Genomic DNA, 62,084 nt, shown 5'->3' with positions numbered 1-62,084 from the left:
GCATGTGGAAGAAGAAAAGAGAGCTTTTAGATTTTGAAGAGAGTCAGGTTACGCAAATATACGAGTTATGAAGACTAATTAATATAGTTAAATTATATTTTTATTTAATTTTTCTTAAACCTCTACTAATATTAAATAATATATATGCAATTGAGAATTGAGAATACATATATTAAATAGGGATACATCAAGAAATTAAACAATAAGTGATTTTTTTTTAAAGAAAATAGAATTACATTTTGAGACAAACGAAAAGAAAAGTGAGTATATATATATATATATATATATATATATATATATATATATATATATATATATATATATATATAGAGGATGAAGAGAATATATTAGTATAATTTATTTTTGTTTAAGACTGATATTAAAAATATATATATAAGTGTTAAACATTTTAAGCTCATAAATATTATATTATATTTCCTCTGTTCCCAAATACTGGTCACATTTGAGATTTCATATCCCTTGAGAAAATCATTCAATTTATCTAAATTACAATAAATTATTGAGTGAATTGACTATATTATCCTTAATTTTTCTAAGTTATACTCTCTCTATTCCATTTTAATAGCAAGATTTGATCTTTTCACAGAGATTAAGAAAATGATTGGAATACATTAATTTTTTAAAAATCTATAGTAGAATATCTAAATTGTCCTTTTTAAAATTAAAGACTTTCTATTTAATTTTACCACAAAACACCTAATAAATATGGATAAAATTTTAAAAAAATTATTAATATATGCTCAAAATCCTAAATGAGCACTTTAAAATGGAAATAAGATAAAATATTATCAAAGTGGAACAGAGAGTGTAATAAATTATTAAGAAAGTAAGCAATCACTATTGGTCGAATATAAAGGATAAAAATAAAAAAATTATCATTTGTACAATCTATAAATAGACAAGTATTTGAGAATGAAGAGAGTAATTATATATTGCTTATAATTTTAACTATTAATAATTGTGCTAAACGACTATATATATATATATATATATATATATATATATATATATATATATATATATATATATATATATAACCATAATATATGACCAAATTAGAGATGATATTTTTAATTTTACCTTTATTGATATTATATTGCATAATTATCCTTATAAATTACCTTTAAGTTCGGGATAAAGAACAATTTATTAAAAGAAATTAATTACTTTTGTGACATCCCAGGTTTGGGGCACAACACCTTAGGCGAATCCCACATCGGCTACGCACAAGGTGGAAGTCCTATACATAAAGGGTGGCAACCTTGAACATGGTAGACGTGTTTTGGGCTGGCAGAGCGGAGGTTTTCCCTGGCCCAAAAACAAAACCGTGAGGGTTCAGGCCAGGTTTGGCACCCAAAGCGGACAATATCTACCATGGGCCGGGCTGTTACAACTTTCCTAATTCCATACAAAAATCTTAAACCACTTATCTTTTACAATGAGCGAGTAGAGAAGAAGTTATAAAGTGAGGTAGCAATTAATTATTTCTGCAACAGAATATTCGGTATTGAATTTTTGGTCCTAAGAATAAATACTCCGAAGTTCTAAAAAAAAGAAAAAATAATGATAAAAAAGGAACTAATTTTCCAAAGTTCTAGTAATTCATTGAGATGAATCGGAAACTCCTAGAAGTTTCAACTCATGTACTTTACCCAAAGTTTTAGTAATCTAATCTACCCCTCAATTTTGATGAAATACTTCCCTCCGTCCACTATATATATATATATATATATATATATATATATATACCTAATTTTACTTTCACATCGAATTAAGAAAAATTAATTAATATAGTTGAATTATATTTTTTTTTCAAAATATTTTTTTATAATATTAAATGATGAATATGAATTGGGAATATGTACATTAAATAGGAAAATATTAATAAATTAGATAATAAATGATTTTTTTAAAAACTGAAATCGACTATATTTTGGGACAGACGAAAAAGAAAAATGAGCCCATGTATATGGCATGGAAGGAATATATTGTATAAATATTTTAATTATTTTGAATTCCTTAAGGTACTTAATCAGTTTTTGTTTCTATTGTTGCTTGTTTGCTTATACAATAAGGTATCTTAGGCTAGTTATTAAGAACATAGTTGTATCCAAAACTTTCCATCAAAGAACTTTTCTCTCTCTTTTAATTTGTTTCTTTTCTCTTTGTTATTTGTAAAGATGGCTTTGCTTTCAAGAATCTTTTAGAAACTTACGGAAGTTTGAAGTCTTGACCTAAGGCCAAAGAAGTGATTCCCCTTTCTTTATTTCCAAAGGGTGTGGTGTGCTTAAAGGTGGACTTTCAGGCTCTAAAACAATTTTGTGGAAGGAAATTGGGACCTTAAGCATGAAATGAAGGGTACAAGTCCTACAAATTTCAGCCCCATGCATTAATTTTATACAGTGAAAACTCAACCATTTAAACCTACTAATTATTGTGAAAAATACCTAATAAATGGACATTAAAGAGTGTCTAATGATGTATTTGTATCACTAATGATGGTTGAACAAAATATAGCTATATCTATAGAACAATTTAATTAAATATTCCACGTGTGATTATATTTATTTGTGATATGCGTACGTGGGTAGTATAAAATTACTCTAATGCATTACAATTTTATTGTCGTTGCAAGTTTCAACACTATTTTATATTAATGGTTTTATATAAATCAACTTTCATTTTTAGTGATATTAAATTTCTTTTCTTCATCTAGAATTCGATGCCATTAATTATTTAATATGCACGTGTGATTACAATAAATGATGTGTTTGTATCCTTTTAGCATAGTTATTCAAGATTGAAAAATCCCTTGAGGATATGTCATCGTTACGTGTTCTTTACATATACATATGATCGTGGAGTCAAAAAAAATTTTCAATGAGTTGATTATTTACTAATATAAATTTTTTAGTGGATAAATTGGATTAAACATATATTTTCTTTAATGAAGTTATAATTAAGTTATATCAAGTGATTGAATAAATGGTAATAGGCTATAGTTGTGTTTGGCAATAACTTTTTAAGTAGTTTTTAGCTTTTTGATTGGTCACAGTAACATAATATTTGAACTAGTTTTTAAAAATTAAAATAAAATTTTATAAAAAGTTAATTTATGTAGCGTGTAACTTTTAGCGTGTTATGAAAAATACTTTTAATGTGTTATGAAAAACTACTCAAATAACTAATAGCTATACGTAATTAAACAGTTAATAACTATTAAAATAGTTAATTTTATCGAATGTACTGTAATTTTACACAAATTTTATATGTAAAATAAGAGTTTGAAATTTAAAGTGGTTATTATTAAAAAGTTTTGCTTCAATACCATCTAAATTCAAGCATGGAGCACGTGCTAAAAAAGCCATATAATTGCAAAAATAATAGTAATTCGATTTGGTTTTGGTATAAGATTAGAATCTGAGCTTAGCTTACCAACCGCCAGGTGGTGAGAGGAAAGTGGTTAAGTGTGGCCAAATTGGGATTAAATCCCAACACTTACCTACCAGAACCAGAACCAGAACCAAACAAACCAGTAGAAGAAGACGTGGCTAAGGCCTAAGGCCTATAGGTTCTGTTGGTGAAGGAGAGGTCGGCCAATTGGCGTCTTTCTTTCCTCCTCCGCTCCAAATTCTAACTGCCCATAAAGAAACAAACACAGCAGAGCATACTCTTAAATTGGCACCTCATTTATGAACAACGCCACACCCAATTGCCAATGCCCAACTTCTAAATTTCACTTACCACGTGTCGTACTAACTAGTACCTAAATTTTGGAATACTTTGTCGGTCCATCAAAATTGGATTATTTTTTTATTTCTTTTGCATTTTCAATCGACTTTCTAACTTTCCTTTTTGGTGTATATTATCTGTCCGTGGACCATTGGACCAGACGAATAGGAATCTCTGTAGTTACACTCCACCTCTTAATTTAAGTCATATAAGTCATTTCTACTAGAATAACTCTCATGATAATTTTTTAATTTTTTTTATACAAAGAAATAACTTCCTTCTTAGAAATAACCCGAGAAATTGCTCTTCGATAGTAGACTAGAAAAGTATAACTTTCCGGATAGTATAATTCTTAGGAAATAAGTAATTCTATAACTTCATAATTTTCTCCTAATCTAAGTAATATGAAAGCGTTCTCAAAATAATAATAATAATAATAATATGAAAGACTTGTATTCAATTATTTGTCTATTTTAATTAAGATTTAAATAATAATAATAATAATGATTGTATGTTTATTAAAAAAATTACTAAACTAGATTAAATATAAAAAATATTATTCTCTTCTAAAAAGAAAAAAATAAAAACTATCAATTGGAATAAACGATTATATTCTCATGAGATGAAAAGAATATGTGTTTATTAATGTGTTGGTCAACTAAAAATTACTTTGCTTATAATTGAATTAAATAAATATAATCAAATCCCATATCCAAATCGCATGGAAGTGATACTAAATTTTTTATATATAAAATTAAATTTTGGGGTATTTATATAATCTCATTTTTGTAAAAACATTAAAGTTAAAATCAAAAAATTGTTGGTTGGAGACGCCTCAATCCAAATACAACTATGAGAGTCACCGGGAAGGACAGTTGCCTTAGATTGTGGCAATTGGAACGAACTGCAAGATTAGGTTAGGTTTGAGCTCCCAAATGCCACTATTTTGTCCATTTCTTTAAAGAATTATCAAAATAAATAAATAAATAAAGAATAAGATTCAAGAAAGATGAATTTAGACTTGTAAGTATAATCTTGAAATAGAAGGAATTAACAACACATCTTTGTCTCTATCAAACCTAAGTAGATCACTACTAACTAAAAAACTATCTTTCCCATATTTACAACCACCTAAAGAATCCTCACTTAACCTACTTCTATTAACGTCCAAGAATTGCTCACTACCACCAATATTGCTTTCTTGGTACACTGAACCATAACTAATCACATCATCTTTGTCTTCAATTTTACAATTTCCTCTAATTGAAATCCAATTCTCATCATCGTCATCATCATAACTGGGTCCCTCTGATGAAACCAGGCACAGCCGTCTAATTCTCTCACTAGCTGAACTTTTGTGGTCCAGATTTTCTGAAGTCTCTGATTCCGGTTCTAGTTCATCTAGTGAATTCCAAAATCCTTGGTCAAGAATGCTTGTAGGAGAATTTGAACTTGAATTAGATTCTTGGATTTGTTTTACGTTGGAATTGAAGCTCTCCAGAAATGGATGAGTAAGAAGCTGCTTAGCTGTCCATCTTTCTTTTGGATCTCTCCTTAAACACTTATCCAAAAAATCCTTTCCTTGCTCCGATAACCAACAAGGAAATTCTGGCAACTCATCGGAAAATCCAATCCGATAAATAACAGAAACCGCGTCATTCACATTAACCCACGGTGCACCACCACCGGTAGCCATTTCAATAATTGTACAACCTAAAGCCCATATATCACTAGCAAACGATTGTTCATCCCCACGCGCCACCTCCGGTGCCATAAACATGGGCGTACCGCCGCTAATTTTATCCGCTGGCTCAACCGGGTCAATCCGTTTAGCACACCCGAAGTCCGCAATTTTGGCGCCTTTTTCTCCAACTAAAATGTTCCTACCTTTGATGTCGCAATGCACTAATCCACTAGAATGTAGGTAATCAAGACCTTTCACAATTTGACAAGTGTAATATCCGATTACCGATTCTTCGATTCTCCGGCCATCACCACCGCCGTGAGCTTTAACTGCATCAATAAGAGTACCGCCGGACATGTACTCCAGTAAAAGATTGTACATAACTTTGTTGTGCTCTTTAGTAATTTCACAACCTCTATAGCCAACTATATAAGGAGAGTTCAAAGAAGAAAGAATCTTTTGCTCTCTTTGCAAGAATTCAGATTGGAATAGCTCAGCGGACTTGACGGCAAAAACGTTGCCGGATTGAAGAGAAGTGGCTAGAGAGACGGTGGCTGTGGAGCCATGGCCTATTGTATGGCCTCTTGTCCAGTCCATGTGTTGTAAGCAGAGAAAATATGAAAGAAATGGAAAAAATGTTTTCGGCTTTGTTGGGCTTATCTTGAGTTGGTTATTTAACCTCTTTATATATAAAGGCTCCATTTTTATTTTTTAATTTTTTTGAGTAGTTGAGTCTTTCTCTCTCTCTCCTATTCTTTCCATTTGACAATTCCTTTATCAAGGAGTGGACAACGTGTTAAAATTCTGGTACGGTTGACAGCCTTGGCCTCCAAAAACAGAATGACGTGGCAAGGTGGTAGGTGGACACGTGTCAAAATAATGGAGATTGGACAAATAGGATAGTACTTGTTTTAGATGTTTCGGTAGAAGGAATGGGGAAAAGGATTGGATAAGGGTAGTAGTAGAAGATAACTCATAATTGATAATTGTAATAATGTACACAACTTGTTGGATAGGATACCTTATTTTGTATTTTTGTATTTGAGGGGTAAGAAATTGAAAATTAGATTTGGTGGTTCATGGTTGGGTTGGGTTGGGTTGGGGGATGGATGAGTTGAAGTTGAAGTTGAACCACCAAAAGAAGTTGAATTTTAGTATCTTTTAAATTTTTTTTTTTTTTTCTTTTGTTTGTGTATGTCAAAAATTTGGAAGTCTTTCCTATGGGTATTTTGTCAAAAGTCAAATTATTGTGTAGGAACTAACAATTGGTTAATTTTGCAATTTAATAATTAGTCAATCGCACCTTGGTTTCACATTATCATTATGATGTGATGCCAATCTATGTGGATAACGTGAATTCATGATATTCTATAAAAAGTTAAAAGTTATATAAATGTGAATTCACATGAAAATTGTACTATTATATTAGCAATAACAATTATTTTTCTTCCAAGCTTGGAACTTTCTTTTCTAAAATAGTTGGTGTGTTACGAACATTTTGAGACTACTTTTCCAAAATGAGTTACATAAGTTAACATTATTCTTATGTGCAACTTTTCTTTGAAATTGGTTTAGGAAAGTACTTAACAAGTTGTTATATAATTATCAAGAATCACACCATAAATAATGAATGCCTTCTAGAATTATGAAGTCTTTCTTCGTCTCTTCTCTGTGGGTCTATTCAGTAAAATTACCTTTTTTAATAGTTATTAGTTTTTTGAGTAACATTTAATTATTAGTTGTTTGAGTAGTTTTTTACGAAATACTAAAAGCTAAACTTTATATAGGTTAACTTTTCATAAAATTTTACTTTAATCTCTAAAATCTAGTTCAAATGTTATATTACCGAATGCTATAAAAAACAATTTTTAGCTTTTTGACTAGTCAAAACACTAAAAACTACTTAAAAAATTATTGTCAAACACAACCTTTGATGGTGAAATTGTCAAGTCTTTTTATATATGGACCTAAATGGAAAAAAAGTTATTGTATCCATATATAAACCCTAATTATATATATATTAGAAATTTACTAGGTGAGATATTTATAGGATGATAGTTAATAACCCAATTTTTAAGTAAAATTTTCACTTTTTCAAAATTTAGGATAAAAAGTGAAAAAAAAAAGGATGAAAGTTACTTAAAATTTAAGGGTTTTATATGATACATTTATAATTTAATATTCAAACTTTTTTGAAGGATTTATATCCTCCAAGTGAAGGAATCATCATATACATTTTGGATGCTTACACCCAAAACTTACAAAAATCCTAAATTACTGGTCCATGCTAGCTAGAAGTTAGAATTACTAACAATATATGAGTAGCTTAAGAAATACCCAACTGGCATGTATTATACCAAATGATTATGAATTTGGTTCCTTCTTTTACTTTAAACATTAATTAAGGAAAGAGAAGCCCTAATTTTTGCCCCCAAAATATGCAACTCCATGATACTTATCATCATCTATAATCCTAAGCATTTTGTCTTCATTTGATTGACAAGTGAATGTACTTTTTCTAATTTTTTTACTAAAAATTGTTATTTTTATAATCTAATTGATTTTTTTATTAAACGTCACAAAATTAATTGTAGTATGAGATTAAGAAAGGGAAATTGAAGATCAACTAACAGTATGACTGACCTTAATAACAGGAATAATAGCTAATAACAAAAATATATAAAAAAGGTAAATTACTATAAAGTCTATGAGGTTTTATTGAAATTACTGATTAATTCTTAATATTTGAAAAAATCACTATAAAGTCACTAAGATTTGGTCCTTAAACTACTTAGTCCTTCTATAAAAATATATCATTTTTGCTACTAAGTGAGGGGAATAAATAATAATTCAATAGTAAATATAAGGAATTAAATATTAACAATATATTAAATATAAACGATCAAATAGTTAAATATTATAGAGTATTTAACGGCAAAAATAACAATTTGGTTGTGTTCAGCAATAACTTTTTAAGTAGGACGCTAAACACTGTTTTTATAATGTTTGGTAACATGAAATTTGAATTAGCTTTTAGAAGTTAGTGTATCGTTTTATAAAAGGTTACCCCTATAATATTTACCTTTTAGCATTTCATAAAAAGTTATTCAAACAGCTAAACGCTACTAAAATAGGTAAACAGCTAAACGCTACCAAAACAATTAATTTTACCGAATAGACTCTTTGATGAATAGATTAAGAGCATGTTTGGCAACATCGTTTCAGGGAGCATTTAGTGTTTTTATTAGAGTCAAAACACTATATCTATCAATTAAATTGTTCGGTAACTTAACATTTGTAACAGCTGTTAGAGGTTAGCGAGTATTTCATCAAACGTTAAATCCCTCAATGTTTAGCGTTTTAAATTTTAGTTTTTGACACTCTTAGCCATTTGTTTTGTTTTTTTTCCCTATTTTTAGGGCTTATAATTCTACTTGTATTAACACTCTTTTGAATTTGGTACTCTTTGTTATTTATTTAATCTTTCTTTCTCAAATCTCAAAGAAATATATTAAATAACATTAAAAAAAATTTCTTGTCTTTTCATTTTAATTTTATAAGAAATAATATTTTGTTATAGAAAAAATTGAAATAAAAAATAAAAAAAAACTCTTGTTTTATACATATATCTCTTATTTTTTTTGGTCCATTTCAGTTCTATGCCTATAATTTAAAATTTTAAGTCAATATTCTAATGTTTTTTTTTTTTGTCATTTTAATTTTAACAGCTAATCAAACATCTACTTTTACCGAGCACTTTTCTTTTAAATCATTACATAAACACTTAACAGCTAACAATTAACATCTGATAGCTAAAAGTTACGAGAACAGCTAACAGCTACTACAACAGCTAGTATTGCCGAACAGACACTGCGTGGTTTAATAGGATTAACCTCTAGAATTTTATAATAATTTTTCTAAACAATTGAGATGAAGTAATAATTTTGTGAAACTTTAGCAACTTCATTATAATTTCCCCTAAAAAGGTAAAAACAAATCGCCCAAGCATGGTTCTGATTTTGACGTTTTGACAATAAGCAAAATAAAGAAGCCACATACACCTTTTTGTTACGTGTAACATTCCATTGCTTGAAGATTCATGCTTTATATATGAACTGAAGAGTAGAAAAAACGCCATTCTATGAACTTAGCTACACATGTAAATTATGAACATACCTATAAACAATACGGTAGAAGCAACTTTTGGTAATTAAAAGCCAAGAAAGAGGAGCAAAACGGCAAGAAAATTCTATAAAAGGTGCTATAGACGTTGTAACTAATAACAATTCCAATTAAAAATATATTAATTAATTAATTAATTTCACTGGCCATAAAGTAATAGCTTAACAACCACTTCCTGTTAAGAATTTGATTGGGCAAATTAAATATAATTAGTAGTATTAATTTCTCACACTAACTGTCAATATTAGTTCCGTTAGTTGGAGAGATGTAACGGTTGTAATTTTTAGTTGTACATCAAATGCATGATTTTTCATGCGTGGCTTATAAGATTGCCAATCATGAAGAGACTTCTGTAATAAGCAAGCTTAATTTTCTTTTTTCATTAGTGTTGAAAGTAGTTTTTAATTTTTTTTTAAGATAATAATATAATATAATATAATAAATATATTGTTGGATAACTCTTCTAATTGGCCAATCCATAGAGCTGACTAATTCTGTTAGTTCGACTTATAAATCTACCGACTCTATCTTTGTTTGTAACATTTTTGTTATCAAAACTATTTAATTCATAGTTTCGAATTTTGTCATTTTTAATTAGTTTTATTTTGAATTGAGATCAATGATATTCTAAAATTAGTTATTCCGAACCAGATTATGTAACCATCATTCCTAACCAATTCCAACTTGATTCCGGTTTGGAACTGGCTCGTGACCGGATCTATTGACATTCAAGTTTTGGCAAAAATAGAAATGGAAAGGTGAAGTTCTTTCCTCTAATTTTTCAAGCCAAGAAAAGGAATAAAGAACAGCAAATTATTTTAAGCCAAATGTATTTTTGGACTTACATAAGCCACAGCGCATCCATGAGGCAGAAAGTGGGGTCCACTGAGAACCATACAGGAGGTGCCACGTGTGTATCAGAAACCAATGGGACACGTCTTGTAAAATTTGGTTTTTGTGGCCAGGAGAGTGTCTACGTCTACGTTCTTTCGGTTAAAGAGGAAAAGTGTAGATTAGAGACCAAGAGAAGTGGCGTAGTGGCAACTAAAGAATCTGCCTAATGCAAGAGATTTGGATAGATATATACACAGTTGGATATACACAAATAAAATAATAATTTATAATTTTCTTCATTTTTTTTAAGTGTAAAGAAATAATTTCAACCACGAAATCATTTAATAAATATATTTTAATGGAAGCCAGAAAAATAATAAATAAAACAATATCCATATGCTACTGCATCAACGACATACTACCTTAGAATATGGTGTTGGCCAATATCAGTATTCACATGTCGTTTTCTTTATGTTGCGTTTTAGATCTTGTATTTGGATTCTTTCGTTTTATTGGGAACATGACTCGTTATATTTGTATAACTTTTTTTGAAAAAACAAAATTCAATTGAGAGGTTGTGACTTTTTTTAAAAATTAGTCTTTTATATAACGTGCGTAATTAATTATACTCATTATATATAATATCATAAGATTTATTTAGATTAAAATAAATATAAGTGGTTAATTTAAATTGTACCATACAAATTACTTGTAATGTTATTTATTATATATTTAATTCTATTTTTATATAATGAAGTGATCTTAGAATAAAGTTCAACATAATTCTTAAACCTAATTTTTTAATCCATAATTTATAAATGCAGATTTTTAAAACCCTAATAAGTGTTCAAAAAGAAAATTAAGTTATCACTCAATCTCCAACGCCTTATTCTCAACCCCAAATCAATATCTATATATAACTATAATGAAGAATAATAATAAATTATTTTTACTGTTAGCTCAAAAAAAGAAATGAGAAGATGATCTGAATTGATAATGAAAATTACTTTGACCATAGTGACAGTATTATTTACTCAGTGTATCAGACAAATGAATATATACACATACATACAAATTCTTGAAACTCAAAAGTGACCAAAACAGAAATATATAGTTCTAATATTTTTTTTCCAGTTTACTAGACACTATTTTCTTTTAAGTGAAACAAATTTAGGATACAAGAGAAAAAAATATCAAGAAAATTAAAAATCTTTAACCATCAATAGGCCATCTATTTATTGCAAGGAAAATATAAATCTCTTACTAAATTAAAATGATAGTAGTTATAAATTATTTAGTAAGAAAAAAGAAAATAAAAAATTATTATTAAAAATAAAACTCTTTCAAAACTCAACTAACAAAAAATATATAGATATATAAATATATCAATAAAATATTATATATATATTTTTAAAATTAAAATTTCAATTTTTTACCATTCCATATTTAATTATGTAAATTCTCTATTTGAAAATTTACTTTTTAAAAAATATATCTAATGAAATATGACAAACATAAAGAATAAAAATATTAATAAAAATAATATATTTTTTTCTTCTTTTTTTATCTCACTCCTAAATAAAATATTATATTATATATATTCTATTTGAAAATTTATTTTTTAAAAATATATCCAATCATATCATGCAAACATAAAGAAAAAAATATTAATAAAAAAATTATATATTTTTTATCTATATCTTAAAAGAATTAAATATTTAATAAATAAAATATAAAAAATTTTCAAATGTCTCATTATCATATATATTCATTAAAAATAAGTTTAGTAACTATAAAAATTAAAATTTTATACTTAATTATATATGTATATTTATTTAAAAATTATTTGTTTAATTCATTAGGAGGCTTGATGGGCCGAAATAACATTATAGGCTATACAATAATCAAATTGGTGAAAATATTTGTGGTCGAGAGGATTCGAACTCGAGACCTCTCACTCCTCACATAAGTGAGAAGATAATCACACAACACATGATTGACTGAAAAAATAATTTTTATAAATTATATCCAATCAACTAATAAACTGTAATTTTTTAATTGGCCATCATTAAGAGTACTTTAGAACATTTTAAATTTCATTAAGAGTGATATAAAACATCTCATTATTCCCCTCTATTTCTACTTTTATATACGGTATAGATATAATTTTCATATTTTAAATTTAGTAACAATTTATTATGTTTTCATTTTCTAGAGATGTGAGTTTCTAGACATATGAGTTTAAATTACTTTATGGTTCATACAAATAATAAACAATTATTAACATATCATAAGTAATTATATAGACAAAATGTTAATCACTTAATTTTTAATTAATTGTTATTTGTGTAAAAGGGAATTAAATTTTTAATTTTACTTTTATGAAATTAAGTGTTTGGACAAAGAAACAATTTCCATTCAAGTGCATTTAAACTTTTCTTTTAATAATTGGAACTACCAAATTGATTACAATAAGACACGCTATGTCTTTGTTTATAAACCCTAATGAAAATGAATCTATTTTAAACAATAAATGATATCATATTGACGGTAATTTAACACTCTCATTCCTTTCTCTCTTGTTAACAACTAAATAAGAAATGCTTTTTAATCTAAGTAAGAGTTGGAAGCTTCTTTCTTAAGAACATGCATTGCCAAAGCCTCCTCAACTCTTTACAATTAATAAGAATCTTATATGCCAACTTCATACATAACGGGTTTGTTCAACAATACCAGTAGTTTTAGTAGTTGTTAGTAATTTTACAGCTGTTAGCTGTTTATGTAGCTATTTAGAGTAAAAATGTTTGGTAAAATAACTATTTGATTAACTGTTGAATTTAGAATGACAAAAAAGGACATTTAAATATGACTAGAGAAGTGAACTCATTATATATATATATATAAAAAAAAGATAACTTATATAATGTGTTGTTATTTTTCTGTCAAAAGAATGTCAATCTATAGTGTATAATTCAATTATATAAATTGAAATCATTATCATTTCTAAAAGGATAATACAATTTCCTCACATATTTCTCTATTAGTTTATTATTAAATTATTTTATTTAAATTTTTATGTAAAATAATGTAATTTAATTGCAGATTAGCAATATCATAACAACCATTGAAAAGAAAACCTTAAACTATTGTTAATATAAGTTAATTAAGGATAAAATTGTCAAAAAATTTTCAATCAAAAAATGGAAATGCTAAACGTTAGATGAATTAACGTTTTAATAAATGTTATCTTATCCACTAATAGCTATTTTATACACTACCTTACCGAACAACATAATTTATAAACACAGTATTTTAATATCATCAAAACTCTAAATACTCTCTCAAACACTGATGCCGAACAGAGCCAACATCTAGCCATCTTAAAGCAACACTCTCTTATTAATTAGATTAAGTAGTGAACCTGTCAATAGTTTGAGCACTTCTCTTAGCTAGTACTTACTTATTGGTTTAACCCAATTATATGCATGTACAATGTCTACTAGTCTATGTGGTTGAGTGATTTTTGTTTTTTTTTTTTTTTTTTTTTTTTTTTTTTTTTTTTTTTTATGTGGTTGAGTGATTTTTGTTTTTTTTTTTTTTGAATATTAAGGGAGGTAATTCGAACCTGGATCTATTGTCAGATCGTATACGCACTTATCACTAGGCTATGTGCTAATGTGCTTGAGTGAATTGGTTAACATAATAAGGAAAAGCACATAAAAATGGACCGACAAAGCTAATGTGGTATGTGGTCCATAGATGTGCTTCCCCTCCGCCAACCCACACCCCAAGAGATATTTTACAATGCTGCAATTTTTATACAGATTTATAAATATATGATTACATTTATAAATTTGACGTCCATCCAAGGCAACCAACTAAAGAATTGAATACCCGTATTGTACTTCAAGTACACGACTATATTGCTCGTATTCATAATCTTGATGAAGAAATGACAAGGAGTGATAAAAATGAGGATGACACCCAGTAAAAGAGAAGTTAGGGTTTAAAGTCGAAAGACAAATATTGAAATATATAAATTAGAAGACAATGCGGTGAATTACATTTTGTTGAATGACCATAATTCAAATATCAACCAAAATAAATTATTTTTTGTTTTTCTTTTTAAGAGAAGAGGACAGTTTCCCATTCTTTCATCAAGGTAATTTCGTCGGTGACACCCGATATCTTTTTAAGAACTTATGCCTTATCCATTTGGCTAAAGCTTCAAATGTGCATTTCTCACTCTAATTGGCCAACGGTGCAAATCTTTTCTTTTGATGGAATTTCCCTTAGGAAAATGAATATAGTTGGGAGTTGGGTTGCTTTAGTTTGTGATGATAAGTTAGTTAGCGGGCATTTTAATGAGTAGAAAGTTGAGAAAATGAGAAGTGGTTTGGTTGCTTGTTGATTCCGCCGTGTGAAGGTGTTTATGAGTTGTGAGCTCTCTAAACTCTTTCATCTTTCGCTCTAACTTGTCGGTTGGAGGACCAATAATTGTTCACGTGGGAGCCTTTATTTTTAACTTTTATTAATTAATTAATGCCTTTTTTGTATTTGCCAATGTTGACTCTCTCTAATGCTTCAAACATGTGTGAGTGTTCTAGAATATTAGGTTAATCATTTTCCCAATTTCGTCAAAAGGTAATGAGAAATGAGCGGCAAAAGCAGAGAGGGTGTTATGGATTGTGTATGACACACGTATTGCATTTTACATGTATCTTCATAGGTTTTTCTATACTGAGTTCTTGTGTCATGATGATGTCATCCAGGCTTATTTGATTTATGGTCAGCATTGGTCAATTCAGATAATAAATGCTAATTAAAACTGAATTAATCGGATTTTTTTTTCATAAAAAAGAATAAATTTAATAAATAATTGTATTAAACTGAATCAATTCAATTTTTTTTTTGGATTTTGTGATTCAAATAAAAGTTTTCAGTTTAATTTTTTTTATTTTAATATATATATATATATGTGCGTGTGGAATAAGAAAATATTTTTTTTTTGTTTATTTCACTTCAATTTAAGTTTCTTAAGAAAAATTAAACTAAATTGGAACAAACGAAAATTTTAAATTTACAAACTCAAATGGAATTGAATTGAACTAAATTTCTGAATTTTCGATGGAAATTGAATAGGGTTGACCCCAAATTTGGTTAAAATGCATGAGATGTGTCCATTTGGACTAATAGAAGTCGGCCACGTGTTAGCTCAATACCGATTGAAATTGTGGGCCTTTCCCACTGAACCTGCCAATAGGAAAAGTAATATAAACTTCTTTGTCAGGTGAGTGGAGCGAGTGGAGATATTAATATATTATACCAATAACTTGTGAGAGATTTTTATATCAGTGGTTCATACAGAGAAAGCATTTGTGGATCTGGTTTAAAGAATTGACCAACCATGGCTTAATCCATAATAGGTCCGAAGAAACAATGGACTGAACCACATTGGGCTGGTCCAGAGCCATGTCCATATACGAGGCTAATTGGACACTGGATGCTAAAGGGCTAAATGCTCATCCGAGGTCTTTAAGTTGGACACTAACTTCTGGATATATGACTACTGAAGCCCATATTACTTTCAGAAAGTCTAGGCGGATCTGCTTGATAGAGTAGAGACCATGTGTTTTGAGAATCAGACCGGTTATCGAACCGGTGAAAGTAGAGATTTATTGAATCAGAGGATTCAACCAGATTTTTAAATACAATAAATATAAGAATTATAAATATTAAACAACTTTTACAAAAAGGAAAAAAATGACTGAATTCAATATTAAACAAAAAAATCAATTAATTACCATATAATAATAATAATAATTTATAGATTCTGAAAATAAATAAGGATGTGATTGTGCATTTAAATCTTTCGGATATGAATGTAATTTTTATCTTTTAACAAGGGCAAAGTAGCAACTTAATATGTTAGAAGGACAAATTTATGTATTTGTCCACAAATTTATTGTTCACCTAGCAATTTCTTTGGCCTTGGAAAGAGAGAAAAGAAAGACATTATACTAAAATCCACATTTCAATCCTGAAGTGTCCTCAAATCTCCCCTTATCTGCCTCTATCTTCCTTTAATCTTCTCTTATCTCTCTCTATCTTCCTTTATTATATTTGTGGCCAACTAATTCATCTTTCATCTTCTCTTTTCCATTTCAAAAGTTCATTTCTTTTCTATTCATCTCTGTTACTGAGTTCCTATTTTTTTGACTCGAACCGTAATAAATCACCAGCCGGTTCATCGATTTTTGTCCAGTTTTCACCGGTTCTTACCGGTTCTTTAACCATCCGTTTTTACTGTCCAGCCCGGACCGCACTACAGTCTGGTTCACGGTTAAACCAGTCAAACCAGGCGGTTTGATCTGATTTTCAGAATAATGGTTGAGACTATACTTTAAATATGGCAAAATGTCCTGAACTTACACAAAAAGTCTTACGACCCCCTCTACTTTCAAAACGATCTTGTGGCCTCTTAAAATTACAAAATCATTAACAGCGCACCTTTATTAATTAAGTCAGCAACATATGTAATGCAAATTCTCTCTCCGCGCGAATCTCTATTAAGTATTTTTCGGTGTCATTTTAAGTCATTAAAAAATATTTTTATTATTAAAATAATTAGGATACTATTAAACTTAACTTTTCTGTTTCATCCTATTTCTTCTTCCTACAAATCATGCTCGATTTAGGAATATCCAACCAAACCCATCTCATCTCTCCTTTTACCAAAATAATCATCAGTTTCAAGTTTAAAGATTAAACAGCTCAAACAACATGCTAGCAAATCTAGACAATGAATCGAACATGAACAATATATGGAGAAAGAACAATAATTTATAGATTTGTAAACGCAGCAAATCTTTGTATCAAACTCATTTATAGTCTTAAATTATATTGTTATTATTAAAAAAATTATAATTTTACCTTCTCTCTTTTTTTTTTTCCTCTCTGTAAACTTACTTTACCTATGTTATTATCTCTCTCATTTTTTTCTTTTCCTGCAGATTCAAGTTCTAAGAATTTTTTTTTTTATTTTCATCAAAATATATTCACTTCTTTATTTCTCATCAAAACCTACTTGATATGAGATCATTTATAAAATAAATAAAAATCAGATAAAAACTTGATATATGCATAAGTTTACCATGACCCATCGCCCCAAAATGAAAGTGTGTATCAAATTGCATTTTTTAAAACTTAAATTCCTTGATTCTAGTTCTAAAAACAACATCCAAATTGCAGAAAAAATTGAAAATATAAAAATGCATAAGCATCGCAAGTGAAAATCATAGAATTGGATGAATAAATTATATGATTTTTATTTGAAATTTTAGAGACGGTGGCTTAATTTGTTAGCAAGAGAGAGAGAGCCATTTTTGGAAGGAGAGGCAAAAAAATAATGAAGAAAGAGGAAGTGATCTCTGTCATTGAATTGAAAAAGGAATTATGTTGTTTGTGGGCCTCTTAAATGCACGTGTTCTCTTTTGCCTCGAGAAATGGAAAATGTCAATAATTTTATAACTTTAAAAGGTCATAAGATCATTTTGAAAGTAGAGGGTCACAAGATTTTTTGCATAAGTTCAGGGGCAAATGATGTTTTGGCCCTTTAATTATTGTTTTTTTTTTTTTTTTTGGAAAGAGTAAAAATATTCATTCACTCAAGGAAAAAATTCCGAAGACAATCAGGGACTCGGTTCCAAATCTGTGTATGAGCAAAACAATAAGACACTCGAGCAAGAGTATGAGCGTTAATATTCGCTTGCCTACGTAACCAAATGATCTTAATATCAGGCCTAGTATCTAGAATGAACTTACAATCTAACATAACAATACCGAAATAAGATAAATATAATACGTTGGAATTTAAAGCATGAAAAACTAAAAGAGAATCCAAATAAATAAATCCATAACTAGCCCAAAAGTCACGGATGTGGACTAAACAAGCTCGAAGAGCAACAGCTTCAATGATAGAAGGATCACCACCACCGTTATAGTATCTTGAAACTGCTTGAAGGAAATGACCATCATCATCTTCAAAAACAAACCCATAACCAGCAAGTCCCACATCTTGGAAGATGGCCCCATCCACATGCACATGCCATGAAGAGTGAATACCTGCAGTGATGTTTTGTACACTAGGAGGTGACCAAGGACCATTCAGTTGGTCCACTTGTGATTTTGCCATTAACCAATCATCATAAAACTTGCATGCCTTTGCGTGGGTCACGTTAGAAGGAATAAAAGTTTGCTTCCATATGCCTTGATTTCTTGCTGACCAAATAGACCAAGCTAGAATAGAGAAAACACCCCATTTTTCTTTGTTTGCTCTTTCCAGTACCTGCATAAAAGTATCAACAAAATTATGATTAGTTAAGAACTCTTGGAGGCCCGCCACCCTCCAAACTCCTATGGCTCTCGGACACTTCACAAGGGCATGTCAATATCTTCTTCATCTCCACAAAAAGAGCATCTCACATCAATATTAACCCCCCTCCTACACAGCCTTTCTTTAGAAGGAAGAATACCCCTCAAAGATCTCCACATAAAGTCTTTAACTTTTCGGGGGACTTTAAATTCCATAAGGATTTCCACCACACTCCTCCCACACTATCAACCTCCCTGCCCACTATCCTCAAAGCCACATCATAGCTACTTTTTACCGAATAATACCCCTTTTTATCAAAATGCCAAGTAATATGATCCTGCCTATTAAACAAGCTTAGTGGGATTTTGAGAATTGATTCAACATCCCTCGGGTGGAAATGTCCCACACTCTTTGTCCGTTTTTAATAAGCTCACACACTTTCAAATTTTCATCGATCCACCCAAATTCATTATTCACAAAAAAATTCTCATCTCTCGGCAGCCAAGGGTCTTTCACTATCCTGATGTCCTCACCATTACTTTCTCTCCATCTAACCCCACATTTTAACAATCCATGAGTAGACACAATACTCTTCTAAATAAAACTAGGACTTCTCCCTAGTTGAGCCTCTAGAAAATTCCCATAAGGAAAATATTTAGCTTTGAAAATCTGATAAAAAAGAGTAGTGTTTTGGGTAAGCAACTTCCAACCTTGTTTCCCAAGCATAGCTAAATTAAAACTATGGAGATCTTTAAAACCCATACCCCCTTCCATCTTTTTCCCATACATCTTATCCCAAGACAACCAATGGAGACTTCTACTACCTCCCTCCTTCAAACCCCACCAAAATCTATTCATAATTTTTGAAGGTCAGCACAAATACCCATAGGTAATAGAAATACACTCATGCAGTAAAAAGGAATAGCTTGAGCTACAGACTTGATGAGAACCTCCCTGCCTGCCCTAGACAAGAAACGATGAGACCAACTATTAAGTTTGTTCCAAAGGCTATCCTTGATAAAATTAAATACATTTCTCCGATTCTTTCCCACCATACACGGCAAACCCAAATAGAAACCCCTTTCCAGGCACGTAGAAACATCAAGGATATTCGATAAAACCTGCCTCTGGGATTGAGATACATTTGCACTGAAGATAATTCCGGACTTGTTGAAATTCACCGCTTGACCTGATGCTTTTTCATAAACTGCAAGTAATTCTTTAACACAATTTGCTTCCTCCCTACTAGCCTCAAGGAAAAAAAAAAAGAGAATCGTCAGCAAATAACAGATAAGAAATTCTAGGACACCCTCTCCCCGCACTACCGCCATTCAACATCCCTCTTCTTTCTGCATCAGAAAATAATAGTGATGGGCCCTCCGCACAGATCAAAAAAAGGTATGGTGAAATAGGATCTCCTTGGCGAAGACCTCTCTCAGGACGGATAGGGCCAATAACATTATCATTCAATAGGAAAGAGTAGCTAACCTTGGTCACACACATCTCCATCCACCGCACCCACACAGCACAAAAGCCGAGACTTCGGAGCATATCAATTAAAAAATCCCAATGAACTCTATCATAAGCTTTACTGATGTCAACCTTCAACGCACAAAAACCCTTACCATGTTTAACCCGACCCATATTATGCAACATTTCAAAAGCCACACAGATATTATCAGTGATTAGACGACCCGGTACAAAAGCAGACTGACTCTCCGAAATAATCTTAGGCAAAACAGTCTTTAATCTATTGGCTAAAGCTTTAGAGAGAATTTTATATAACACATTACATAAAGAAATGGGTCTAAACTATGATAACTGAACTGGTTCAACAGTTTTGGGAATTAATACTACCAGAGTATCACACAAAGAATCAGGAAGGGTACCTTGCTGAAGCCATAATCTATACCCATTGCACACATCTTGACCAATCACGTGCCAGAATCTCTGAAAAAAAGCTGAATTAAGGCCATCCGGGCCGGGAGCCTGATCAGGATGCATCTGAAAGACTACTTCTTTAACTTCTTCATCCATTAGACTGACTGTTAAAAAGGAATTGTCGCTACTTGTTACCCTCGACTGAACCAGATTAAGAAGCCCCTCTCTGCTGGAGACATCTTTCTGAAACAATTTGCCAAAATAGTCCAAAATTAAATTTTGGAACCCATCAATATCTGTTGCAAACGTCCCATCTGCACATTGTAGCTTCTCTATTCTATTACTCCGCCTTCTATTTTTTATTTTTGAATGGAAAAATTTACTGTTCCTATCTCCTTGTGTGTACCAAAATTGTTTGGCACATTGTTTCCTACGCAAGTCCTCCTGAAGTTGCAGATTTGACCATTCAACCTTAATATCTGATTCATTAGATAACCCAATACCATTCTGCCCACTTTCCAGTAAATTCTTCAACCAAATCTTTTTTTTCCAATAAGCTTTATTTCTTGCACAACCCCACCGTTTTAGACTTTGAATGCAATAAGCTTTCTTTGCCATCACGTTCCCACTACTACCTTGCCATGCCGACTCAACCACTTCACTCAATTCTTCATCTGCTAGTCATCCATTATCAAAGCGAAAAGGCTTACTTCTATTCCCATAACTTCGAGCTTCCGTTTTCACAAGCAGAGCTACATGGTCCGATACCGGAGTAACAACAGTTCTAACCAAAGCTTCTGAAAATAGACCAGACCAAGCAAAATTAGCAATAGCCCTATCAAGCATCTCTCTAGTCAGAATCTCTTTATTCCTCTTCATACTCCAAGTGTATTTGTATCCTAATGTAGGCAAGTCACTGATTTCACAGTCTTCAATAGCTTCGTGAAACCCATTTAGTAAGAAACGTGGATACAAACCACCACCTAGCTTTTCATCCTCTGTCAAAAGATTGTTATAATCCCCAACTCAAATCCAAGGACCATTGCTCCTAGCTGCTAAAGCTCTAAGCATATTCCAAGAGGTTCTACGCTTGTTACGGTCAGGAATCCCATAAAAGCCAGTTAAGCGCCAAGGGTTATTATTAGTACTCAAATTACAATCTATGCATTTTTGAGAAAATCCAGTGATTACCAAATTAACATGCTTGTTCCAGAGCAACGAAAGACCACCACTTCTCCCAATACAATCCACACTGAAACACTCATCAAAACCCAAATAAACCTTCAATTCCGCCATTCTAGAACTAACCACTAACGTCTCCATAAGGAAGATCACGTTTGGCTGAAAACTTAGAGATAAATCTCTAAGCGCACTAACTGCCCGAGGGTTGCCCATCCCTCGGCAGTTCCAGCTAAGGATTTTCATTGTTGTCGGCTATCCCGCTTACCAGGATCAGCCGCTATCTTAGGTACATGTGACAGGGATGAGACATTAGAGTTGGAAATAGATTCTGTCTGTATGGATACTTCATCACTGTTTATTGAGTTACAACGATGTCGTTTCTTACCTTCGTCCATTTTGGGCAAGATTTCTTCTTCACCAAGACCCACCCTTTTCTCCGAACCCAATGACAATCTGTCCGTATCCATAAGATTACCTTCCACATAATCTGAACCCAGTGTAGTTTTTAGGCCAAATAAGGAAAGCCTAAAATCTTCCGATTTGAGCATATTACTAGGTCCACTATTTACTCCCACAAACTGAGATTCAGGCAGAGTGTTAGATTGTTGTCATTGTCACGCAACCACCAGCTCCGATTACTGCTCCTCCGGTACGGCTGAACCCTAAGCCCGTCATCCCACATACACACCAAATCCTCTTTCTTATGATGCAACCGGAGATCACAAAAGGAGTCCACATGACCGATTCTGCCACATAGAAAACAGTAGATCTGAATTTTTTCATACCTGAATTTCACATAGAACGCATTACCCTTGTCATCCACAATCTTCTTCTTCCGCTTGAGAGGTAAACAGATGTCCATTCTTACTCTAATGCGTATGAAGTCATCCATACCCGAAACATTTTTACCAATCCCATATTCAAGAAATTCGCCAATAAAGTTTCCTAGGAGTTTGGCCATATCGTCTCTCATGTAACCAGGGGGAACGTCTATGACTTGTACCCAGATGTTTGTTTGAAGTAATGGAATCTTGAGAGGATCTTCACCACGTTGAAACAGGCTCCAGACCAATAAATGACGAATGAACAGCCACGGTGCTCCATCCAGAACTCTATCTAGATCAACTTGGTTATAGAAATGGAATAGGTAGCGTTTAGCGCCAAGATCAGAGATAGAAATATCTCCCAAAGGGTGCCAAAGATCTGCTAGTGTTGTCTTCATCGCCTGAAAGTTTATCACGTTATAAGTCAAAAACATTCCAACCAAACAAAAGTCATCCACTGCTACCTGGGCGATTGCTGGAGCCGCCACAACCAGATCTTCCTCCTCCTCATGAGCAAGGGAAAGAAGATTCAGATCGAGATCCATAACCAGCGATGTTTATGGTTTCATAGAAACCTTGAACAAAACTTGAAGAAACTTGAAAAACGAGAAAAAGAAAGGAAGCGTGCACTGCGGCAGACAAAGCGTGCACTGTGGCAGACAAACTTTTTTCAAGGCTAAATTTAATTGATATCGCCCTTTAAATATTGTTAAATTGTGTAATTATCAAAGACTTCTTACTCTTTGTTACCAGAGAAATTTGAGATAAGTCCAAAAGACAAAAAATTTGATAGGTAACCATTTTTTGATCTCTTAAGAATATTCGAGCTTAAGATATTGTGCAGTATTTTGCAGTTTTGTTATTTATATTATTGTAACAATTAAAAATAATATTTTCCTCTTTTTTTCTCTCTGTAAACTCACTTTATCTGTGCTATTCTCTCTGTCATTTTCTTCTTTTCCTGCAGATTCAAGTTCTAAGAATTTTTTTAATTTTCATTAAATATATTCATTTCTTTATTTTTCATCAAAACCCACTTGATATGAGACCATTTATAAAAGAAATAAAAATCAAATAAAAACTTGATATATGCATAAGCTTACCATGATCCATCGTCTAAAAACGAAAGTGTGTATCAAACTGCATTTTTCAAAACTCAAATTCCTTAATTCTAGTTTAAAAAAGAACATCCAAATTGTAAAAAAAATTGAAAATATAAAAATGCATAAGCGATGCAGGTGAAAATCATAGAATTGGGTGCATAAATTGTATGATTTTTATTTGAAATTTTAGAGACCGAGACTTAATTTGTTAGAGAGAGAGAGAGAGAGCCATTTTTGGAAGTGAAGAGGCAAAAAAATAATGAAGAAAGAGGGAGTGATCTCTGGCGTTGAATTGAAACTTAAAGGAATTGTGCTGTTTGTGGGCCACTTAAATGCATGTGTTCTCTTCTGTCTCGAGAGATATGAAATACTAACAAGGGTAAATTATTATTTAGTCCCTCAGGTTTTACATAATTAACTAACTAATCCCAAGTTTTGAGCAAATATCTAGCTAGTCCCTCAGGTTTAACTCCGTCTAATTAAAAGGTCATTTCGTCCGAAAAGTTGGTTTTTTTCCGTTAATTGAAGACTAAAAGACTAAAATACCCCTCCCTAGCTGACGTGGACCATAAGGAAAAATTATTATCTAGTCCCTCAGGTTTTACATAATTATCTAACTAATCCCAAGTTTTGCACAAATATCTAACTAGTCCCTCAGGTTTAACTCCGTCTAATTGAAAGGTCCTTCCGTCTGAAAAGTTAGTTTTTTTCCGTTAATTGAAGACTAAAAGACTAAAACACCCCTCCCTAGCTGACGTGGACCAGTATGAAGCGATAATGATATACCTAGTTTGTTTCCCTTTTGTTCCTTCCATGCCATAATGATATACCTAGTTTATCTTTTGCACATATAACCTTACATTAAATATTAATATTTATATTCAAAGTTATGAAATTATAATAATATAGGTGGCAATTACTTTTTTTATCTATAAATAACTATTATTTTAGAGCCGGTGTTTTCTCTGCAAATATCTTGTTTTTTAGAATATTAATGAGTAATTAATTTTTTTTTTTCAATTTTATCCTTATTTATATTAAATTTAATAATTATTTTTATAATTTTCCAAAATCATATAACATCTCCTCTCTTACTTAAGGTTACGTAATAAAATTAATTAATATTTTGTTATAATTTATAAGAATAAATTTACTTACTTAATTACCATAAAAACATTAAAAGTATTTATGAATAGATGGAATACTTTGTTTTTTTTTTTTTAGATTTTATCAATGATAATAGTAATGTTTCTTGATAAAATTTGCATATTAAATATGAATAAAATAGAAAATTATGTTTATTACTTTTTTTCTAAAAAAGAAACTATGATGATAATTTGGGGTAAAAAGAAAAATGAGGTATTTACTTTTTTGAAGAGGTATTTACTTTCGTGATTCACTTAAATTTAATAATATTTAATTAGAACATCAAATTAATTTTTTTATCCTTTTTTTAATATTGTCTTTGTTCTATAATACTTGTCAGATTTGAGAAAATAGTTTTTTCTAAAATATTTGTCTTTTAGGGAAAATTATTATTTAGTCTTTTAGTTTATACAATTCCCTCCCTTATCACTTCATACTGGTCCACGTCAGTTAGTGAGGGGTTTTTTAGTCTTTTAGTCTTCAATTAACGGAAAAAACTAACTTTTCGGACGGAAGGACATTTCAATTAGACGGAGTTAAACCCGAGGGACTAGTTAGATATTTGTGCAAAACTTGGGATTAGTTAGATAATTATGTAAAACCTGAGGGACTAGATAATAATTTTTCCTTATGGTCCACGTCAGCTAGGGAGGGGTGTTTTAGTCTTTTAGTCTTCAATTAATGGAAAAAAACCAACTTTTCGGACGGAAGGACCTTTTAATTAGACGGAGTTAAACCTGAGGGACTAACTAGATATTTGCTCAAAACTTGGGATTAGTTGGTTAATTATGTAAAACTTGAAGGACTAAATAATAATTTACCCTACTAACAATCTTATAACTTTAAGAGGTCACAAGAACATTTTGAAAGTAGAGAGCCACAAGATTTTTTGCTATTGTACAATGTTTTGCAGTTCTGTTATTTATTCTATCGTATGGAATTAATATTTATATTAGTATCAAGATATAACAAAGAGTATATTATAAAACTTTACTCCTAATATTAATAAATTTAGACAACTAGCAAATGTTAAAACAACTAAAATTGCTTAATAGACTTTAAAATGCCTTGTTCAACAACAACTTCTAAGGTAGCATTCAATGTTTTGACTATGATCAAAATATTATTTGATCTATATTCGTTTTTGAGAATGTAATATTTGTAGTAGCATTTAGAGATTAAAAAAGTGTTTCATGAAATGTTATAGTATTTGACAACAATTGATTGTATTTTTTAAAAAATTATTTTACATTTGACATTTTAATCAAATAATTATTTTAGAAAATGCATACGCTTTAAACCACTCATAACTAACCACTAATATCTAGTTGTTGGGAGCTATATTAAAACCACTAGTATTACTCAATGGAGTCTAAATATTAATTTCTTTATTTTCTTTTAAGAGGAAATATTAATTTTTTTGTTAAAATTTTATAATACTAAGTTCAAATTTGGCCAACATAAATTGCCCCGTGAACGTTCACCAAAAAACCTTGTGACCTTATCAATTTTTAAAATCGCACTGTGACTCCTTGAATTTTACTTTTTATAATAATTGCATAGCTTGCCATGTTTGAAAATGCAAATTGAAATGCACGCGTTATAAAGAGAGTGATGGTAAAGAAGTGTCTGATGTGGACTCTACCACAATATGTATTTTAGTTATAAAAGACTATTATGAGACCCACCAAACATTATAAAAGAAGTGTCTGACGCGGACTCTACCACAACATAAATTCTTGTTAACTTCACCACCCAATTTTCTCTCTTTCCTTCATTAAGTGAACGTAAAAACATAAAACTACATGTCAAATCCTTCATTTTTGGATGCTTGTTTTCTATTCATGAGCCGTAGATGTCGATATTTCTCTTTGAGAATGCTGGTTTTTACGAATCACCACTACTATCGCCAGTATCAGACCTTCAAATATTATTCCTCAATTTGGGTTTCTTAAACATCTCCTTTGGCAACTGCATCACAATCTTAGCTCCAAATCATTTCCTGGCAGTAATTACCCACAAACAAATTTTCAATTAAATTAAACTCCACTTAGAAATTTAAAAATTTTTCCAATCAATTACTAATTATTTATAGCTAAGAATCAAAATTCCAAGTTAGAAAGTTTGAGTCTATAAGGGCAGGAAACTATTACACATTGTTAATATCTAAAAATAATAATAAAAAAATTTCTTGTTAAAAATCATTGGACAGGTTAATAAAAAAATCAACACCATTAATAGAAAATCAATTTGTTTTATGGAAAATCCATTTGAATTTAGACCCCCAAAACCCCTAATTCAAGAGAGGAAAAAAAAAAAAAAAAAGCCATGACATTTGAAAACAAAGAATATGAAGCAGAAGAAGAACATTAGCTACAAGTAAAAAAAATAAAGTTGACAATAATATTTAGATTTTTTAATCTGATTGTCTAACATGGCTTATTGTAAATGTGACCCATCTGATAGCACCAACCGAACACGGCCACTCTGTTTGGGTTCCTTTGTTTGCACCTGTTTCAGCTCCGTTACTTGTCTGCCATGGTTGCTCCGCCTCTGGTTATCTTGGCTATCACTCATACTGACAGATTCATCATCTCTGTTAAGAATAATAAATTAATTGAAAAACTTAGAATTTTTTTAAATTTAGGATAAAATTATTGATTCGCTTATGAATTGAGAGAGAGAGAACTAAAGAAAGTTTTGAAGCAGAGAGAAAGGAAGCATAGTGCTTGGAGATGGGATAAAGACGAAGATGGCGGTTGATGATAAGGTAGACGGTAGAGATGTGGTGGACAAATTTGACGTGGCAAAATTAATTGCCATTTGGAATGCAATTTTCCACGTCATCGCACGTGTATTGCACTGTATATTTTTTACTAGATGAAGGCCTGCACTCTCTGCTCGGGTTGCTTTTATAACTTATAATTAAAAATTATATTTAATATATTATTAAAAATTATATTCTCTCATGAATTTAATTATATTCCACTTATTTATTTATTTTATTTCATTTGGATAAATTCAAAATGTATGGCTATAAAAGTTAAAGGTAGTATTAAATTTTTTTTAATTCATTGGATTCCTTTATGCGCTCCAATAACACAGCGGTGTAGTCCTCCCCTTAGCTCATCAATTTAGTGAAAACAACTATGGTCGAGAGAAATGTGGTATTAAATTTTGGATAGATAAATGGATTACAAATACATTTAACAAATTTTAATTTTATCCATATAACTATAATTTTCTTCAAATCACCTTGAAATTGATTGAGACCTATGAACTAAATACTATGATATATATGGATCGACGAAGCAAGGTGTGTAATTGTTACAAAGTGTAAAATTTAATGTGAAGTTATTATAAAAAAGAAAAGTTCACAAGGGGTCACAAAGGTCATTTTAAAAGTTAAGGATGCTAGGTGATTTTTGGTAAAAGTTTATGGAAAAATTTATATATTCGGCGGTTCAAAATTTTCACCTAATAACCTTGTCAAATAATTCAAAATAAATGGTCAAATGCGTGAATATACTCCATTATTTTATAGAAAAAAACATTATAACAGCCCAAACTTTATAATGACTTATTATATTCATAAAATTATGAATTTTGCTAATATTTTATCCCTCTTTATATTAGCAATAATACTTTTTTGGTGTTTTTGGCGTTTACATGCAGAATATTCACTTAACGTGTGATCAACATAATCTTCGGAATAATAGTTTTCCTATTTTTCAATTTTCTAATGAATACTTAATTGATTTAATTTTCAAAATTTAAATATTTAATGAAATAATTTTTATAAGCTGAAATATTTAATTTGTATAATTTTATAAATTGAAATTTCAATGTATTAAAAGTAAAAGTTGAAAGTGATTGGGAGATTTTTTTAACGTAAACGCATAATGAATTTATGTACTGGCGCAAAATAAATCAAGCATAAACGCCATTCATACAACCCTGCATCCACGACACAAATGGCGTGGACTGGTGGTTGAACAAACGGCTAGTGGAAATACCAGTCAGCTCCACTGAACACATCACTATGAAGACATCACTATGCGCCAAATGTTGCACCAATAAATTGCCGCATCAACCTAGAGGTCCCACTAAAATTTCTATCACTATGAAACCGCTGGATGCAAAACGTCCAAACACAATCTACGGTCTGCAATCCACATGATGCACAGTACCCAATAAACAAAACACCCAATCTTTGTCTCCATCTCCCTGTGCATTTTTTTTGGACCTTTTTAGGTCTCTTTTCTTGGTAATTTCAATTTTCTCTATCAACTGCTCTGCTCTATCAACTCTCAGGTTTGCGATTCATAACTGCTTTTAATTTTACACTCAGAATTTTAGGTGTGAAGCTGCATGTGTTTCACTTTCTTAATTAATTTTGTATGAATTTATTTATTGATTACGCTTTGTAGTTTTTGCTTGGTTGCTGAGAAAACATAAGAAAATTAATGGATTTTTATTTATTCATTGTAATACATTTATGATTATGTTAACATTTCCAATTACCTACTAAAGCTGATGCTAACATATGCCAAGATAACTTACTTGCTTTTCTGCATAAATCCCTGCAAGTTAGTTCTTTGGTTGTATTATTAAGCTTATGTTAACATTTTCCACTCTAAAGTAAGTTTTCTAGTAGTATTATTCTATGTTGTCCCAATTGATGTTGACAGAATTTTTTTTTTTTTTTTGAAATCTAATTTAGTTTTTAGTGGTTTATTGTTTAATTGAAAATTTTAGCATCAATACTGCTGTTTGAGCAAAATGAAAAAAGCAGATATTTTATTTCATGGGATGGTTATATGCTGAATTAATTAAAGATTTTATTCCTGAGGATGACTGTATGATGAAATTAAATATGTGAAGTTCTACCTTTCTTATGCCCAGTGTTTCTCACTGCCCAAACAGTAGGAATTTTATTGGTTCAAGTTTGTTGCCTGGAGTAATCTGTAATGCAGTCATGGTATTTTTGCAGGTTTCAACATGGGAACAAAATGCAATGCTCTTTTGATCACTCTTCTACTTTTAATTCCTGTGGCTCTTTCTGTACACAATGTTGGGTTAATCAGAATTGGATTAAAAAAGCGGAAAATGGATCAAGTCAATCGTCCTGCTGGAACCATTGACTCCAAAGAAGGGGAATCAATGAGAACAGCAACCAAAAAGTACCATTTTCGTAATGATCTCAGGGACTCTGGGGATGCTGAATTTGTTACACTAAAAAACTACTTAGATGCTCAGTATTTTGGTGAAATTGGTATTGGCACACCTTCCCAGACTTTCACTGTGATATTTGACACGGGAAGTTCTAATCTCTGGGTACCCTCTTCAAAATGTTATTTCTCGGTGGGTCCCTTTGTTCCTTTCTCAATATTTAATTTTTCTATCATGTTAGTGCTCTTTTTTTTTTTTTTTTTGGTTGAAATTCATTTGTAAAAATTATATAGATGGTTTTTCATTTTGGTGCAGCTTGCTTGCTACTTCCATTCCAGGTATAAGTCCAGCGAATCAAGTACCTATGAGAAGAACGGTATGATCCTTTTCCTGGTTAAGTATACTTTTGAATGAGATCATGACAGGATTCCCCCCTCCCATCCTCTTCTTAATTTTCCTTTTTTTTTTTTTTTTTTTTTTTTTGTTCGGTTAGGGTACAATTTGGATGTATTCCAATGAATGACCCTCTTAGTCTATAGAATTTTATATAACATTGCTGTATAAAAAGCCTTTTACTCCATTTATATCTGGGGATATTGAAATTAACTTAATATGAAAATATCTTCTCTTTACATTTTGGTAATTCATTTAATCTTGCCACATTCTTTTGATTGGGATGATATAGGTGCTTCATTTTGAAAGCAAGCACCAGTTCTATAAATACTGATGTATGTTGGTGTGGCATGTGTTTCACTCTGGCTTCCAGGAAACATATAAATATAAATTATCCATATGGTCATTTTTCATATGTGATATATTTTAGTGCATGAAGGCATGCATTACATGTTTTGGCTATGACTAAAGCTTTTTTTCCTTTTACCTTCCAATACATGAATAGTATTTCAGAACAGTTGATATATAACTAAGGCATTCAATGACCCATGCTTGCCAGAAAATGGACCATGAGAGACTTCTAAAGCAATTCAAGATCACTGTTACATGCACTTATGCTGTCTATTTCATAAAATAAAGGTCTATTAATTAACCAATTCATGTTTTTTAAGAGAAGCCTCTTTTATTTTACAGTAGGGAGAAACTTTTTCAATATTGATATTTATCATAGTTTCTTCTTCTATGCAGGTACATCTGCTGCTATCCGATATGGCACTGGTTCAATTGCCGGTTTCTTTAGCCAGGACAATGTCCAAGTTGGTGATCTTGTTATTAGGGATCAGGTAACTTTGAGAAGATACATGTTTTTGGCATTTTCATTTAAACGTTTTGAGTTTCCATTAATAATGTTATTGGCCATTAGGATTTCATCGAGGCAACAAAAGAGCCAGGCATCATATTCATGGTTGCCAAGTTTGATGGTATATTTGGCCTTGGCTTCCAGGAAATCTCAGTTGGGAATGCTGTTCCTGTTTGGTAAGTCACTTAATTTCAGCTGCCAAATCCTAAGATTGGTTGTTTGAATATAACATGATAACTGTTCCTCGTTGTTCATATCAAATGATTGATATATTTCTGCAAATAGATAATTTTTTCTATTTAAAATTTCAAATTTATGGTCACTGTTATTTGCAATCTCGATGTTTCTGCTTAACTGATTATCATGCTATTCTAATAGGTATAATATGGTTAATCAAGGTCTTGTTAAGGAACAAGTTTTTTCCTTTTGGCTAAACCGCAATGTCAAAGGAGAAGAAGGGGGAGAAATTGTGTTTGGTGGGGTTGATCCTAATCACTACAAGGGTGAACACACATATGTTCCTGTAACTCAAAAAGGTTATTGGCAGGTTAGCTTCCCAAGACCCGTGTTTGTTTCAACCCTGCATATTCTATTCTTAACTTCTCCATCTACCTCTTTCTCTCTCTCTTTTCAAATTTATTTGTAATGAGTTATTTCTGATTCACAGTTTGATATGGGTGATGTATTAATTGATGGTGAAACAACTGGTAATTATACATAACTTATTGTGTACTCTTGTTACTTCTATTATGATTCTGATCATCATAATCATCAGCATCTGAGATGCTCCCTTCCCTTTACAGATTCTGCCTTTTTGCTTCTTATGTATTGAAAGGTCTGTTTGGTATATGTACTTCTTTTCAGGATTTTGTGCAAGTGGCTGCAAGGCAATTGCTGATTCTGGAACTTCCTTGCTGGCAGGCCCAACGGTATTTTATTTAGGCTGCACTTTCTGTTGAACATTTCTCTGAGACTCGTGCTTGATTGAGCTGTATAATGGCATACATGCACATGGATAAAATTGTATTTATATCTTAGGATTTGGCCATTTCACAACTAACTATAGCGCATGAAAGCTTAGTGAGGAAATATGTTGTAGTTTTCAGACCAACTGGGAAGGGCATGATTCGTGAATTGCTTGCTTACTGTGTTTAAAAGCAAATGCCTTATGTAAGGCTAGAGGTGCATGAGGTTTGCACCTATTTAGAAAAAGGTTCTCAAGTCTTTTTTATTTCAAACTAAAGCTCCTTCACTTCAAAAAATGGGGTATACAGGTCAATTAAAGTTAATTATTTTTCTTTCTTCTATTTTTAATCCCTCTCTCTTTCTCTTTCAGTTTCTCTATGCTCTGTCCTCCTATATATCTCTCTCCCTTTACTGCAGAACTCTTTACTCATAATGAAAAGACTTGTTTCCTTGAATGCACCTTTTGCTTTTGACTACCTTGGAATGATTGGAAATAGTTTTGTAAATGTAAATGAATTTTAAACTGTCTTTGGTTCCTTCAATGTGATGTGGATAGAAAATGAATAATTGCACACAGAGCTTTACTCCTGTTACTTTTCTTGGTGTCGTTGGTTTAAAATATGTTGTACAAGTTCTACAAAGCTAGAAATTGCATGTTTAAGATCTTTACCTTCTGGAGTGTGTTGGAAGATCATTTTCTGATTATATTACCATATTCATGCCTACCATCAAATTTCATTTTTCTTTTTGAACAATGTGGCAATCTAGCTACTTGAAATTGTTAGGCAATGTGTTAGGTCTAACATTGCCCCATACTAGTGATAATCATTGCCATTTTTTTTATGAATAATCAACTTTCAATTGAAATAAAAACTTTGTCATTTTGCTACAGCAGATTGTACCATCTCTTACATAGACATAGATCAGTTTCATTTTGATCTTGAAACTATATTCTCATTGAAGTGTAGTAGCTTTCTGATTGATATTTCTATATGCTTTTACATCCTTAGACTGTGATTACTCAAATTAATCATGCCATTGGAGCCTCTGGTGTTGTAAGCCAAGAATGCAAAACAATGGTTGAGCAATATGGGAAAGTTATTCTGGAACTGCTGTTAGCTCAGGCAAGTGTTGCAGGTTTTCTGATTCTTTTCCTTTTTAATGGTTCATAATTGCTCTTCCCCTTAGAGTAGTACATTTGGATGGACTTGATGCAACCTGTAAAGATTTGTGTTTTCTTGGCCGAACTTATGCTCAAATTCCTTGGACAAACTGCCTTCTTTTTTCTCTTTTATTTTCCTCCTTATCCTTTCGTAAAGCAGGCACAGCCACAAAAGATCTGCTCCCAAATTGGTTTTTGTACTTTTGATGGGACTCAAGGTGTTAGGTGAGCTTCAACCCAGTTGTGCTATTAGTATTTTCAGGTTTGGAATTTCACTTGGTTTTGTTAACTCTGCTACATCTATTGTGCCACAAATATGTCAACTCCATCTTTACAGTACAAACATTGAGAGTGTGGTGGACGCAAGCATGGATAGACAATCTGATGGTCTGCAAGATGCTGCATGTACTGCTTGTGAGATGATGGTGGTATGGATACAGAATCGTTTAAGGCTAAATCAGACACAAGATCAAATCTTAAATTACGTGAATCAGGTAAGCTAGCCTTTTTAATTCACATTTCTCTGCAGGAAAGTGGTCTTGCAGTAACTAATGGTCTCACTTGCAATTGCAGCTCTGTGACCGATTGCCAAGTCCAAATGGAGAATCAGCAGTTGATTGTAGCAGTCTATCTTCCATGGCTAACATCTCGTTCACAATTGGTGGTAAAGCATTTGAGCTTACACCAGAGCAGGTATCTTATCATACTGTTTCTGATAAAAAAGACTAAGAATTTTTTGTAGCAGCAACAACTAACTTTGATTTACTTTCAACAAAAAAGAAGAGGAAAAGCTGATGTGGCAACACTACAAAATAACTTTTTTTTGTTAAATTTTCCACACGGGTTAAAAAAATCCATGGCCCACAATTTTATTTATGAATTCAATTGAATTGAAAAGGGAAAAAAGAAACTATTCAAACCAAGAAGCTGTGGCTTCCCAACTCTTCCATGAACAGATTGACATGCTTTCAATTTTTATCATCTGCTTCCTGTTGCAAATGTACAGACCTCGATTCTTCCTCCCAGACCATGAAATAATTGTTGGCCCCTGTGGCAACCCAAGGGGTTGGTAGGGGAAAAATGGATCAAACCAAATTAGTTCAACCTAATCCAAACAAAGGAAAATAAACATGCTTCTGTCACTCTTAAGAGTACGTTTGGCTCCTAAATATGACTAACTGAAATTTTGTCTGGAACTATGAAAACCAAATAAAATCCTAACTGAACAAAGAATTGACATAAATATATTCACTTAATTTTTGCTTTTTATGTTTATTAGTGTGTGTGTAGGACCAAATTGAAACTAAATGCATCAAGTTATGATTTGGGTATTTGAAAACCTCCGCTATCTGAATGCTAATGCTATATGAGTTCCTTGCTACTGCTGTGAGTATATGGTTTTGTTTGCAAATAAATCCAGATAGTCAAAATTAAAAGCCATGCTTTTTGCTTCATTGAGATAGTCTGAATTAAAGTTATCTACTCAGGCTCCACTGTCACACATGCATTTTCTCTTCAATACATATATCATTATCATGGATTTGCAAAAAAGCAATTATTTGATTTGATTGTGAGAAACTAACCAAAACCAAATATGTAAACCAAGGTAAAATGACCTTGGTTTCGGACAGCATAACTTGTTTAGGATATGATTTGAATTATTTATTTAGTAACTGAGTTGAATGTTTATAACATTTACTCTCAACTTACCAAACTGAACCACGAATTCATTTAAGAGGGGAGGGGGTTCATTCTTTTTGGTGATCAAGATCTTTTCTCCAGACACTTGGAATTATCAAAAAGAATGTCAACTTCTGAGCCTGTGTGAAGTTGCAAAGTAATTAACTAAAAACCACAACTTAAACAAGCATAAAAACATCATCTTGAAGCTGAGAACTGTACATTAGCTTATAAAAATGGAGTAAACAAAGTATTCTATCTCATATTCTATGAAACACAACAGGCATACATTTTTCATATAAGAACAGCAAATTTTGACATCAAAATATTAAAAAAAAAAAAAACTTGTAAGAGAAACTAGAGAAGAACATGCAAAGTGTAGACTTAAAAATAAATTCAGGCCTAAAGTTTTAATAGTTAGGTCAAAGAGAAGGAAAAAAAAAATCTAAAAATTTTAGTTTTTTTAACCTTTTTCCTACAATCACGGTCTTTCTTTCCATTATTGACCCATTTTCAAGTACCAGGATGAGTATAGAGATTTATCTTACTTGAGGGGAGTTCCCCAACTATTTCAGCAACAAGCTTCAAAGTAGGTGCTTGCCTATTTAATAACAAAGCATGGGGTGGTAATCTTCTTATATTCATGGACAACACAGTTGATTCAGCTAATATGAAGTTCTACATAATTATCATCAGCCATTAATGTTAATACTTTGAATGGCCATATGGACGTATATTTGGTTTTACGAGGAAAAACCTATTTTTAAGCCCTTGGACTGTCTGTGTTTTGTATATTCCCTACTCTTCAATTGGTTATGAACCTATAAATTTTCCAATTTGAGGATTTTGAGGTCTTATTTAATGAAATATGAAAATTTATAATATGTTAATACTGGTTCGAAAAGCAGTAGAAAATTTAATAGATAAAACTCAAAAAAATTTAAAAGCACGAAAAATGGGATTTTCTTTCTTTCCTCGTTTTCCCTTAACTTCAATAATTTCCATGATGGAAAAATAATACACTTTTTAATACTTTTGAACTCCCAGCAATGAATTCCTTATTTATTTTGCTGTTAAATGCGTCCTTAGAGTCCTTAAATTCGAAAGACTGTGAACTGTATGGAACACAATTAACAAAAGTCTTCAGTGACTCAAAAAATGAGTTTTGGTTTATTATATCTTTTATTTGATGGATCTAGCATAATGAAGTAATGAACAATGAATCATGATTTTTGAACCAATTATAATTATCCTTCCAAACATTTTTATGAGGATATCAAATTTTCTATTCAAATAACCAACCCAAAATGAAATCCACTTTCTAATGCTTTCTCATTTTTCTATTTGTCATGGATCAGTATGCTGTTGTTTATTTATTAATTTTGGAACTGCAGTATGTTCTAAAAGTAGGAGAGGGAGTTTCAGCTCAATGCATTAGTGGATTTACTGCTTTTGATCTGCCCCCTCCTCGTGGACCTCTATGGTAAAATTTTCGTCCAATTATTGTTTATATTATATCATCTTTCAAATTTTATCATATTTTGGGCTGCTGATGCACAAAAATAAGAAGTGCTGACAAAATTGGTAGGGCCTGAGAATTACAGAAATTGGTTTTGTAGGTCCCATCTGACATATACAGTTTTAAGTTAGTTAGACATAAAATTGGATAGAAGATTTTGTAAATGAATGGTTTTTGAATAGCAATGAAATGAGGATGTAATCTTACTGTAGTTTTGGTAATGTGATGCAGGATCTTGGGTGATGTATTTATGGGCCCTTATCACACAGTGTTCGACTATGGTAACTTAACAGTTGGATTTGCGAAAGCAGCCTAATAAAACTCTTTATGTGATATATATATAATATGTATATTTTGGTATCAGAACATCTTCACTAATATGTGGCAGACCAGAAACTTATACATTTAAATAAACTAATATGTGATCTTAGTTCAAATAATTTGTGTCACAGAACTCTGTCATGGGTCTTGCCCGCTGTCACTATGTATACACACTTAAATTTCACTCACTCTCTCTCTCTCCCTCCCCCTATGTATATATATATTACAATTTTCACTTATAACACAAATTCATGTTCATTTTTCTTTTAAATGGATGTCTGTTCATTTACTCGTGGAACAGAAAAATTCCAATATTCACTCTATAACTTATGCTACAACTCTGAGTGGCCAGTTTGGAGATGCTTCCATTTGCAGGTGCGCTGTTCGGTAATAACATTATATAGTATTTAGTGTTTTAATCTAGTTAAGACATTATCTCTATCATTTATAGTGTTCGGTTGTAGTGTTTGGTTATAGTGTTCAGTTATAGCGTTTGTATTAGCGTTTGGGCGAATAAATTATGAAATGTTACTACTCTCTCTTACTTTCTCTAATATTTAATGAAATGCTAGTAAAACTGATAGCTACTAGAACGATTAACGCCTACTTTTGCTGAACATGGCCCCTAGGCTTTATTGGCCTAACTTTCAATTTCACCACGAACTTTTCGAGCAGTTGCTATTTCGCTTTAAATCAACTTCTGTACTTTGGTCATCTTGAACTTATCAACCTACTTGTAATTACACCCTAATTTGAATTAACATCCAACTCATTATTTTTGCATCTCGAAATTAGGTCAATTTTAAAATTAAATACTCAATCTTGATGTTTTTTTATTTATTATGTGAATAATTGGGTATGATTTTATTATTTATTGTTTAAATATTTAGGCATAGAGTCCATTTTTTTACATTATTTTAATCAAAATTTCAACTTTAATTTACTTTAGAGTGTAATTGTAACAAATTGATAAGTTCAGAGTATGGTAATTCACTTTTAGGATGCAATTGCACCCTAAAAGTAAATTAGAGTGTAATTACAATTGGTTGATAAGTTCATGGTGCCCAAAGTACAAAGGTCGATTTACAATAAAATTGCAACTACCTAGAAAGTTCTTTGTGAAATTGAAGGTTAAGCAAATTTTATTTAGAAACTAGGTGAAAGTTCGTGTATTATACAAGTTGCTTTGTTATTGTACATTGCATTAGAGGTTACTTTTTTGTTATATATATAAAAATAAATATTTATAAAAAAATAAATCCTACAACTTCGGAAATGAAAATAAACAAATAAATATATAAATATATAAAACTAAAATAAGGTAAATGCATACAATATAAAAGTCATGGACAATTAGTAAAAATAAAAAACAAAAGAGTCTCTCTCTCCCAAAACCTAACTCTTTTCTTCATCCACAGTGGCCACTGTGAGCTTTCACCAATATTCACCATTTTCATTTTTTTTTTTTAATAATCATTAGATTTGTATCTTTTGATACAGATCTGAATTATTGTTGCCAAATATTGGGTTTATTGTTCCTCATATCTTAAAATTTTGCTCTCAGATCTAGTCATGAGTTGTTAATGTCACAATTATGATGATTTTCTCTAGGATATTTTATTATTGGATAGTTATGCAGAAAAGAGTGCATATCTTTTTTCCAATAAAAGGAAGAAGTTTGAAAGTAATCAGATTGAACTTATAGAAAGACCTTAGAGTCGAACAGTAGCCATGAATAACCACCAAGCGGAGCAAGCGATCTCCTATTACTCTTACTCTTTACCCTCATTTAACCACCATGAATAACCACAATTAAAATATATATCTCTCGTTTCTCTTACTCTTTACCCTTTTTTAATAGAAGAATGGACTGATTTCAGATGGAAGGATCTATTATTGAGACGGAATCAGACGTTGGGAACTAAATAACTAACATATAAGAATACAATAACGAGATAATTAATTTTGTAAAACCTCAGTGATGAAATAATTATTTTTCCTTTATTAATTTAGTTTGAACTCAAATTTACAAGAGTTTGAATTTGTAGATATCTTCTAAAATATTATCACCACGTTTTAGACTCAAGAGGTTGAATGAGACTAGATTTTAAGGCTTTTTGGTAGATGAAGCTCAAAGGAATACCTAAGAAGTTTCTTTGTCCATTAACATTTTCCATTTGAGTACTACCACTTTTCAAGGAGAGAGATGGTTTAATAGGTGGAGGTAGAGGGATATAGTTCCTAGTACTTACCAGATTTATAGCAAGTGGTCTCTTGTGGTTTTGAAGAGTAATAGGACGAGTTGGATTGCCCCTATCCTTCAAGGAGATGGATGGGTCAATTGGTGGTCAAATCAACTTCCAATTTCTTGTCGAATTAGAAACAGAAAGTTCTTTGCAACCATAGGTGGTAGGTGGTGGAACTCAACTACCTCCATTCTTGAGAAAGAAAGATGGGCTAATGAACTTATATAGAACACTCAAGAAGAGTGGAGGAGGTGGGAAGAGAGCTAGAAAGCCAAAAGAATATTTTAACTATGACCAACTGTAGAATATACTTTGTAATAAGCAAAGAGAGAACTGTAAGAGGGAATTGTGAATTTTGGAGTGGGATTTCAGCATTTTGGCCACCCATCCTTGGGCAGTTGACCTCCCATGACCACCAGTCATGGCCGATTGACCATTAGCAGCGATTGACTGGCTTAGGGGGTAGTTTTGCATTAAAACTTTGATTTTATTCGTGTTTCATAACACAAATCAACCTTGATCTTGGCTTATAATATACCGTTGGAAAGATATGGATGTCTAGTTTTTAATACAATTTGAATCACTAAAACATTCTATTTGTATCTCTAGTTATGATCAAAATGGTGGACAAAGGTCATTCTAAGTAGTTTTGATCTACACTGATTTGCAATGATTTTGTGCTTGGTTCATGGCCCATTTCAACTTGAATTTTAGCGTGCCATATACTATTAGAAAGCTATTTCTGTATAGTTTCTAATGGTATAAATATCATACCAATATTCAATCTAGGAAAAGAGTTATGACCAAAAGAGTGGGCAAAGGTCACCTTTGACATTCTAGGTTAACATTCGATCCTTGATCGATTCGCTTCCGGTTTAAACCACACCTTTTATAACTGATTTTCCTATTCACAAGATGAAAGCTTTCAAATCCACTCCTTTCTCTCTAATGGAGGTTCATTCTACTATGAATAATATGTTAGTGCAATAACAACAATTCTTTCGGGCTCAACAGCAACAGTGCATCCGTCCATGCCAGCTCTAGCCTCACAACCACACTAGCAGGCTCTAACCCCAATTGATCTGAGGGCAGCTAATGAAATTGTTTATAATAGATTCATTAGGTATAAGCTGCTTAAATTCATAAAGATCAAGGACGCTTATTCCTTCTTAGATAGAATCAGAGAGTTTTGTGTTGAGCGGGGCTGTAATGATGATGAAACTATTGTATTTGTGGGATGCTCATTCCTACTTAGCTAGAATCAGAGAGTTTTGTGTTGAGCTGGGTTGTGATGATGGTAGAACTATTGTATTTGTGAGACATTGGATGGAGCATACAATTGAGATTTGGTTCAAAGACTATATTCAGCCTTCTATCACCAGGATGTCTTGCAATAGTTTCGATTTTTTTCATGAACCAATTTGTACCAAAAGGAACCAGGAGAGCCAGGATGAGAGAGTTTGAGTCACTAGCTTGAGGGATTTATCTATTGATGAGTATGTCACCAAATTTACAGAATTGAGTAGATACGCTCTAGGACTATATGAGGGTACTAAGATACTAGATTCATTAGTGGGTTGCATCCAATATATAGTACTCCATCCGCCCCAAAATATTTGTCCATATTTCTATTTTTAGATGTCCCAAATATTTGTCCAATTACTTAAAAAATATTTACTTTTCCTTTTATGCCCCTCTTTATAATTAGTTTTAAATTCTAGGAATAACCATTTTATTTTGAAGGAGGACAATTTTAGAAAAGTAGAGATATTTTGTATGATGTGGTACTCTAATTATTATTTTTCTTAAACTTTGTGTAAAAGTCAATATGACAAATATTTTTGGGGACAAAGGGAATACTTTATTTTAGCAAAAAGAATAGGATTTTAGTGTTGTAATTGATTCAGTCAGGCAAATGGAGCCTAAATACATTTTGATGGGGTGATTTCAGGCAAAAAAGGAAACAAGATTGTAGCTCCATCTAGGAGTTGTAATGTAGCAGGGATGAGCGAATCATTTGCTATGAGTACAAAGCTTCTGGGCTCTCAGTTCCAAGGGAAAGGAAGTCTTGGTGGGAAGAAAGATAAGAAGAAATTTGGATAGAGAAAGGGTATTCATATAGGCAGTTCTAGCAGGGGGTACAGTTTTAATTTTAGCAGTGACAGATTTACTGGGACAACCTGTCACAGATATGGAAAAGTTCACAGGAGGCATATAATTAGTTTATTTCTCTGAATTATAAAAATGCTCAAGTCTTCAAAGTGATTAAATTGATTTCAAAATTTTAATAGGGACAGAAAGTTTTGTTAAAAAAATATTTAAATAAATAAAATTTGCCAATAGAAAAAATATTCAACATTTTTTATGTAGAAAATATTTTTTTGAAAATTAAGATGACGAAGGATTTTGCATTTAATATGTAATAAATAAATGGTTAGAAATATTTTTAATGAACTTTTTTTTAATATATGAAAGTTTAATGAATTAGAATAATATTGTGAGCTATATGATAGAGGTAGCCTTTCCTTTTAAATAATATTCACTAAATTAATTATAAATTTTATGATAAAAAGGATAGAAATTCAATATCTCACTTCACATAATTTTTTACAAAACGTAGAAAGACCGATCAGACTAAAGATTGACAATAAAAATCATTGGGTAAAATTAAATATAAATAATTGCACAAATATCAAATGTCTCATTTATTATTTTACCTAATGAATAATTTTTAAACAATAATAGCGACTATTTATTCTCTTACTCCATCGTAATTTTGACCCATCAAAAAGCATGAAACTGACCAAAATTTAAATTTTATTTGAAAATGAATTAATACACGAGGAAATTTGTACTGACTACTGTCATCAAGTGGAACAAGTGGAGGGCCAAAATGGGAAATGGACAAAGATGAAATGATAAAAGCAAAAAAGTCCCTCTCTGATTCTCTTCCTTTACGTGTCCAACCAATCTCAAAACCCTTTCTTTCTTTTTAACCACTACGTCTGTGAGACGGTTTTGTTGACTTCGTTCTTGACCGCCATTTTGCGTACATAATTCCAAAATCAGTAGAATAAATTCTCTCATTTTCTATTTCTCTTTCTCTCCTTGTTCCTATCTCTGTATGTATGAATGGGTTTTGGCTGCATCTATCGGAACGTTCAACAGCCATACATTCACATTCGACAAGCATGACTCCGGGAAATCCAAGCTAAACAACCACATATATATATATATATATATAGATTAATTTAATAATTTCAATAATTCAATTATTGATTGATTATTTCATATCACTAGTTAATTTGATATTTGCATGGCATATATCTGGTGAAGTTTTAAACACGTAATATTTTCATATAAATTTTAAATATAGAAATATTTTTAATTTCATTATAATTAGATATCATCTAATTACTATAATAAAGTAATATAAAGCTCAGTTTATAAATTCACCCTTATGTTTTTTATGAAACACTCAACTTTTATTTTGACCTATTGAATATTTCAATTTATAAAATTTCACATATTAAACACTTTGATCAACTCACTTCAATTTGTAAAATCAGATTGATTAAACACTAATTTGACAGTTAAAAAAGTGAAAAAATTATTATTATAAAAGTTATTTAACCTCGATTCAGATCAATATTTTGAAATAAAAAATAAAAACCTTAAATAATGTTATTTTTAGTGTGGAGAGGTTTAAAATTATTATGAAATCATAAAAGTCGTGTCAAAATTTAAAGTGTCATAAGGTCTTTTTATTAAAATTCAAAGGTTAAATTATATATTCTACTTACAATATAATTATCATATGCTTATGATATTTAAGAGTTAAGAATAAGGATATTTAACTATTTAAGTTTAAGAATCTATATCCAATATATACATGCGATTATAAACTATCATTTATTGATGACATTTATTACATATATAAAAGATGTTATAGTCACTAACTAAAAAATCTAAAACAAGAAATAATAATATAAATTGATTTCTACGAAGAGTACCCATATATACTAAAAGATACATTTAAAAAGTTTACCCAAAAAATTCATGTTATTGAATGTAATTGATTATAATGTATTTTCACTCTAGAATTAAATATAAAGCAACGATGTATGATTGTCATTTATTTTATTCTAAAGCTTTGTTCGACAAAATTAATTATTAACTTTTTAAAACTAATTATTAATGTAGATGCCATGCTAATCTGTCATTGAACATTAGATTAGTTAAAATATTAAAAGTTGTATTAAAAGGTTTGCCAAATATAGCCTGAATTTTTGAGCTATAATAAAATTAAATAGTGTATATATATATATATATATATATATATATATATAAATTGAAACCATACAAAATGATATATGCTTTATTCTTTTCAATATTTTTCCTATTTTTATTTTCTATTACTCTGTATTCACATACAACTGGAATTAACAAAATATTCAAATAAAAAAGAATCCCAAATCTATGCTTAATCACTGTCGTCCTACACTCCAATCCCCAATAAAGGTATATATATATATATATATATATATATATATATATATATATATATATATATATATATATATATATATATATATATATATATATATATATATAATGAGTCTTTCTCCATTCCAAAAAAAGAAAAAGGTCAAAAAAGAAAAGGAAGAAAAATAAAAAAATATATCCCCCCGACTCCCAAATAAAAAAAAAAAAAAAAAAAAAAAAAAGAAGAAGAAGAAGAAGAAAAAAGAAAAAAGAAAACAAAATCTCTATTCAATTCCCCTGAAAACTTGAATTGTTGAGTTTATTTTTGCCATTGCTATTGTTGTTGCTAGTAGTTGTTATATTGGAATTGGCATTACTGGTGGTTGTGAGGGTGGTGTTAGTATTATTAGTGATATTGTTTGGGTGAGCAACACCAATTATTGATGTAATTGCAGCTGCCAAAGCTGCAGTGAAGTTAGGATCAGCTGCTATGGCAGCAGTTGCTGCACTTACAGTGTCAGCCAATGAATTTCCCTGCCCTTGTCCCTGCTCCTGCATTGCTGCTGGAGATGATTGGTGTCCTAATTTATTATTACTGTTACTGTTATTACCTTCCATGTCTTGAGACATTTGCAACCCAGAAAATTTCGATTGGTTGTATAATGCTTGTCCAAATATCTGAGGCAACAAAGCTGCTGGGTTAGCTGCATTGGGATAATTTTGTTGTGGATTTGGGAATGGGACTTGAAATTGAGTTTGTTGCCTTTGAAATTGTAAAGGGTTTGGGTTTGGATTTTGTGTTAAATCTAATGTAACAGTAGGAAATGGAGCTGAAGCTGATATGGTTGCCATGCTAGATGAACATGGTAACAAAGTTCTTGTTAAGAAATTTGGGTTCATTAGTCCATCTGCACTTGACATTGATCCTGATAGTAACATTCTTGCCGCTGAAGATGTTGTTGATGCCATTGCCATTGCTGCTGGTGGCAATGGATGGTTGTGGTTCCCCTCATATGTTGTTATTAGGATAGTTCGATCTTCTGCACATCTTTGTACCTATACATGTTCGATGCCAAATATTAAGATTAATAAAAATTTCAACTTTGGTCGGGATGAGCGATTGAGACTCTTTTCCTTCAACCAAAAGTCTTAGATTTGAGTTGTTCGGGATTTGAGTTTTGGATATGGAAATTGGCACACCGAAGAGAGAGAAAAACAAGAAGTTACATATACCTGTTTTCTAACTGGGCAACCTGCAGCCATAGTGCACCGATAATAAGCTCGAGGACATGGATTCCCTTTAGCCATCTTCTGTCCATACTTTCGCCATTGACATCCATCAGTTATCTAATAGAAGAAACAAACAAAAAGAATTACTAAACAACAAGTAATATTAATTAAAATCCAAATCCAAATCAATCAAACAATCAATTATTAATATTACCATAGGAGCTTCGGATCGAGCTCGGACCGATACACGAGCCTTCCTGATTGTAGCTTCAGTTTGATCAACATTATTTTTTGATGAATTAAATCTGCCGACCTTATTAGAACCCCAATCTTGAGACCCTTGATCTGGACTTTCTTCTCTTCCGATCGTACCCTTTTTCTCTTGATCAAACACCATTCCATCTTCATTACTTCTATTCTCTACATTATTTGCCGGCGACCTTGACCGGTCACGACTTCTTCCTTCCGATGAAGATAAAGAAAGCTCATCAGTATCACCGCCGCCGCCGCCTCCGCCGCCACCAGTTGCAGCAGCGGCCAAACCGAGATCCATAAACTGTCTGGGAACAACCTTTGCTCCATTTCCGGCGTGTTTCTTATTTCCAACTTTTGTTTCTAAGGCATCTCCATCTTCATTATTATCTTCAACCTTTCGGTTTTGCATTATTGTAATTAAACGCATCTGTAACGCGTTGTAATTGTTGGTAACCTGATTTAACATGTCTCTTAATCTTAGATTCTCCATTTTTGTTCTCTCTAGCTCTGCTTGTAAAACTGCTAACTGCAAAAATTCAATATATACACCATAAAATTTAAAAAAAAAAAAAAAGTATTATTGACAGTTTTTAAATATAAAAAAAGGAAAAATAATTTATTACCTCATTTTTACTTCTTTTTTCATCCATATTTGATGAAATTCCATCGTCTACCATTGATTGATCACTGCTAGTATTAGTAATGTGAAGATTCAAACCAGTCTGCATACAAAAACCAAAAAAAAAAAAAAATCAAAAAAAATTTAAAATTTTAAAATTAAAATTTGAAATTGGTAATTAACTTACGTTAACGTCGAAATCCAATCTGGTAGGACTTTTAGGATGATGAGAAGTGATGTTCGTCGGTTTAACATCGTCTTTCTCAGCAAAGAAGTCCATTTCATCGATAACCGTCCGTTTTTCATCAGACGGTAAAGAAGCATGATGATTATGATGATGATGATCATCGTTAGCATCATGGTTAAGATTGACAGGAAATTGAATAGTAGTAGTAGTTGTAGAAGAAGCAGGAACAGTTGCTGCAGTAGAAGAATCCATGAAAGTAAGTTTTGTGTTGTTATTAGAATTGAAGATTTGTTGATCAGGAAAAGAATTGAGCACTGTTGGGTTGTGTATGAAGAAACCAGAAGTGATTAGATCTGAATCAATGAAGAGTCCACTTCTTCCTTTGGCCATAAATCAAGAAAAAGAGGAGAGAGAAGAGAGAGAAGTTAGGGTGTGTAAGTCTTTAAACGGTGCAATGGACTCGGCAATAAAAAGGGAGGATGAGACCTAAGAAGAGAAGACCGAACACTAGTACTAAATAGTGGTGGTGTGTGGCTTATGTGTTATCAAGTAAATAATTAATTAAATAATAATAATAATAATAAAATAATAGGAAGGAGTATATGTTTGTATAAGGACTATTTTACCTTAAGAAAATTTAGGGACTAGTACTACTATTGTACCTTTTCTTTTCAATTTCTTTTCAGTTTTCTTTATATACTCTTTTAACTCTTTTAGTCCTTCTTATGGAATAAGTCAATTTTACATTTTTTTTTTGGTAGTGCACCATTTTTATATATTTTATTAAGTAATTTAATAAAATTATATTTTATAAATGAATGCAGCGGCTTTAATCTATTTATATAAAAGCGGTTATATAATTATGTTATGAAAGTTTAAATAAATGACATTGTAAAAATTTATTGATCCAGCGGTACATCTCATATAATATACAGTAAATTTTAATTTTTATATTGAATATTTTAATTTTAATTGAATTTGGTAAACAATAAAACTATGGTACTACTAAAATATTTTGGTTTAATGAATACAATAAATTTTTTATTGTGTATAAAAATATATATAAACTACTTAACAAGCCATTATATAAATAATACTCTAGTGTTGAATTTGAAGAAGGAAAAGTAATAAGAGGGTCCAACATGAAAATAGTTTGAACTTAATAAAATTTGTTGTTTGGAGATCCCAATTTCTCATTTCTTTCCTGATTTGATTGGTCAAAATAACGAGCGGTGATTATAAATGAAATATATAAAAGTAGGATAAGGGCTTTCCCTCTGGATCTTCTCTCTCTGGTGGAGCCGTGAGGCTATAGTCAGTGTAGAAACTAGAAAGAGAGAAAGAGAGAGAGAGGGAGATGTAGCGGTGGGGCCCAAGTGAAGGAAAATAGTTTGATTTTGTTTTGTCAAAATGTGGGACCAAACCGGAGATGGACGCGTTCCATCCAAAGATTCACCGCCCCGATTAGCCCGCCGCTCCTAGCTCTATGAAAAAGGGTTGCCTCAGTCAACCGATTCCGATAAGATGAGGCCCACATTTTCTTTATAAAAATAAAAATGTATTAATATATATTTTTGTGGGCCAGACGTCCGTGTTATGAGCCTACGATCCTAACAAGTTTTTTTTGTACTTTTTGACACGTAATCCAGCTCTCTCCCGGGTTCGAACCGACTTAATAGGGTTGACCCGTCGGCTCGTGTGGACCGAATCCCTTGGCTTTTGTGGTAAACTGTCTAGAGTTTCATGACTTGACTTTAACTGGATTTAATATTATTTCGTTTTTCTTGCTCTTTTCTATTTTTGATTTTTTTAAGGACAACCTTAGGCTTTAGCGTGTCATCTCATCGGTCGTGGATCGCATTATAAATTTATAATTTACATATCCATTTTTTAATCCATAAAAACAATTAGATATAAGTGTTACAGTATATTCATATACAGATGAAAAAGTGATATAATTTTAGTCCAAGCTTTAAATTGAATCTATAGGCATATTAAGTAGTATTTTATCACATTTCAAATTTTACATTTCTTAAAAAATTATTAAATTTATTTATAATAAATTATTGAGTAAATTAATTATATTATTTTTAATTTAATACTAATTTTCTAAGAAAATTATTGAATTAAAATAATAATTATTGGTCACATGCAAAGAGTAAATATGAAAAAAAAATTTATTATTTCTTGAAACCACATATATGATAAGTATTTTGAAATAAACTATTTTTTCAAATATAATAAATATTATGGAACCGAGGTAATATCTTCTCGCTCAAAATTGAGAAAAGTTAGAATTTTTTGAAAAATTGGGAGATTTAGTTTTTTTTATTCATAACTTATTCGGCATTTAGTTTAATGAAATAAATTTATTTATACTAATTATTTGAATTTAGAAATCAAATTTTATTGAATGAAATAGTTTCTTTCCATAGTCTTTTAGCGAGTTATTTTTATTTATTAAACAAATAAAATCATCCTAATAATTATAAAATACACCATATATTAATTTTTAATCATTAAACAATCAATTCTTAATATTTATTATTAATCAATCAGCTCAATAAACTATTCATCCTTCAAAAAATTAAGTCCGAATAAATTAACTGTCCCTTACCAGTTATATTTTTAAATCATTAGAAATGGAACTAAAATGTTATGTAATTTCTTTTTTTACTTGTACTGTTTCAGGTATTATCAATCAAGTTTGTCAGTTACAGAGTATTTGGTTACTGAAATTTCGGAGAAAAATTAAAAAATAAATGTTTATTTGATATAAAAATTATATTTCGATGTGGGGATTCTCTCTATTTTTTACGTACATAAAAAAAAAAAAAATCCTCCATCTGAAGAAATGATAAAATTAAATTTATATAAAAAATAAGATATTAAAAAATATAATAACACTAATACCCTAAAAAAATTTTTATTTTCCATACAACATAATAATTCAATATTTTTAAAATTACTTTTCTAGATATTTACTTTACTAAAAAGCGATTTTGCTTGAAAATGCTGAATTCTGCTAATGTAATGTTTCAAGAAATTTATGAGCATTTATACATTTGATAATTAATTTTGAATTAATTTATGGGGCTAACTCCGTTAGTATATATAATTTTGAATATTATCCCATGTAAAATGACACAATAATGTGTGAAATAAATAAATTAATTAAAAAGAAAGTGGTGGAGTAGGGCGCAGCAATATTTGAAGAGCGAGTCAAAAAGAGAGATAGAGTCTTCTCTGCTCTAAAGTATTATTTAAGATAAACCAAACAGTCCCTAGCCACCACAAGGCACCAGCTAGCTTCTTCTATTGATAAGACTAATAGTTCCTTTGTATTCTATTCTAGACGTGAGTCACGTGAATTATATGATGGACGATGGATCACTGCCTAACCCAAAATAAAGAAACAAATATTATAACCTCTTATCTTTTACTAGGACTTTCGAAAAGGTCCTTGCTCTCATTAATGTTCGTTCGGTTCTGCTGAATTCCTGTAAACATCTAGCTGGAATTAATTTACATATAAAGGTTTGCACGACTAGGCCATTGTCTATATGATTTGACAATAGATTTGGATGCGAATTTCCTCTTTTAATACTAAAAAAAAATTCACATATAAAGATTTAGAATAAAATTACTATGATGGTTTTCTATTTTTCTCTTTTGAAAAATAAGGTTCTGACCTATAACATTAATTACAAATTTGTATGACTTATTCTCAAAGATTTCAAAGATTGGCTTTTTTTAATTTAAAATTTTATTAATAAACCTAAAAAAGAATTAAGAAACTAGATTCCAACTCTCCTTAATCAATCCTTTACGAAGAAAATTTTGAATTATTTAAGATTTAAAATATTATTCTCAAAGAATTCGGTTGTTATTTTTGAGTATTATGACAGAAGATTCAAATCTGATTCTATTGTCAAGCTATATATGTACTTATCATTAAGTTATGTTTTGATATGCTGGAGTTATTTTTTAAATGACTTGGTCTTTTTAATAAAAAAATATTTTGCATTCTATGATTTTTCAGAACTATAAATATAAGAATCTGAAAAATATTTTAAATAAGTTATTTTTTTGAAAACAGCTAGAGTTTAATAATAAAAATTGACTAACTATAAGTGAATTTTTTTAATTATTTTTATTTGATTAATTTCCTGTGCTGTACTGGTTTCCTTTAACTTTTACTAATGGCAAATGCAAACACGCACTCTCTCTCTCTCTCTCTCTCTCTCTCTCTCTCTCTCTCTCTCTCTCTCTCTCTCTCTCTCTCTCTCTCTCTCTCTCTCTCTCTATATATATATATATATATATATATATATATGAATTTGTTTAAATATATAAAATATACAGGATCTATTCGGTAAAATTAGCTGTTAACTATTTTAGTCGAGTTTAATGTTAACTGTTTGAATCAAAAACTAAATGTTATATGAATTAGCTTTTTGGCTCTGTAAGCAGCGCATCTGAGAGAGGCTTTAGAATTTTGACTGCGTTAAAACACTATTTTGATGTATCACATCGTTAAGTGAGATAGTTTATAAAACAGTTTTCTGTAAATAACATAGCGTTTGGTGAAATTATCCCGCCTAAGAGTTTCACTTTTTTTTATTGAAAATTTATTGATAGTCATGTCCGTAATTTAAAACTGTTTTTATTATTTCAATTGCCGCGTGAATTCTTTCCTCAGTTAGTTAGATATCAAGAAGTAATTAAATTGTTTGAAACCTTGTTACTATAATACTGCATTCATACCTCCTTTTATATAGCTCGAGTATACACTACATTTTTTTGATAAAAAATAATAATTTTTCAATAACCGTATTTCACACATTCTAATTTAATAAATAAAATATTTGAGGAAGTGAGATTGTTGAGTAATTAAACTTGGGAGTTTGAAAAACATTAATACATGATAATAAAAAATATAGCATGAAGACATAATTTGTTTGGCTTAGATGTCCGTTGAACTTACAACTTAATAATATTATATGACCAACTGCTTTGAGTGCTGCCTTAAACAAAAGATGCCTTTCACACATTTAATTATCATGTTACAAATATGGGACCAACGTGTGTAGTGCACATCTAATCCTCAAGTTAAGCCATAGTTTTCAACAACGTTTAGACAGCTTCAATTTTTATTTCCTTTATCTTTTTCGTGTTGTACAAGCTCACCACTTTCACAAATATAGAAATTGGGATTTCTTAAAGAAATAAATGTGATTGATTTAAAATATTATCATCAAAACTTTATTAATATAGCTCCGGTCTAAGCGTGAATTAATTTTATTTCCATAAACCTAAAAAGAAAGAAAGAAAGATTTTCATTGAACCGAACTTTATATCCAAAGTCATGGATTTAAATACATTTAACTTTAATAATTTGTTTTTCGGATTGATCCGTTGAATCAGACGGGGTTTAATATCTATGCAAATAATCCAATTCAGTTTTGTCAAAGTTCAAACATATTTTTTGAATATTCACTTTAATGACCCATAAATAAAGTATATTTACCTTTAGAATTTATAAATGAAATGTGATGTGATTTCAAAAAAGCACTAGTTGTAAGTTTTTCTTGGCGTAGAACGATGGATCTTTCTCTTGCTGTAGAAATATAAATTTTGAATGAGAGAACTATATTTTGAAATGATTATGGAACACTCGGTTATAATTATATTGAAAAAATTAAAAATATATCCTTAAATCATTTATTTAGTCTACCAGAAATGAATAATCCTATCTGCATAAGTGAACAAATAAATAGACCTAATATAAGAATTGGCTAAGTATATTTACTTCTCATTTTATTAATAATTTTTAAGAATAAGATTATATGTAAAATTGGATTTAGAGTGTAAAATAAGTTAATTGTTTATAACACTAATAACTTAACTAGAGGTCACCTTAAAGAAAATACTTGCATTATTTATTTACAAGTCAATCAAATAAAAAAATAAATATAATAAATAACTGTTATCAGTTGTATTTTAATTAATCTACCCATATTTTACAGAAAACATAGAAAGAAAAAAATTTTGAGTTCGAATTATTTTACTATAAAAATTATCACAATTCTGTCAAAGTTACGAATAAAAAAAAAAGTAATGAAATAATCCAACCCAATTCTGTCAAAGTTCAAACATGTTTCTTTGAAGATTCACTTTGATGACCGACAAATCGAGTATGCCTTTAGAATTTATAAATGAAAATGTGATTAAAAAAAACAATAACTGTACATTTTTCTAGGTGTAGATGATGAAATTATTATTTTGGTCAATAGAAATTTAAGAAACAAAAACCCATAATTCATTGTCAACCTAACTACAATCATGTCTCTCATGTTTCCCCAAAGTTGTCCTTGGAAATTGATTGTTCAGCCATACCTATCCACAAATACTTAATATTACTTCTGTTTTATAATGCTTATCATATTTACAATTTTACGTTCCATAAGAAAATTATTAAATTTGTCTATATTATAAAAAATTATTGAGTGAATTGATTATATTGTCTTTAATTTAATATATCCAAACACCAAGTTAAATTTTAGATTTTTCAATTCTCATGTTTTGTACAATTATAGTGGTGGAGATATTTTGAGAATATAAATACAAAGGGTAAACTTGAAAAAAAAAATTTATTACTTCTTGACACCACATATGTGATAAGCATTTTAGGACAAACTACTTTTTCAAATGTGATAAATATTATGGAACAGAGGTAGTACTAATATCTTGTATATATACACGTAAATTCACATTTAGAGGAATAAATAAAATATGTTTTGATACAAGTGAAGGTAAAAAATCAAGAATTAGATTAGATTAGAGAGTAAGAGATTATAGATTGTATATATTTTTGTGTTTATTGTCCAAGAATTTAAGGGAATGATAACATATAACAGCTCTAGTCCCAGCAGTGGTTAAAGAAATGAGTATTGAGTGCGAATTTTGAGTTTTAAATGTGTAATTAATGCTAATTTTTTACCGAGCTTTACATATTTCGAAACAACTGAGAAACGCTTGGTTCTTTTATCAATAATTAATCTATCATTTTACAGTGGGTAATTTTATTTTTATTTAGTATGAAAATGATAAACTTTTAACCCATTTTTAATCAAGTTAATTAAAGCAAATTAAACGTAAAAAACAAATTAAGAGCAAGATTGATAATTTAAATAGGGCAAACCTATAAAATTTAATTAGTGAAAGTAAATTCTGATTTAGCGAAATTTTTGAAAGAGACTCTACTAATTTTGTGGGAAAAAATAACTTAGAAGCCTGTCTATTTAAATAAAGGGACAGTATAATTATTTCTTTGGGAATTGTGGGTGTCAAAATACACATGCTTTAGCTACAATAAATTTGTTATATTTAAAATTTGACGTTAATTAAGAAATTTGTTAAATTTGTCTAAATATAATAAACTATTGAATAAATTGACAATATTTTTTATGTCCCAAAATATAAGTCATTTAGGGTTATTGCACAAGGATTAAGGAAGCAATTAATTCTCCTAGATTATAACAAACTAAATGGTAATTTGACCAAATTATCATTTATCTCAAAACTAATAGTTATTTATGAAAATATTTATTGTAACTAATCTAAACAAGGATAACATTAAAAAAATAACATTTATTACTCCTTAAAATACTCAAAACAACTTATATTTTGGGACAAAATAATTACCCAAAAATGACTTATATTTTGGGACAGAGAGAGCATTACCATTAATTTAATACTAATTCTCTAAGAAAATCATTAAATTAAAGTAATAATTATTTGTTATATACAAAGGATAAATATGAAAAAAAAATATTTATTACTTCTTGAAACCACAAATGTGACAAGTATTTTAAACAAATTATTTTCTCAAATATGATAAGTATTATAGAATGGAGGTAGTACTCCCTCTGTCCCACTCTAATAGCATCGTTTGCTCTTTTCATAAGGATTAAGTAAATTATTGGAATTCATTAATATTCTAAAAATATATGGTGGAATGTTTAAATTGTCCTTCTTAAACATATATATAAAAATAAATTACACCTGATAAATATAGATAAAATTAAAAAAAAATTAATATAGTCTGAAAATCTTAAATGACCACTTAAAGTGGAATAAGATAAAATGCATATTTATTGCTGTTAAATGAATATGAGGAAGTAGTATTATTTTGTATACATATTAGCTTTGTGTCTGATGTGCTGAAGTGTAATATTTTCCTATTTTCCATATTAGTATTCATGTCATTTTCCATTAAAAAATCCCTTTTATTTTTTTTCATTTATTTTGATTTATTCTCATTTCACTATTAATAAATAAATAATAAAAAGCGTGTTGAATCATAAAAAAAGAGTCTCAATTTCGATATTTTTGGAAAATTTAATGAATATTTTTAATTTTATCAATTACTACCTCAAATTTATTTATTTTTTTTATTAATTACGGTCTCCATTAAAAGTGTGTTAGTTTATTGCTTATTCCGCTATTAATTGACCCCATAATACGCATACGCCGGTTCACATCCACGTGGCCATTCTTTCATCATTTATCTCTACTTTTAGAATCTTTAATAAGTTATAATATTACATTATTGAGATAATTTCATTCCCAAACCACCGACGGTTGAAAAAAATTGCTACGATTTTACAATTAACAAAGTCTTGATAGACCTTCAGTGAGCAACTCACACCATCAACAACACTAAGATCCACCAAATAGGTTTCTTTGCTTTTAAAATTACATCACTCGGCCTCACTCAATCGGACTCCAGATGGAGTCCAAAATTGATAATAAAAAAATAAGTACAAAATAGTGATCGATAAAATTAAAAATACTCACCAAATTTGTAAAAAGCTCAAACTTTTTTTTAATAATTAAACCACATTTAAATTAAAGATGATAATGAATCAAGTCAAACCGATTCAAGTTAAAGACAAATCAAATTATATATTAAATTTCATCTTTAAAAAGAATTTCGAATCAAATTAAAGTAAATTTTATGAATTTCAGATTTAATCAGACTATATCTTTTATTAATATATAATTTTATTTTAAATCAAACATAATATACAAATACGATAAATAATTTATTAAAAAAGATTTAATACCTAATTAACTAGTAATTAATTATTAGTAGAAGGGTAGCTAGCTTATTAAGTGATGTGCCGCGTCATATCACCTACTACGAAGAGAGTGGATATGTGTCTTTAATTTTATCTATTGACATCTCTTATAGCACTTTAATGACACCATTGAAATTCAAAGAAACCCTCTCTTCGTTTGAAAGGGGACGGTTTGAATTATATAATAAAATAAAATATTAGTTATTTCAATTTTCAATGGGGAGTGAAACTTTGAATTTCAAACCATTTACTTTATGAAAATTATTGAACTTATAATATATATATATATATATATATATATATATATATCACATTTAATTGATGTATTTTCAAGTATAACATTAGGTGGTTTAATTATATTAAATTAGAATTGTAATTCTCTCATTGTTCTCTTCTTGATCTAAAACTTTTCTCATAAGATTTTGTTAAATAAATTAATGGCACCATTTGCTCTCAAATAGTTTTGCCATCATCACTAACTTCAATGAACTTCTTCATTTTAATTACCAAATCTTTTTCTTTTAAAGAAAATATTATTGTTTACCAAGAGAAAATTATAATTTATGATGTCCTTCTATTTGAAGGTCTGAAGTTTGAAATATGTAATCCTTTATTTGAATATCATCTCATCTCAGTTCCGAATGGGAATATGCGATTTTGTTTTCTTAAAGAAAAAAATATACGTCCATTATTAGAATGTAGCATAACTTGTAATACCGCACAGAAAAAAACAAAAATAAAAAATAATAAAAAAAAAAAGATGGGAAAGAGAGAATAAATTAATTTTACTTATGGACCCACATTTTTATCACTAATTCCCAAGAAGATTTGGATCTGAACTCTAAGAATCATTAATTATAATAATTAAGAAGAGAGTTTGGAAGGAATGCTACTAATAAATTTGCATTTTGAATCTTCGTTAATATAAAATATAAAAGGAACCGTTATCTCCGTTGCATAGTATTTTTCATATTTGAAAAAAAAAAATTTCAAAATACTTACTCCATTCGTTCCAGAAAAATAATTCACTTTCTATTTTCACACAGAATAAAAAAATATTATTAAAGGATAATTTACTCATATAACTTTCTTATTATACCCATCTTAAATAATACATGAGTAATTATTATATTGGAAAAATAACTAAGAATTAATGATGGTTATTGAAAATAAGTAAATTTAATAAGAATATAATAGACAATTCAAGAATTAACTATAATGAAAAAAATGAAGATGGACTATATTTTGGGACAAACCAATAAGGAAAGATAGACTATCATTTTGGGACAGATGGATTTTCACATTTGTGGTTTTAAAGAGTAATAAATCATTTTTTCCATGTTTATCCTTTGTATATGAGCAATAATTATTACTTCAATTTAATGATTTTTTTAGAGAATTGGTATTAAATTAAGGGTAATACAATCCATTTACTCAATAATTTATTGTAATTTAGATAAATTTAATAATTTTTTTAAAAGACGTGAAATTTCAAATGCGACAAGTGTTATAGAATAGAGATAATAGTATAAAAATATCTCAAAGTTGACTACTCTTATTATTAATTATAATGTGGATGAATATATTATGTATGTATTTTTTGATTTTTCTTTTTTTTTTGTCACACTAAACTCTTAAAGAGTTGTGACAACTATTTTCAATTCCAATAAATAAATAAATGAAGTGATTGATAAATTAAGAGTATATATATATTTCAAGCATGTATCCTACTTATTGAATTCACTTTTTGTGATAATTTGTAACTCATCTATTGAAAAGTAAAATTAGCTTTACCCGAAGTGGCAAAAAAAAAAAAAAGAAATTCAAGAGTTATAAAATTAAAAAAAAATGAAATTTAGTGGCTCATTAGGTGTCATAAGATTTCTCTTTTTTTTTTTTTTTTTTTTTTTTTTTTTTTTTTTTTGTAAATTTAGGAGATTAAATTATGTATTTGACGAAAAATCAAGTGAGAAAGAAATCCAGTTCACATGTACCTACCAGCCTATGATTTCAAGGAACTCATCAAACATGTGGCAAACTATACTCTTGTATTCTAGCTGCTTCTAGCACAAGAAAAACATGCAAAATTATTGTAATTATAATAAATTATGTATATCTATGGACTATTTTTCTTTTTTTATTACATAAAAGATATTTCTAATGCACCGATTTAGAATCAAATCCTACTTTATCAATTTTTTTTTACCCAGGTTCTGAACTTATTTAGCAGGATAAAAAAAGTCAGATTTGAACTTATATAAAATTATTAAAAAGATCTCATTTCACTTTTTAGGTCAGTTTAACTCCTAAATTTATTTAAAATGATTAAAAAAAATCATATTTGACATTTTGAGTCAATTTAACCTTTAATTCTTCGTTGTACTTACAATGTGAAAATCATTATATAGATATTAAAATTATAGTTAGGATCGAGTTGACTAATTTATTAAAAAATTAATTAATTATAAAATATAGAAAAATAATATATGAACGTATTGTATCTCTCTTTACTTTGATTGAAGGTTTTGAGTTTATGAATATGTATTAATTTGAACATTTTAAAATCAGTCTCTATTACTAGGTTATCGCTTATGAAATCTATGCATTTTTCATGCTGAATAAATTAAGGTTATAATGCATGTTTATAAATTTATCATATTACAAGAAATGATATTATGAACTTTAAATTTATATTCATGAGAGTTAGGTAAGTTTGATCTGAAATAAAAAATCAATCATATTAAATTAAATCAATTATTAATTTATAAAAATCAAAATAAGTTTAAGGATTAAATTAGATTAAAAAGTGAAATCGGATATTTTTTAATTATTTTATATAAATTTAAGGGCTAAATTGATCCAAAATATCAAATCTAATTTTTTTTTATTCTACTAAATAAGTTTAGAAACCAAATTGAACTTTATTCCGGGATGACATGCTTTTGACCGAGCAAGTGTAATATTATCCTGTTGTTTGAAAAAATTGATATTTTTATTTGAATTTTTTAGTTTGGACTGAACTTAAAAAGCTAGAATGCAGTCCAAGGGATTGGTTAGGTTGTCTATTATATATATATATATAATACATAAATCCCAAAATTACGGCTTCACATTGCAACAGAAATGCTGCATTAAACATGCAGAAAAAAGGACTATGCTTACTCTGATTTAATTTTTAAAATAAAAATTTAAAAATATAATATGCGAAAACATAACTTTGAAGTTTGAAATCACATTCTTCAAATGAAAAAAGGAGTTTTGAACTTACAAGTTTAAGCCTAATTGGAGCTAAATTTATTTAAAAAAAATAGAAAAATACTTTTTTATTGAATAACTAACAAAGTTTGAATTTTTAATACATTTGCTTTCCCATTTATTATTACCAAATGTATTTTGTTTTTGAAAATTGTTACATCAGGTTATCTTCCAAAGAAGAGTAGCCCACTTGGTACCCCAGACAGGTTATCTTCCACAAGTTAAGTTTGCTAATAATAGAGTGAAACTGTATAAAAAGGCATTAATTGTGCGAAATAAAATTGTTATCTTAGCTTTTTTTTTTTTTTTTTTTTTTGTCCGTTGGATTTTCCAATTGAATTGATTGATTTAGAAATATATTAATTTTAATAATTTTGGTTGACTTTCATTATCTATCAATAAAAGCAAAATATTTTAGTTTGATTGCGTTGGATTTAGTTTATAATTTTAATATTTAATTATTTGGACAGAGCTAATTTGATTGGATCGGACTGAATGCTCATTTTTAAATTTATTGAAATTAAAGAAATTGGGTGGTCAAAGGAAAATTCAACTTCTTTTTTTTTTTATTTTGGGTACCAGGTCTAAAAATTAATAGGGAGTAAGAAATATTACGAAGAATTTTTATTAATTAATTTGTTGAGTTAAAGGAGAATACTCGTATTATATAATTTATAATATTATTATTTTGGCATCCAACCTCTTTTAAGGAATAAAAGAAAGAAAATAAAATAAAAGGCAAGATGCTTTTTGATCAAGATAAATAAAAAAGGTTTCCTTCTTTATGGGTTTTGTTGATATTTTTCAAAGATCATCAGTGTTACATTATTCAAACCGGATTTTATCATAGGATTTCTTACTTTCAGAAAAGGTCATCATGAACCAATTGTATTCTTCAAACTTGGAATATGAACACAGGTAGAATTGAAAATGAATGATTTAAAGTTTGTTGAGAAATTTCAGAAAACCTTGACCATAAAGATTTCAGGGAGAAGACATTTCTTACATGTAAAGAAGGTTCTAAATTATTGTCCTTTTTCAAGTTTGCTATCCATCAAAGACATGTAAGTAAATTTCCAAAAATTTTAGCCCCATGAATTTTCTATTTGGACTTGTTGAGTCAATAAGTCATCTCTTTACGACAAATTAAAAATCTGTCCATTGAATCTTTGGGTCCAAATAAGAAGTCGGTAGTTTTGTATTAGTTGGTATAAATCTTGGGTTGGGACTCTGATTTTGATTTAATGCCTTGTCTTTCCTTTTTGTAGAATTTTTTTTAAGGTAAAATTTAAATAAAAAAAAAAAAAAGTTGAAGGTTCAAATACAGTTAGATTATTAACGATTTTTACTCAGAAGACTGATTTCTTTCACTGGATCAAAAAAAAAAAAAAAACAGTGTATTTTTATATTTATATTTCTTATTTCTATAGAAATATCATTATATACTCAAATTACATTTTTTTTTTTATTAATGAATTGCTAAAAGTTTCTTAAAAAGATTATATGCACATAATGGAATGCATTTGATAGTCATATGATATATAAAAACCCTTGAAATAGTTAATTACTCAGTTTATTAACGTTGAGAATTTCTCTATAGAAAAATAATTCATAACAATATATTTTTAATAAACTAGTATTTGCAATTTGTGGAGAGCGTTCTAGCTATATACAAAATACCTAAAGTACACTAATTAAGACCCTAATTTTCATAATTTAATTTTTAAAATAATGAAAGATTAAATAATATATCTGAAATAAAATTTTAAATTTTAAAAATAAGAGTATAAAACGAAATAATAATTTACTTTTATATATAAAAAATGAATAGCATAGCTAAAAAAATTTACTTCACTTTTTCTTTTTAGTGCAAAATTCCCTCATATATAAAAAAAAAAATCTAATTTTCAGATACAAGTATGGTTATTTTGAGACTGTCTAATTTTATAGTTGGATGTCGTAAACCTCTTATGCAAAACTTAAAACTATTCCCTGAAACACTTTTTTTTTTTTTTTTTTTTTATGAGCAAAATAAATAAATTTTATTAGAAATAAGGAAAAACTTATCAAACTCCAGTAATAATCTCAAGTCAATAGATTTCCCAGTAATAATCCCAACCTAGCTAGAGAATGACTATTCGTTGCAACACTAACATGCATTTAATAATGTTTTGACTATAAATGCCTTTCACCATAGGTATCTTCAAAAACAAGCCTGAATATCCTTTACAAGTGCATAAAAAAACCTATGATCAGCTTTAAATCTTTATTTTCTAAATATATTTCTGTATTCTTGAGCTTCAAATATACTTAATTTATGCCCACCAGCATTGCCCATTATCAAACCTTGCATAAGAACACATTGTCTTTACTTTCAGAATCATGCACAGAAATGGTGACAACCATTCTTGCAGATTTAACAGTTTTTAGCATATATACATCCAGAAATTATTCGAAGTCCATATCAAATGGCAATGCAAGCTGACACCGGCTCGTTATTACAAGCAAACTAACTCATTTCATAAATATAACAAGTCCTCAAAGTTCGCATTGAAACACACTTGGGTAAAATACTTGGGCCTTCCTACCAACTTGACATTCAATGCCAGTACTCAATGGCGTATGCCTGGAGAAATTTTTAAAAATCTTTTAGTATATATATATATATATTATGTATTACATAAAAAAAATGTTGAATTATTATTTAGTCTTATAATTTGGTAAAATTTATAAACCATACTAACCAATTAGTTATGCCGATAAATAACGACCCATCCATGAGCTGAAACGAGACCATGCCAGCTGAGCAGCAGCTTCATTGTCATCGGGCATTCCCATGCCCTTCCTCCTCTTAATACCTTCTTCAGATCTGTTCATGAAAGCATGTGCACTGCCCGGATAAATGTGTACCTCATAAGGAATTCCAGATGCTTTCAGCTTTTCCTCCAAAGCCTTGGCAGCCTGAAAAATTAAAATTCAGTTACAGCATTAGTAAATTTATTATTTCTTTCTTCATGGCAATAACCAGTATAGATATATGCACACTGACATGTCTAACTTTCAATGTTAGACATATATAAACCAGTATAGATATATGCAAAGGGTATATACACACCTTTGGTGTCTCCCAGGCAAGACAAGGATGGAAGATTTCAGCGAAAAAGAAAAAGGACAAGGATGCAAGGCAACTTTGTTTAGAGCCAGTTTGGTAATGCTATTGTTAACAGCATATTTTGGGCAAAAATTACGAATAATCTTGTTGGTCCAAACGCATATAGCTTTTTGCAATACGGTTTTCTATGCATCCAAAGCTGATTTTGGAAAAAACTCATATTTGAAACTTTTCCCAAAATTAATTTTAAGCCCATAAAACCAATGTTAGAAAAATGCATTATTCATTAGGCAATGAGAATTCTTCCTAATTTTTTATCTAAATTCAGCTATTGACAATGACAATACCAAACTTGCCCTTAGTCAATGTTTCAAATTGCTTCTGAACATTAATTAGTTTTGTTAATACTCCATTTTCCAATTATCTAAGGCATAAAAAAAAAATACCCAAATCATTCAAAATGAAGTGACACTCCAATGAGATTTTCCACGAGTCAAGCATAAACTTGGTTATC

The 62,084-nt window shown here is 30.0% G+C and overlaps 5 protein-coding genes across 7 annotated transcripts in view; 1 reads left to right on the top strand and 4 right to left on the bottom strand.

Annotated features, from left to right (window-relative positions):
• Window positions 1–4,728: 4,728 nt before the first annotated feature.
• On the bottom strand, window positions 4,729–6,124 carry LOC105646365 (mitogen-activated protein kinase kinase kinase 18). Its single transcript, XM_012232213.4, has one exon. It carries the CDS (start codon window positions 6,032–6,034, stop codon window positions 4,769–4,771), a length of 1,266 nt encoding a protein of 421 aa, XP_012087603.1. The 5' UTR covers window positions 6,035–6,124; the 3' UTR covers window positions 4,729–4,768.
• Window positions 6,125–21,389: 15,265 nt separating this feature from the next.
• On the bottom strand, window positions 21,390–22,133 carry LOC149497450 (uncharacterized). Its single transcript, XM_089718910.1, has 2 exons — window positions 21,749–22,133; window positions 21,390–21,706 (listed from the first exon to the last, which is right to left on the bottom strand). The coding sequence occupies exons 1-2, from the start codon at window positions 22,131–22,133 to the stop codon at window positions 21,390–21,392; spliced, it is 702 nt and encodes a 233-aa protein (XP_089575036.1).
• A 6,990-nt stretch (window positions 22,134–29,123) lies between these two features.
• Window positions 29,124–37,306, top strand: LOC105646364 (cyprosin). 3 transcript variants are annotated; one of them, XM_012232212.4, is made up of 14 exons: window positions 29,124–29,277; window positions 29,957–30,327; window positions 30,451–30,511; window positions 31,276–31,370; window positions 31,451–31,563; window positions 31,766–31,934; window positions 32,055–32,094; window positions 32,252–32,316; window positions 33,364–33,477; window positions 33,676–33,740; window positions 33,853–34,009; window positions 34,089–34,208; window positions 36,590–36,678; window positions 36,946–37,306. In XM_012232212.4, the coding sequence occupies exons 2-14, from the start codon at window positions 29,965–29,967 to the stop codon at window positions 37,028–37,030; spliced, it is 1,536 nt and encodes a 511-aa protein (XP_012087602.1). In that variant the 5' UTR covers window positions 29,124–29,277; window positions 29,957–29,964; the 3' UTR covers window positions 37,031–37,306. The 3 variants fall into 3 exon arrangements, with proteins under 3 accessions (XP_012087602.1, XP_012087600.1, XP_012087601.1); XM_012232210.4 differs by having other exon boundaries at window positions 33,673–33,740; XM_012232211.3 differs by having other exon boundaries at window positions 29,263–29,322; window positions 33,673–33,740.
• A 6,352-nt stretch (window positions 37,307–43,658) lies between these two features.
• Window positions 43,659–46,550, bottom strand: LOC105646363 (putative WRKY transcription factor 31). The gene is made up of 5 exons (XM_012232209.4): window positions 46,058–46,550; window positions 45,875–45,973; window positions 45,211–45,777; window positions 45,000–45,113; window positions 43,659–44,822 (listed from the first exon to the last, which is right to left on the bottom strand). Exons 1-5 carry the CDS (start codon window positions 46,445–46,447, stop codon window positions 44,055–44,057), a joined length of 1,938 nt encoding a protein of 645 aa, XP_012087599.3. The 5' UTR covers window positions 46,448–46,550; the 3' UTR covers window positions 43,659–44,054.
• Window positions 46,551–60,765: 14,215 nt separating this feature from the next.
• The window catches only part of LOC105646362 (alpha/beta-Hydrolases superfamily protein), a 4,294-nt gene continuing 2,975 nt past the window's right edge, over window positions 60,766–62,084 (bottom strand). The window contains exons 5-6 of the mRNA XM_089719495.1: window positions 61,203–61,419; window positions 60,766–61,084 (exon numbers count right to left, since the gene is read on the bottom strand). Coding sequence (XP_089575621.1) covers window positions 61,210–61,419 — 210 coding nt within the window. The 3' untranslated portion in view covers window positions 60,766–61,084; window positions 61,203–61,209. The remainder of the gene's footprint in view (window positions 61,085–61,202; window positions 61,420–62,084) is intronic.

Source organism: Jatropha curcas, chromosome 3, assembly GCF_041381405.1.
Source record: "Jatropha curcas cultivar XTBG-Jc1 chromosome 3, XTBG_Jcur_1.0, whole genome shotgun sequence".
NCBI classification, from domain to species: domain Eukaryota; kingdom Viridiplantae; phylum Streptophyta; class Magnoliopsida; order Malpighiales; family Euphorbiaceae; genus Jatropha; species Jatropha curcas.
This window is presented reverse-complemented; position numbering and strand designations above follow the sequence as displayed.

Coding starts and splice junctions, on each gene's coding strand:
- LOC149497450 (XM_089718910.1), bottom strand. CDS start 22,133: ATGAAAATCCTTAGCTGGAACTGCCGAGGGATGGGCAACCCTCGGGCA. Junction 21,707..21,748: donor TTTAGCAGCTAGGAGCAATG/GTCCTTGGATTT, acceptor ATCTTTTGACAG/AGGATGAAAAGCTAGGTGGT.
- LOC105646365 (XM_012232213.4), bottom strand. CDS start 6,034: ATGGACTGGACAAGAGGCCATACAATAGGCCATGGCTCCACAGCCACC.
- LOC105646363 (XM_012232209.4), bottom strand. CDS start 46,447: ATGGCCAAAGGAAGAAGTGGACTCTTCATTGATTCAGATCTAATCACT. Junction 45,114..45,210: donor CTCGATCCGAAGCTCCTATG/GTAATATTAATA, acceptor TTCTTCTATTAG/ATAACTGATGGATGTCAATG. Junction 44,823..44,999: donor GTTGCCCAGTTAGAAAACAG/GTATATGTAACT, acceptor GAACATGTATAG/GTACAAAGATGTGCAGAAGA.
- LOC105646364 (XM_012232210.4), top strand. CDS start 29,965: ATGGGAACAAAATGCAATGCTCTTTTGATCACTCTTCTACTTTTAATT. Junction 31,371..31,450: donor ATCTTGTTATTAGGGATCAG/GTAACTTTGAGA, acceptor ATTGGCCATTAG/GATTTCATCGAGGCAACAAA. Junction 34,010..34,088: donor TCTTAAATTACGTGAATCAG/GTAAGCTAGCCT, acceptor TTGCAATTGCAG/CTCTGTGACCGATTGCCAAG.